This window comes from Mytilus trossulus, chromosome 14, assembly GCF_036588685.1.
Source record: "Mytilus trossulus isolate FHL-02 chromosome 14, PNRI_Mtr1.1.1.hap1, whole genome shotgun sequence".
Taxonomy (NCBI): Eukaryota; Metazoa; Mollusca; class Bivalvia; order Mytilida; family Mytilidae; genus Mytilus; species Mytilus trossulus.
This window is the reverse complement of record NC_086386.1, coordinates 62806333-62878421: the sequence shown is the minus strand read 5'-3', so window position 1 is coordinate 62878421 and position 72089 is coordinate 62806333. Positions and strand designations below refer to the sequence as shown.

At 31.4% G+C, this 72089-nt stretch overlaps 1 protein-coding gene across 1 annotated transcript; it reads left to right on the top strand.

Annotated features, from left to right (window-relative positions):
• Window positions 1–12214: 12214 nt before the first annotated feature.
• LOC134697981 (adhesion G protein-coupled receptor L3-like) lies at window positions 12215–70566 on the top strand. The gene is made up of 28 exons (XM_063560266.1): window positions 12215–12362; window positions 14365–14633; window positions 21873–22048; window positions 23417–23589; window positions 33136–33398; window positions 35130–35291; window positions 36959–36999; window positions 37916–38008; window positions 38724–38894; window positions 40450–40649; window positions 46025–46213; window positions 47645–47716; window positions 48161–48269; window positions 49829–49948; window positions 50498–50570; window positions 50838–50952; window positions 51387–51433; window positions 57389–57512; window positions 59597–59700; window positions 60169–60271; window positions 61922–62072; window positions 62831–62900; window positions 63726–63792; window positions 64204–64289; window positions 66885–67011; window positions 67494–67535; window positions 68219–68302; window positions 69061–70566. Exons 1-28 carry the CDS (start codon window positions 12255–12257, stop codon window positions 69130–69132), a joined length of 3411 nt encoding a protein of 1136 aa, XP_063416336.1. The 5' UTR covers window positions 12215–12254; the 3' UTR covers window positions 69133–70566.
• Window positions 70567–72089: the final 1523 nt, after the last annotated feature.

Here is a 72089-nt window from a genome sequence, read left to right as displayed (position 1 = left end):
ATTTCTCACATATCATCACATCTCATGTGCCTGTTTACACAATTTTATTAAATACAGACAAGCCATAGCCATTAGTATTATGCCCAGAATCATGCATGCATATATTTTGAATAGTTCTTTGTTTTACTTTTATAATATATTATAAATTGAAATAAGAAATGATTTATCATACTTGTGTTTTCAGGTCGCAGGGGCAGTTCCAGCCATTAAAAAATGTGGTCCCAACCCAGCACAAAGACAGGGGGGGTGTCCAACTAAGTTCCTCATTTAAATGAATTGATCGTCTATAAATACTATAAATAATTGACATGCATACAAGACAAATTGAGGGGGGGGGGGGAGGATTCAGGCCTAGGGGAAAGGTGGCGGGACTCATGCGGGTATGTTGGGAAATTTAAATAACTCCTTACGTTTCATGGTTGCTGACCATTAAATGTCTACAGACTGCCTACTTCATGTTGATATCGAAACGTGTTACATGTAAATATGCCAATTTTGTAGTAAACATGCAGCTTTCTCTCTAGACTACATTCATAATCGTGAATGAAATGAATAATCGACGATCCTTGACAGAAGGCTAAAATAAATTAAAACTAACGTACCTCAAAATATAAGCGACACACTTCTTTATCAACATGTTGTTGTCGAACTGGTGATAACGACTTCTATCATAACATGGTGTCAAATCAGCTGTTCGTGACAAGCTCAAAATTGTCGACGGAACGTTGTCGAATAGTGAAGAAAATGACGTCAGATTTAGATTGCGATGCAAACATCGAAAATCATTGCCGTTTTTTTTTAACAGCATTTATCTGCCTGCGAATTATTTCAACCTAATTTTCGAACATTACAATACCATGAATAATTCGATCTTTTAGTGTTTTTAAGGAAATAGATTAAATTCTTGTGATATTATGATACTACATCTCTTATGCATTACAAACATGTCATAACATATGAGGAAAAACATTTCTATTATAGTGTTTGATTAAAAATATATTGCTTTTCGGAATATATAAAGGGAGTAGGTCCGATGAGGGCCGATTTTGGCCTCAAATTTCAGGTTCATTTAACGAAGAATAGGGCACTTTTTAAACACTTAAGTGTCTATTTCAATTGATTCAATTAGTTTATGTGAAAGACTTTCATTTGAGACGGAAACCGTCTAGAATTTAACTGAAATGCTAAAATTGTGAAGATTTCAGCAATTTAGCATGACTTAATGATGCTAGTACCCGATATATGTCAATAACAGCCCATATTTATGTAGCAGAAGCATTCTACTTTCCAGTAAATAGCTAAAAGATTACATTTTCACAATTTTGTAAAACTGCTATATTTTCGGGCCAAAAAAGGGTCTTACTGAACCTACTCCTTGAAAGGAAAAAAGTTTGTTTTACAGATGATTACAGAATATGTTTTTCGCTTGATCATTATTTAAATCGTCTCCAACCTTGGATCCAATCTGCAGGTGTATTTTTGGAACAAAATCGAAGTTTACTTTTTTACAGGCATAAAGATCGTTTGTTAGATATGTACAAGTTGTAAATAAAAAGTAGTATGCAATAACTGTTCCGAATAAATGATGCATTCATGTCCATTTATGTCCTTTTGTAAACTGAAATATGATTTTTGACATAAAATATTTATTACATTATGATAATCAATATAATGATAAAGACCGATGTCTGAATGATAAATATGTTCTTTGTAATTTTTGTGTCACTTAAGACGAACATTACTGCATTTTTAAATAGCTCGTGTGAATAACAATAACAGCTCTTAAATTGTATGTGCCTGTAACTTAACACAGTTTTAATATATAAAACATGACAGTGTCGTTTTGTATTTTAAAATACAGGTTTAAATATGTTTGATGAAATGTTGTCCTTATCATAGAATAATTGAAAATTTAAACAAATAAGTATGTTAGGGGCCTCAACATAAACACGGCTTTGTATTTAGATTTATAACATTTATGGAAATGTAATAATGGTCGAAAGAGAGTACACAGTCAAAAAGGTCTAGAACCTCAATACTGCGATTAAGATGTGCAGGCTTACCACTGCTTACGTCAGGTAATAAAAACACTGCCTGTCTGGGAATTAAGAAAGTAATTAAATCATTAAGATAAAGCAAATGGACATGCGGCTAGTATGCTTTGTTTTATTTACTTAAGGAATATTCTGATATAAAATGATTGGGTTAAAAATTTTGACCTATGGAATAAATTAACTGAAAAAAATATGCGAAATAAACCAAAAATGGAGAAAAGGTTATGAATCACCTATCATAAAAATGAAACTGGTTTTGTATTTCGGTAAACAATACCAGAAACGGTATATAATTGTATAATCAGACAAATTTTACTTGTGACTTTTCGCAGCAAAAACATGACACACAAGGCAACATAAGTTTACAAATTTTAAAACTGGTAAATCCATTGAAAAGAGACAAATAAGGGATGTACATTGTAATCCAGAAAAAAACTTCCATCAGCGCAAACCTACAGGGTAGACATCTCCCTGTTGTTGGAATTTTGGAACCTCAATGCTCTTCAACTTTGTACTTATTTGACTTGAATAATATTTTGATATGAGCGTCACTGATGATTCTAATGTAGACGAAACACGCGTCTGGTGTACTAAATTATAATCCTGGTACCTTTGATAACTATTTACACCACTAAGACGATGCCACTGCTGGTGGACGTTTCGTATCCTAGGGTATCATAAACCCAGTAGTCAACACTTCGGTGTTGACATGAATATCAATAACATGAATAATGTGGTCATTTTTATAAATGTACTGTTTACAAAACTTTATTTTTTCTCATCCCAGGAATAGATTAACTTAGCCGTATTTCGCACACCTTTTTGGAATTTTGGATCCTCAATGCTCTTTAACTTTGTACTTGTTTGGCTTTATACATATGTTCATACTGATGAGTCTAATGTAGACGAACCGCGCGTCTGACGTACTAAATTATTATCCTGGTACCTAATTGATAACTAATTCCATCGCTTCTGTTTTCTATCATGATTTTCTTGACAGAGGGTGCTGCTCAAAATGACGCTTTAGAACCAAGAGTTCCAAGTTGTGAAGTTGAAATCATCCGTTCGTTAATGTTACAGACTCTATCACCAGTTGGTTAACCGTTATGGAATATCTGATGACAACTGATATTTTCCAATTGTTGTAACTACAATAACTTTACCTTTCCCTGAATGTGACCTACCGAATTATACATATCACCGGGCTAACATGAGCAACACGACGGGCGTTATTTTCGAAAAATAAATTTGGATGTACATGTACCTATGGTATGTTTCGCATCTTTATTTGCATAAAAAGTAAAAACACAGAAATACTGAACTCCGAGGAAAATTCAAAAAGAAAAGTCCCAAATCAAATGGCATGCAAAACCAGCTATGCTAATCCCCATTTAGTCAAAATGTCACAATCTGGAATAAGACAAAATCAATTATCTCGACAAAAAATACAGATCAGACGACGATACAGTTATCTCAGGAGTAAAATCTTCGAAACATTCACTTGTTATGAATTATTAATTAACAAAGGCGTGGGCTGACCATATAAAAACGTATGCACTGCCAATTTTAGCTGTATTTCCTTATAAAATAGGGACGAAAGACACCAAAGGGACAGTCAAACTATAGTTATAACTATATAGATCATTTTTTGTAAGAAAAACAAACCTGTAAAATTATCTGAGTGTGACCTTGCACGGATCTAATGTATACACTGAATAACCAAACACCGTACGACCGAGCGGAGCATGTTCGTATTTTGTGCAATTGAAAACTTTAGGACATGATTTATATTAATATAAAAAATAAGACGATACCAAGAAATAATTTGACCACTAGTGCAACAATTACAAGTCGGAAGAACAAAGACGGAACACAAACAAAGAATAAACAAATTAGACCCAAAACATTACTCAGTAACTTAAAAGTTGTCTCACTCTAACATTTATCGTAGAATAAGTAAAAATATGTCATTCAACTCCCAGGTTTCATCTTTTTCTAAATGTGCAGAAAATAAACAGGTGTCTTCTATTCCGTCCTAAATTTATGGGAAAACCAAATTGAAATTGAAAGTACACATGTAAGATAAAATATAACATGACATTCCTTCTTTATCAAATTCCAATTTCGAAGAGATATATAGCGAAATATGTTTTCTTTTATTGTGCCTCTGTGCATCATTCAAAACTAGAGAAAGTAATTTTAAAGTAACAAGTCTCAATTCAAGATTATGAATGAATAGAATATAGTTTTACGAGGGGGGGATACATTTTGTAGGACTTCTATCGGGATTCCGGGTTCGGGTTTTTTTAAGCTCGGTTTTTCGGGATTGACCCTTTCGGGATCCGGGAATTCTATTTCCGAATTCTGAAATTTAAATTAATTTAAATTCGGACCCTCGGGATTTCGGGATTTCGGGATCTGGATCCCTCCTACCCCCTCCCTCTATTACGGTTAAGGAAAATTTTGTGACACTTGTAACTACAATTTAATAATTAGTGGAATGAGAGGTGAAATGTATTTAGATTATTACATTTCGATAGCATTTAACAAATTGTTTTTTTTTTAAATTTAACCAAAGTTTATTGCAAGGGATGTATAACGACCTCAATGATTATCCATGAGGATCTCGCACTCGGTCAGCTCTATGCTTTCACCTAGTTCATGATTATACAAGAATTTAGAAGCCTGAGGTTTACTAGTCTTATAATATAAGACTTTGGAATTCATATCCTTTACATTCAACGTTTTTTTCTCGAATATTTCTTTTCAGCTATCAATGTTGAACCCGCCCCCACAAGTCTTATATTATAAGACTAGTAAACCACAGGTTTCTCAATTATTGTATGATGGATGAACTAGGTGAAAGCATAGCGCTTGTTGTAATTCACTTTGGTTTAATTCTGTGACTTCACCACATGGTATTAGTTTTCTGTAAATATTTTTATATAAGGCCGTTGATTTTGTTAGCTGAGTCTTTTGTGACCTACACATATGTTTTTCCTTCAATTGTTGAAAAAAGTATGGTTGTTTATAATGTTTACTTCAATGGACTTGATTTAACCAGTGGCGGATAGTTGTCTCATTGGAAGTCATACCACATCTCCTTATAATTTTTTTTTATAATATTAGTAGGGAAGCTATGCATTTGCATTATGCAGAGACAATATTCGTATGGTACTGCACTATAGGTAAACCCGTGTAGCAATACATTATAAATAATCGCTGTGCATTACACTGAGTAAATTCTTAAAAAAAATTATTAGGTCAATTTGTAAATCATCGCACATGATACATTCTCATAAGGTTGCCTTTGGTACTTTCTTCTATATCATTAATTTAACACCAGTTGATTTAAAGCATTACACTATATACATTGCTAAAGCTTTTCCCTTTACACACTGTTATTGTATAACAGTACTTGGTACGTATGTTCCTGCCGTAATTGCACTAGGTAATTCGATTTCAAAAGTATCATATTAGGTGTATGTTTTCATCTTGAATATGTATCTGCTACGGGAAGTTATACCAAATACTCTAATCTTTTCTATTTTGTTAAAATGTATAAGGGAGTCCTTCTTTTTAAACTCATTTCGGCCTAAAAAAGTCTGAAGATAAAGTGAAATCAACCTGTTTTGAATTACAAGCGTCCGAAGCGCTTTACTGGATTAACCTTGGTATAGAAAACTAAAGTCCGAACATTTGAAAGCTACGGATGTGTAAAAACCGTTTGGAAATAGTTGAAGTGGCATGGAATGCATTATGCTTATTATTCCGATCCGTGTATGTGGATTTTTAACAAATGATGCATGGAACAAAAACAAATATTTTCTTATGTTACTGAAACTCCATTCAGCAAACACTACATCATTCTTTAACGCTAGTTAAAGAAAAGGGAAAGTGATAGCGACGGAAAATTTTGTAAAATTAAATATTTTTTTGCAGAGTTGCGTCACGAGCATGTGTTTTAAATGACTAATGAAATAGTTTTATAATTAGAATAAATTGTGTGCAAACCTCAGAATAACACCATGCAGAAATGACTGAGATGAATATATGCAGAAAATAAGTCTACTTTTTTAAATACAAACATGCAGAAGTAAGATGGAAAACGAGATGTATAACCGATTCTAATATTAAAACCGATCAATTCATTCTGTCAATTTTGTGTTAACCAGGACAAATTCAAACTCGATATTTGCGTCGTAAAAAAATTACAATCCATGCAAGCATTAAAAAAGGTGTGAAACCCAATCTAATTTAGAAAAGAAAAAAATCTACGGTAACTTTCTTTCATTTGCGGTAAATATAATTACAAACTTGCAATTTTCTGGCGACAGAAATATTCTTTAAAATTAGTTAGTTTATTTTCTTATCAATTTTCAACGCTAGATCATTTGTAATACATAGGAAGATGAGTTATACACACGCACGACATTGCTACGACATTGTACGGTATAATAGAGTTACGACGTTACTGTAGACCATGACTGTAAAATGCATAAAAGAAACATATTTAAAAGTAGATATGAAATATCATGGTAATTCAAATAGCCTGAATGTAAAAAAAAAGGTTCTTAATTATTGATAAGGCGGTAATTCTGACCAGCTCAGATTACAATTTTTTGTTCAAACTTAGCCATAACAAAATTTTGGTCGTTTAATTTCTGCCAAAAAATGCTTAAACATTTATCGGGTATAAATCTTAATAATCACAAACTTCTATCGTTTTTTCCAGTTGAACATTTTCAAAATATTTAAACTAGGTGGGTAACATGGCACTAGAAAAAAGAAAATTTTTGGGACAAAATTCATTCCCCCCCACAATCCCCCCACAAAACCTTCTACAGACTGTCTTTGCATTCTGTTTGTTTGCAATAGTCAAAGGGGTAGTGTCCTAAAACTAATTGTTAGAAAGTTTATAAAGAAACAACAGTAATATTCAGTATGGGACTAGTACCCTTGGGGCGAATTAATATATTTTTTATCACAAATATGTATTGGTTTGTCTCTCTCTACACAACGTCCCTGTCATCAGCATGTTCAATAGCAGACGCTTTCAGAATTAACAGTCTGTCACTATCTAAGAACTATCTTTGTATAAATGTAGATTATCTGTTAGCATAAGCTTGTACTAGGATTGATGTTCAGATCATATCTTCTCTAATAGTGTCCTTTACATTTAAAAAAAATACAAACTCTGTATCAATGGCGTATCACTAAAACTATATTATTTAATCCATTTGTTCAAATCGAATTTACCAAACCTTCCAATATTTTTTTTTCTGAATGATGCCACAATACACTATAGTCGGTATAGTTGCTCCAGAACTCCCCATACTCAGTACAATCACTGTGGTGTTTTTTTCAAAGCATCTCATGTATAAATGGTAATTTTCTACCTTTTCATCTATGTAATTACAAAAAGATGTTAATGCTTGATGGTATCAAACATGTACGGTTTACTTGATCTGTTTGCATCATTCTCACAGTCAAATGTAAACAACATAAATGCTTGATCATTGGTTTATTAACTGCACACATGACTTGCAATACATCTGTAAGAGTTGTCTCCCATATACCAGGTCTATCCCTTAAATAATATGAATATTTGGACAATTTAACAATTTCAAGTTAACAGCGATATTCAAAAATAGAAGTTCAAGCTGACATGTGGATTATTGATGGAAAACGAATTAGCAATGTGATTTTAAAGAAAAACAACAGATTTTTTAAATGTGTTTAAATTTGTCTGTCAGAAGGTTTTGTTTCAAATACGATACTAATAAATACAACAATAGAAGGCAAGTAGGAAAACACTAGTTGTAACACAGCTGAATTCTACTTTGAAGGGATACTGAATGATTGAAGGATATTGCCTCTTGTCGAAATATCATCAGGAATAAAAACATAGCCGTCAGTTACTACGAGTACTCTCAGACCTATCCTTAGTGTCGTTTTTGATGTGTGGTGTACACTGCCACGTCCGCTGTGTATTTTCGTTAAATGTTTTCTGCTGTATAGAGATCTGTAAGGTTAATAGATATAGGAAAATGTGGTGTGAGTGCCAATGCGACAGCTCTCCATCCAAATAACAATTAATAAAAGTAAACCGTTATAGGTCAATTTTCGGCTTTCAACACGTAGCCTTGGCTCACATCGAACAAAAAGCTATTAAGGGCCCCAATATTACTAGTGTAAAACCATTCAAACGGAAAAACCAACGGTCTAATCTATATAAAAAAACGAGAAACGAGAAACACGTATAAATTACATAAACAAGCGACAACTACTGTACATCAGATTCCAGCCTCTTTTAACTGATTTTTATAGTTTTTCATATGTTTTATAATTACACAACTGTACCAGGTTAGGGGAGTGTTTGGGACACTCAAACTTGTTTAACCCCGCCACACTGTATATTTGCCTGTTCCAGACCAGGAGCCTGTAATTGTCGTTTTTTTCTCAGTTCTACATCTTTGTTTTTCTTTTATTATTTTTCTGTGTTGTAATCATACACCTCTGTCCTAGGTATGGAGGAGGTTTGCGGCTTCAAAAAAAATTAAAACCCGCCACATTCTACATGTTCTTTGTGTGCATGTCCTAAGAAAGGAGCCTGTAGATCAGTGGATGTCATTGGTTCATGAGTGTCATACATGAATATCAATTATGTGGTCATTTTTATAAAGTTTCTGTTTACAAAACTTTGAATTTTTCGAAAAACTAAGAATTTTCTTATCCCAGGCATAGATTAACTTAGACGTATTTGGCACAACTTTTTGGAATTTTGGATCCTCAATGCTCTTCAACTGTGTAATTATTTGGCTTTATACATATTTTGATATGAGCGTCACTGATAAGTCTTATGTAGGCGAAACGCGCGTCTAGCGTACTTTATTATAATCCTGGTACTTTTGATAAATATTTTGTCTTCGTAAATTGCTTCCTTATAAATCATGCAGTTAGTTTTCTAAGTTGAATTATTTCATAATTGTATTTCGGGGCCTTTTGTTATTTTTAAAGTCATCAATACGGTATCATTATTGAAGGCCATACGGTTGTTTATAATTGCTTACATCAATTTTATGTTTAAGTTTGATTGGTAACTGTCTCATTGGCTATCATACCAAATCACCTTATTATTATATGACATATACATTTTTTTTTAGGAATCTATACAATTACATTTGCGACTTAGAGGAAAGGACCTACCTTAATACTGTAAACCAACTTATTTTCGTGAATACTTTATGTTTCGTTTTGTACCTTCTAGTCAACTTCGCGGCGATTTAATTGCGCGATTATTTAATTTACTTGACGTAGTTAAATAAGAAAATGTTCAAGTTATACAAATTCGCGACTATTTAAAATTTGCGTTCTTTTTCTTCTCGCAAAAGTCGCGAAAAAAAATTGCTCGCAAACAGAAGTTGGTTTACAGTTATTTGAATCGACCAAAGCATAACGAGGTATCATTGCAAAGTTCTCTAAAAGAAAAGATCTTAACTGACTTCGCCTAATATCTAAAGTAGAAAAAAACAAATATACAGTTACAAGATGTGTATTCAGAATAATGCTAAAGAGAGCACGAATGAGCTATGGGTTATCGGTTTTTCTCATTGTTCATGTTTTTATAATCCGTACGGTTACCTATAATTTTAAACTTCAATGTCATTAGGTCTCTTGTGGAGAGTTCTCTAGTGGGCAATCATTCCACAGCATCGTTTTATTTCTATATATTCTCAGATACTTTCGTTTAAACATACTGCTAAACTTGATTTTAGTTGAAATTATTGTTTCAATTTAAGCTATTTGAAAAGCAGCATGTATGGCAATACATTAATTTTACTGTTTGTGTAGCGTAAAACAATCAGAATCGTTTACTTTTATATTGAATTTGCATCAATTACAGATACAAGCAGTCACCGTCTATACCATGTTTAAAAAGCGTTAGAAGCACAAGTACAAACGGTAGTAATGCCTATCAATAGTAATGATATACTGTAACTACGATTTCTGTCGTCATGACATATTTCAATGCAAATGGAAGAGATTAGGAGTTTAAAGAACTTAGTTTTCGATTCTGAATGTTAAGATTCAGGCGTTATAAGAGCTCTTAATTATTAGTTATAACAAAAAATATAAACTCAAACGTAAATTGAAAATCCTGCCAAAATCACAATTTTTACTATATCAACTAATGGACCGAATGTGTTCTTTCAATGTTATTCTTTCGGTTTAAACTTGATGTTAAATTTTAACCAACCTTATTCATTATGATAGCTCACGTGTTCTAATTACGAAATCGTCTTTTTTCTAAGTGACTTTAAAGTTTGTAAGACTTTTTGTAAATTACGTCAACGAGTATGTATTTAAAGTATGTTTACAAATGGTTGTCAAAATAACTGTGTAAATATAGCTCTATGTTTTATAAAAATTAAATTATTCGCATATATTGAATGTTTTATGCATATCTAGTGAATAATCAAGTAAATAATAACAACGCACATTATTGAGATTAAAGTCTGAATGATAAATGATTTTTAAAGCAATTGTCAAGCACAATAGAAACGTATCCGAACATAACGCCATAAATATTTACCATGCGTGCAATTCTTTTGTCCTGAAAAAAAAGAGTTATAACACCACAAAACAATTATATAGATGTTTGAATTTGTTGAAAAACATTATTAAGTTACGCTCGACATCAAATATTGTAAAAGCAAAACTAATCTATACAAAAGAGCGTCAAAATAAACATGACCAAAGGGTTACTGTCTGCAGTGTTTAAGAAATTTTGTTATATAACATATAGACGTTCTCAATTACAACTTAATGTAAGACTAGTTTTAAAAAGTCTAGAATCTATATTAGAACGTTCAGCTGACTTTGTTAAAATAGCAATAATTGATACCTAGAAAGAGATAATTAAATAGAAATGTACCGTTTTTTTCATTTTGTATGTGTTACATTTGTAATAAAATCAAATCGTTACAAAAAAGAAACTCAAGAATAATCAACATTTAATATTCTGTTTCATTTCCCCCCGTATGTAGGCGAGTCAGTCTTCTAGTATTTTAGTTATTTAGTATTTAGTTATCCAAAACATTATGTTTTAAAAAAGATTGATTATAAAAATATATTCGTCAGAATAAATTCTTCCTGCATAATATTTCATTTTAAATATCTATGCATATAAATCATTTGATTTCTGAATAGCATTGGTCAAAGTTTAATTGTGCTGTGAAATGTTCTTGCTTTCCTCTGAGTTTGTTATTTTGACGTCACGAACAAGCAAACAAGCCAGATGACGTCACCTAAATAGAAGCCATCTTTTATGGTCATTAAAATAAAAGCAAAATATGCTTACATATTGTCTAAAAATTATTAGTAATACAAATTACAAAACCGTATCTCTCTACTTTTGAGAGTTCAATATTAAATATATTGAAAGCTCAGTTAGTCTACCTTTTTAAATTTTAAACATTTACTGTCTCGAGTAGAGAAACACAGTATCAGAATATCCGTGAGTGTTTTTCATACGCATTAAAACAAAAAATTGAATCGGACAATTGTTCATGTCAAACATATACATGTAGTAATTGATATCGTACAAATGCTATAAGTTTAAAAGGATCATATTAAAATTATAAGGATGGTGTATCACAATTATTGTAATTCTGTGTAACGTAGGATCGTTCGTATTGCAAAGTTATTAATAAAAATCTTTTTTAGTACCTTAATTATAAAAATAAATTTATTTGCAATAGGCCAAATATTTAAAGGTGTGAATTTCATATTTTTATGTAATCAATACACCTCTCTGAAATTACAATCCCAACATAGATAAACTTAAGGTATTTTAGGTATTTTAATATGTTCCGACCTGAAAAGATAAAGTTACCTTTTTTAAGTTATCGTTAGTACCTTAAATTGAATCAAATTCATGTAATTATATAGTAACACATTCAATCGAATATTATAAAAACACCAAACACCAAATATTTAATGGTATATAAAAACATGTACATACATATTCAAGGGTATACAAGTGACCAAAGAAAAACAGGTAACATGATCCGCAAGGAAGTTGTTTAAGAAAAATAGAAAACAACTTTAAATTTAAAATGTATACATTATGCTTACTATCGAGATAAATTGAATAATCGGTCATAAGTGCACATTACTTTGATATTAGACAAAAATATGTATATTAACTTAATAATAACAGTGCTGATTATAGTTAACCCTTTGAGGTTTTGTTTATCTCACTTTCGTGGTGGATCGATAACATGGAGGTACAAAAACAATCGGGTAATTATTTGATTATTGACAACATGATTTGTTTGATTGTTATGAGGAATATTTGTTTAAACATAAACAGGATTACGGTTAGGTACAACATCAACAGTGACACTGGTGTTTTCATTTCCTCGTAAATGACGTTATTGAATGAGAATAATAATATGAGCGTTACTGTTTTATATTCTACCAGACGGTTTTAGTATTTGAGTTAACCAGCCAAGACCATTGTAGTTAACATAAGGCGTTGTTAAAGTTAGTGTTGCATAATCCTCAGTTGTCGTTGGTAAAATATTTTGTTTGATTGTTCGTTTTTTCATTATATTTATTTATAACCATGGAGTTGTAAGTTTTCGTTAGTATGTTTTGTTTCGCCGGTTGACACATTTTATCCTATTCAATTTTTACAAAGTGCATAACATTTTTCAATTTTCATATTAAACGGGTGATATGAAATCATAAATCGATCGAAAAAGACAACATTGATAAACGACATCACAAAAAAATGAACAGAAAAGAAGAAAATGGTTGCATTCACGTTCCTGGATGTTCAACAGTTCCTTTCAATATACATTATTGCTCAAAATATTCACAATATGATCAATTCAATTTTATATATCGATTATAACTTTCCTATTAAATTTCGTGCTTACATCGATGAATTATTTTCAGAGATAGAGTTTGCAACACCATATACGATGTAAAAAGTACAAAGAACATAGACTTTCTGAAATGTAAAATTGCATACTATAATCTTTTATTCTTTATTCAGTATACGGTCGGGTTTATTAATTTACGTGAATTACTATTTATTGCTAATGCACACACACATGTTTAATTCAGTTATGATATTCACTTAACTTAGTGAATAGAATTGAAATTTGGTGTCGCGTTTTCTTCTTTCATATTTCCTTGAATATTGTTGTTTACCCCGAGGGGTAATGATCAGCGTAGTGTATCATGTGTACAATTCACAATTTTTTAGGTGTATTTTGGGGTTAAAATAGGGGAAAAAAACAGTCCGGATCGACCGTCGTTCCCGACATTCGGCTCTAAACTTTACGTGCCGTCATCATTTCCGACAAAGTACTTCTGCCTAGCAAAATTGTATTTAATTTCGTATCAAATACAATAAATATTGACCTTACACTTACTTTGAGATACACGATCTCAGCGATTTAACAAACGATTTTTGCAAGTCAAGAGATTTTCCTTCCAGGGAACCGGATCAATTCAACATGAAAGGATTGGGAGAATTATTTCAGTTTTCGGTTAAAAATTGGGATCGAATTGCGGCTGGAATGTGACCCTACCCCCTATTCATATATGAATGCATAAAACATTCAGCCCATTCATATATGGGGGTGGTTCTAAGCACAGAAGCACCATATTCATGTATCATATGCGGATCAAGGATTCAATGTTAGAGGGGTGGGGTGCAAAAACATTGTTGTGCGGGGATTGGCAAAAAGGCTAGAAGTGCAGTTGTATATATTCTAGAAACTATTAAATAGATAAAATCGAGCGAGATTTTAGACTTTTTTTGTTCATCAAGAGCGTCTATGTTATATTTATATATAAGTTATATTATTAAATTGTATTGATATAGCACGCTTGTATAGATCGTAAAACATAATGCATATTTCTTTTTTTGTAATTCAAACAGTACGGTTTACCTTCCCAAAGCATCTGACTTGTTTGTGGTTTTTAGTATTTTAAATTTCTTCTTTTTTCAACAATTTGGTGTCAATTTATCAAGTTATATGTGCAGTGTTGAGGTATGTATTGCATAATACGGAATGCCACTAAGAAACGAAACCTTCAGTAAGTTTGCAACGGTGTCATTTAAATCTGTGCAGCAGTCACTACAAAATTGTATTATAACTTACAAATCCCTGACACCTTGCACAATGTTAACAAAAATATGTAACTCATAAAAAAAGTCACTCAAATAAGAAATTAACACAGTGTGCAGGTAGCTGTTTATTAAGATATTGGTGCATTTCTTTTTCAGCAAATATATATCAAATATAAACTATCTTTCCGTCGAGACATATATGACCATTTTTGCAACAAGCTAGACAGTAATGTTACGATCCGCGGAGAAGGCTATTTGGAAACATTTGTCTTTAATCATTTGGGGTATTCAGATTCTCGATCCCTTATTAACCAAATGTCTTACTTATGCACTGGATTCAGTGAAGATGAAAATTGGACATATGGTCAAAACACGGTACTTGTAACTATGCCTTTTGATTTAACGAGCCAGACTCACATATTGCGGTAAGTATAATGTATGTGCCTTTTTGTAGTTATTATATGCAAAAGTATCATCATTTTGCTCATACAAATAAATATTCCATTGCAAAGATGTCCTATTATGTTTTTATTGAATAAAGATGTCTGATAAGGAGAAGCAACAACACAGGCCTTCAAGCATGCGTAGGTTTAAACGATTTATATGATACAGTTCATGTCCATACTAGTCGATCTTCAAGTCCTTCACGTAAGGGCATTATAGTTGTATTATATGATAACCAATATTTCATCTCAAACTGTTATAAAGCTTTTATCGCCTATCTAGCAGTTCCTTTTCTGCAGTTCATTTAATACAACTACACAAAAATACGGTAATGAATAAAGTAGGAAGAACCATTGTTTGAACGAACATTTTAGCAAACATATTACTTGGTCTTTCGGTTGTTTTCCTTTCCCTTTAGACTACAATATGTTCAGTTGATACTAAGAGATGACTGTATTTTATATGAAACTTGGTCTGCGTAAAACGTAGAATTTACAGTCGCAAGTTAAGGTTTTTTTATCAATGCATTTCGCAGCTAGAAAAAAAGTGATAATTGCAACAGTTAACTTAAGTTTTACTTAGGCCAAGCTTTAGCTGATTGGCCATTATGACAAAAGTGTGTCAGAAATCATATCTGATATTCTTGTTCAGTCATAATAACCTTTTAGCATTACTGAACTGATCAAAGAAATAACACAACGGGTGCCGTATACGGTGCAGGAAATGCTTATCCTTCCGGAGCACCTGATTTCACTCCCGGTTTTTAGTGGAGTTCGTGTTATTTCTGATTTATTATTTCTAAATGTTGATGTAAATGTCCCTTGGTTTTGTGAGTCTTTGTTTACTCCTTGGCGTTGATTGTTATTGTCTTTACATACTGGGATATCACCTTGAACTCGTCACGCGTTACATTTTGACAGAAAACTAATTATCAGCTAATTTTATTTTATGGATATAGGTAACAAAGGATTGATTAAAAAGGGTGTTGATTGCAATGATTAATAAAGTAACGTTGTTACTTGGCGGGGGATTGTCACGCAAAGAATTATTTTTACAACTTTGATAGAAATAATTGTTTAAAAATGAATACAACAGGTTTAAGAGAAGCATGTGATTGAACCGAGACTCCTGTCATAGAGCTATCATGTTGAAAGTCAGGTTTTACGTCTTCACTTATTCTTTTTAACAATGGTCTGTAAAATCAAAAAAAAATGTAAGAAATGTGGAAAAGTAATTAAAATCTCTTAGTTTAGTATTTATCACTCAACAAGACCGGAAGTATTAGATTAACATTTTCAAGATGAATCGTGTGTTCCCAGAGATCAAATATGACTTGTTCATGATTTGTATTGCAACTTTACAGTAGATATGAAATTAAATTAGAAATGGTTGTAATATTTTAGTGTTTAAAAATAAAAATGTAGATAAAATAAATAGATATGTAAAATTAGTATAGATGAGAAAACATTTTTGAAAGTGATTTTTTTTGTAAGCAAGAAAAACAAAATCATACGAACAATCTTACAGTTATTTTGCGGAAAAATGATTGAAAGTTTTTTTTGTTGATTTGGTGAAAGAAAGCGTGAACAAGAAAATTGACCCAGGGCAGGGGAACCCTCTTTAAAATACAAAATGTACAACAAGTTTACTTTTATCAAGTGTATAAATTGGTGGTTTCTGAAAAACCTGCTATTATATCTGACTTTAATAAGTTCTTTTTTTTAATAATTTGTTTCACATTCGACCAACCCTTCGAATACTTTCAGACTAAAAGTATACGATAAGTGTTTGGTTTCTTCCCAGTACTCTTAATTATTTCTCATGATTAATTTGTCCACTTCATTCAGTTGTTTACAAACCGTTTGATATGTATAACTACATTTACACAGATTCGTCTTACTTTGATTTGTTTGTATTGTGTTTGCTGTTAAAAAATGAAACACTTTAAACGTTAAACAAACAATTAAATGTAGGACAGCTAACTTTAATTATGCAATGTTTAGTATAACTGTAACAAATTTATCTACATAGGGTCGACTGACGATATGTTTTATCAAAGACATCTGCTAAATTATTCTCTGGAAAGAAACAGGACTGTGTCCCATATTTTAAATCAGATATAGAGGTACAATGTATAAGAGCATTCAGTGCTCAAAAGTCAAAAAGGTTTTCCAAAAGCAGCAAAGGGTTACATGTACATATTCATGTGTAATAAATTAACATAATTACCGGTTGGAGGCTGGTAATTATTATTTTACAGTTTGTTTTTTTTTTTCTCAAGTTGAGAGATTTAAATTATCATATAACAATAAATTCTCTGGATAGTTTATCGTGAATCGGTTATCTTAGTAAAGATTGCATTATTCAGATTTATTTGATGAAAGAAAATGTAATTATTGAACTATAAGGATTGTGATCAAAAGATCGTATCTATAATCAGTTAAATAGTATGTTAGTGACCTTATAAGATGTATATGGGGTCAGTAAAGTTTATATTGGATAAGAACAAAGCTCGAATCCCTATATTGAATTTACTGACCCCATATATATCGAATTAGGTCACTAGCACACCGTTTAACGAATTTATCTTACTTCTGTCTTCAGATGTGTTATCTAAACTAGCGGCTTATCAAAGTGGTAAAGTCTTCGATACAGTTGGGTGCAGACCAAGCATTACATGTAGACGGGCCGAAAAAGTTAACGCGGCGTTTACTCGCGTGCACTTCATGTTAACGCCGTGTTAACTCTGCGTTAACTCCGAAATTGCAGTAGACATTAAAAGTAAACGGGCATTTACTTTTGCGTTTACCTCCGCGTTAATGCAAAAACGGCGCGTCTTCCAACTGGTCATTTCTGCTTGACATATTGACTATTACAGTTAATTAAAATGTTATCACACATCGGTATTTAATTGAAAAATAATTATAGTAAATTGCGTATTCTTCGCAAATAAAAAGTTTAAATATGTTTATTCAAATACATGTAATTTAATCCTCACCAACATCAATAAGTTTTCTCATCCTCGTTAAACAAAATAATTTGATATCATTAACAAAAACTGACCATATTTACCCTTTAACAAGTTATTTTTTTCTACATAGTAGAAATTCAGTTATATTTTTTTGCCATAACGGACCAAATAAAACATATGACAGCAATTTTTGAACCAGACTGACGGCCATGACATTTTTTATTTACAATATTGAATTGTAAACAGATTTCAGTAGTTAACATACCTCAGACTGACTTGTATTATAAAATTATTTGGCCGCAACAACCAACACTGACCATATAAACATTTTATTATGTAAATCCATATAGCTGCATATTAAATGAGTTATGTTTTCATGTAAGGATTGATTGTATAATAAAATAGGTAGCAAAATTTGAATATTATAACTGAAAAAAAAAATTTCGCATCGATTAAAATGCCGGCATGTCTTTTTTTTATTTAAAATATTGAATCGTAAACACATTTCGGTAGTTTTCATACCTCAGACTGACTGCATGATAAAATTATTAGTCCGCAACAACCAAAACTGACGATATAAACACTTTAATATGTAAATCTATTTAGCCGCTAAGTAAATGTGTTATATTTTCATGTAAGGATGGATTGTATGATAAAATAGGTAGCAATATTTGAATATTATGACTAAAAAATGTGTTCGCATCAATGAAGAGTGCCACCATGTGCTCTTTTTATTCAAAATATTGAATGTTGAAACAAATTTAAGTAGTTTTCATACCTCAGACTGACTCGTATTATAAATTATCTGCCCGCAACAACCAAAACTGACCATAAAAGCATTTAATTATGTTAATATATATAGCTGCATAGTAAATGAGTTATATTTTCATGTAAGGATTAATTGAATAATGAAAAAGGTAGCAATATTTGAATATTATGACTAAACAATTTTGTTAACATCAATTTGGAGTGCCAGCATGTCCTTTGTTTATTCAAAATATTGATCGTAAACAAAATTCAGTAGTTTTCATACCTCAGACTGACTCGTATTATACACTTATTTGTCCACAACAACCAAAACTGACCATAAAAGCATTTACTTATGTAGATCTATAAAGCTGCATAGTAAATGAGTTATATTTTCATGTCAGGATTGATTGAATAATGAAAAAGGTAGTCATATTTGAATATCATGACTAAACAATTTTGTTCGCATCAATTTGGTGTGCCAGCATGTCCTTTTTTATTCAAATTATTGATCGTAAACATAAATCAGTAGTTTTCATATCTCAGACTGACTCGTTACACATAATTCTAATGCAACAACGTTTGTAACGATCATTTTGATTGGATAACGTCACTTGTGTACATGGCATCAATTGACAATGGGATGTACGTGCAAGCGCAGACGGCATATGACACATTTTAACAACATGTTTTAACGTTGTTTTCTGTCAGTTTCATTAGAATGGAGATAACAGTATTGTATGTTAAGCTCTGACGGCATCAATTGGGGATTTGATGGTCGCAAATACCCGTTTACTGTCTCCGCTAACGCGTCACCAGTAAACTTAATTTGCGACCATCAAATCCCTTACTGATGCCGTCGGAGCCTAAAATACAATACAGTTATCTCCTAATTATTTGTCCGCAACAACCAAAAATGACCATATTAGCATTTTATTATGTTAATCTATATAGCCGCATAGTGAATGAGTTATATTTTCATGTAAGGATTGATTGTATAATAAAAAAAGGTAGCACTATTTGAATATTATGAGTAACACATTTTGTTCGCATCAATTAATGGTGCCACCATGTTCTGTTTTTATTCAAAATATTGAAAATGTGAACAAATTTTAGTAGTTTCCATACCTCAGACTGACTGCATGATAAAATTATTTGTCAGCAACAACCAAAACTGACCATATAAGCACTGTATTATGTAAATCTATTTAGCAGCTTAGTAAATGAGTTATATTTTCATGTAAGGATTGCTTGTATAATAAAATAGGTAGCAATATTTGAATATTATGACTAAAAAAATTTGTTCGCATCAATTTAGATTGCCAGCATGTCCTTTTTTTATTCAAATTATTGATCGTAAACATAAATCAGTAGTTTTCATATCTCAGACTGACTCGTTAAATAAATTTATTTGTCCGCAACAACCAAAACTAACCATAAAAGCATTTAATTATGTAAATCTATATAGCTGCATAGAAAATGAGTTATATGTTCATGTAAGGATTGATTGAATAATGAAAAAGATAGCAATATTTGAATTTCATGGGTAAAACATTTTGCTCGCATCAATTTAGCGTGCCAGCATGTCCTTTTTTATTCAGAATTTTGTATCGTAAACAAATTTCATTTTTTTCATAAATCAGACTGACTCGTTATATATAATTATTTGTCCGCAACAAACTAAACTGACCATATAAGCATTTTATTATGTAAATCTATATAGCCGCATAGTAAATGAGTTATATTTTCATGTAAGGATTGATTGTATAATGAAAAAGGTAGCAATATTTGAATATCATGACTAAAAAATTTTGTTTGCATTAATTTAGAGTGCCACCATGTGCTCTTTTTATTCAATATATTGAATATTGAAACACTATATATAGCTGCATAGTAAATTAGTTATATATTCCAGTAAGGATAGCAATATTTGAACAAGGTGAACTTCGATTAAAATAATGTATTAAATTATAGTTAGGAATTCGAAGAGCAATTAAAAATGGGGAACGAAACAACGTCAATCATGATGTTTATATCCAATCATATAAAAATATGTTTCCGATGTCTCGGATAACCTTTCTTTCCGTATCGATCGTATTTGTACATGTATCTTTTGAAAAGAAAATATAGAAATTCTGCCAATCAGTAAAGTTAATGGACTTAATGGAAGTGATTTTGTGTAATTTAATATTTCGATTTAAAAGAGTTTTTGAATTTTTCTGGTTTGGAACACATATACGTAAAATATTAAGACTAAAGGTCGTTTTTATAAAATATATGTACAAATGAACTTGAAGTTTAGTTCTAAATTTACCCAATCAGTTAACGAGAAAAGTAAATGCGCGTTTACTTTCAAGTGCACGTAAAAATACACTAAGTCTTGTAAAATCTGTAGTAAACGCCCGTTCACTTTTAAATGCACGTAAAAATAAAATTGAAGAATTCTGAAATTCACGCCCGTTTAATACTGACTAAAGGACACAGGGTAAACGCCCGTTCACTAGGGTAGACATCAGACATTTCAATTTCGACCAGGTAACGTAATTATAGTAAACGTACGTTTACTAGTAAACGGCAAATTTGAAGTTAACTAACGAAATATGTGCACGCGGCGTTAACTTGCGTTTACTTTATGTAATGCTTGGTCTGCACCCAACTGTACCTATTTTTAACAAACTGCTTCCATTTGTCTTTACAAAACAAAATGCCAACAATAACAACGTGGTAGCTTTCAATTTGTTTTATGAATCTATTTCAATCGTTCATTATCAGTTTCGTTGTCTGTTTAAAATTTCAGTTTTCTTTTTTGTTTTGTAAAGGGAAGTAACTCTTTACTAACCCAATGTGGTTGATAAACCTATATGGTAACTTACCCATTTTCAAATATATAGTCACAACGTGTAGTCCGTTAACCAATCATATCCCTATAAATTTATAGGTGATAAGACAAAATAGGAATACAGTTGCATGATAGTTAAACAAACACATGAAAGCTGGAAATATTAAAGGCGCATGTAAGGCCTAGTGCAACACTCATGATATTTGTGACATACATTTTCCATAAATGTCTGTTAAATGAGCTTAGTGTTTCCAGTAGAATTCATCTTTAATGCGAGATATTATATCTTGATCTAGAAACATATCTCAAAGCCCAAATTGGAAACAAGTAATTATTAGTTTGATCAAACAGAAAGAAAAAACAAATTCGGATTCAGAGGTTTATCTTGTTAACATATTAAGTTCTAAAAAAAAATTGATGCTTGCAAAATATATCCAAAATGTCATACTGAGAAAAAGACACACCCTTTTTCCCTCAAAATTAAATTATTGTACCTTTTTACGGGTTCTACAAAAAGAAATTGCTCTAAATCATATGTAAAACTTTTAAATATATATAGCTTTGTAGTAAGATGATTACTGCGTTTATTATGACGCTTATCATGCAATCTGTTTTTTATACTGCCGTATAATTTTACATTGATGTGTGAATAACACTTACTAGTTACAGTGGAAAATACTGGATACCGTTAGTTAGTGGATCTCCCGAATGGCTATTGCAACTAACTGTCAATTTAACCTATCGTGGGGATATAGGTAGGATCAATTCTTCACCAACAGCTTCTTTTCCACCATTTCTTCGATTAAAATATGGATGCTTGTATTCTTTGTCAATTCCAGGTATTATTATCTATATGTTCATGTAGCTATTGTTAATTTTACCTACCATACACATAGCTTATATCAATCGACAATTCACTGCACAAAAGTGAAATTAAAACGTCTTAGATTGTTTGCAAATAATGTTTGATTGGTTTATTTGAGAATACGTCTTTTTTATGATGTATTACAGTGTTGGGGTTTAGAAGCGTCTATATGCGATGATTGCATACTATCTTTTTTATTCTTACTGAAATTAGTTTGATATCTCTTTTTTTCTTAACATTATGATTTTAATGTTACCAAAAAAATGAAAGTCGATGTATACATCTTAATTCATCAGTTTCTCTGTTATGATTATAACTATCATTTAAGTATTATTTGAATCATCTGTCCACTTTCTCGGATAGCAATCATGACAACAAAAAACAATAATATTGATGAAACTTCGAAGTACAGTTAACAGGTACGTTCAGATGTGAACCTGATTGTGTATGTTCCAAAATAGCTCACTTTGCAAAGGGAACAGACTAAACACCGAAACAAAAATGCACCAAATCCTAATGAATCAAAATGAAAGACAATACATCAGAGCTATAAAAATTCAAACTCAAACTTAACTCTACGAAACCGCTATGTCTATATACGTGCGGGGGTATAACTTTCAAAAATGTGCTTGGTTTAGATTGATTATGCAATAAAGAATACCATTTTCTGTTGAACATTCAAGTTAAACCCATATTTCCAATTTATATTTCATATATATGCAGATATATTTGTGTGCTTTAGTGATACTTCCCATTTTTTTCTAAATTGATCACGTGGAGTCTTCCCTGTATACGGTAGCATATATATTTAACAAGACGTTTAATGAAGATTATATCATGTTTATCAGAAAATATATTAATTCACTTATAAGTATACATATTGCATTTTATTTTTATTCTATAAGGTTGTTATACGCGCGCATTTGATTTGAAAAAAAACACAGTGCTACGATAACACTTCTAAATAAACATTTTTTTTTGTAATCTTGCATAGCAAACCATTTCATCCATATATGGGTTTATTTTAAAGCTAACGCAGAAGATGACAAAGGAATGTTTAACTCTTAAGTATATGATAAATTGACAACGCCATGACAACAAAATTATAAAAAAGTATATGAAACACAACATAGAAAATAAATGATTAAGCAAAAATTACTCTAAAGAACGGAAAGAGTTGTATTACTCCGGAGAGGTAAACAGATCCTACTGTTTTTAGCACCATCTTGGCTTTCACACTCAAATTCATAAATATTGGTTTAAACTTATGTCATGAAATAACATGATAGAATAAAATATTACATGTAAATAAGATTCAATGATTCAAACTTTCATTTTACAGTCAAAGATGAAGATGGTGATATTATAAAATGTCGATGGGCCAATACGTACATGTATACGAGGTACAATATAACGTTTCGTTGGAACAGTTGGTCTGAATGCAGCTATTATAGTTATTATCATCATGATAATAACTTATTGTGTCAACCGCCGAGTAATTTATTTTTGAATAAGGTAATATTAAATCGTAGCACATTTATTATTGGACTTAAGATTATATTATGAATATATATATATATATTATTGTTGGATTGGTCTACAGGCTGAATGAAATGATTTTTGTTTTCTGTTTTATTATGATAAAAACGGAAAAATTACGTTGAATTACTTCAACATATAAAAGAATACTCTTTATTATATTGGCTTACATGATGCCTTCCAGCAATTTGTTATATACCAAATTTTAGGGAATAAAAATTCCATAAACACAAAAATAATCTTTTCACACTTTTTTAGACGTGAACAATACAACTTACCAAAATAACAATATTGCCCATTATTGCCGTTACAAATATGTATTATGAACAGATTTATTATGTTATGGAGGGCTTTGGCAAAAATACCAGTCAAAGGACTGTAAAATTTTCCGAGCCCCAAGGCGATCTGCACCGTTTGCAAAAATACTTTAAGAGCTGTTCTGGTCAAAACGAACTTTTCTTGTCAAAATTTGAAAACTCTTAATAATTGTTATAAACAAAGTATAAATCTTTCTTTATCTTTAGCTTTGCAACAAACCTACACTGTCAATATAACTTCCCTTCGAAATGTGTTATCCAAAGGTCCGAAATATCGTAAACCTCAATCCATCAATTGATAATAGAATTTCAAAATACTGTTGGTTTCAGTCGAGGATTATGCCAGGCTTAACTCAAGAAAGACGAATAAGGTACTCTTTCCGAATGGATCAAGGTCGTGAGGTTCAGATGACACAACAGAGAAAACTAATATACAAATTAGAATTAGGAAACAGATTGGTTTCCACATGCTACGACAATCTTTAAAGACCATATCGTTGTAAAATATTTGTTTTACATCTATGACAAATATGTTGTTGTCCCCTCAGATAAAGCCCCAGTTAACATCGTTTTTATTTGTAAATCTCATTACATAAACTGCTTGATAAATCAATAAGTTTGATAGTTCACTTGGTAACTCAACATATTGTTACAGGACGGGGGTGGCCCAAAAATAACTGGTATTTTTACAAGGTTAACACACTGGTTACTTTTTTCTTGGTAAATTATAATATAGACCTGTCAACTCTGGTGTCGAGTTACAAACTAAGTTATCCTGGTAGCGTAGCTTGCAAAATAGTTAATACTATCGTAGTAAAGCAAGCAAAACACCTAAGGCACTGGTCTAAATATGGTAGCTCAGAAACTCATGAATTAACATTGACTAACATATTCTTGACGAAACGCGCATCTGGCGTACTAAACTATAATCCTGGTACCTTTGATAACTATTTACACTACGGGGTCGATGCCACTGTTGGTGGATGTTTCGTCCCCGAGGGTATCGCCCAGTAGTCAACACTTCGGTGTTCACATGAATATCAATAATGCGGTCATTTTTATAAATTTCCTGTTTACCAAACTTATTTTCTTATCCCAGGCATATATTACCTTAGCCGTATTTGGCACAACTTTTTGGCATTTCGGATCCTCATTGCTCTTCAACTTTGTACTTGTTTTGGATTTATAAACATTTTGATATGGACGTCACTGATGAGTCTTATGTAGATGCAACGCGCGTCTGGCGTACTAAATAATTAATCCTGGTACCTTTGATAACTATTATTACATGTACAACAGACAACAAGATTGAGCTAATTTTAAATAATTTTAAATAAGCCAAGGCTCCGTATTGAAGGTCCTACACTGACCTATAATGGTTTACTTGTATAAATTGTTTGTTGGATGGCGAGTTGTCTCATTGGCACTCACACCACATCTTCCTATATCTAATTAAGCTTCACAATGTATTATATAAAAACAATCACTACTATTAGTTCTAGTATAAATCACATGAAAACCTACGACAGCACCTAACAAAATATACTGAGACCTCTCTTCGTTGTACGTTAATCGTTTCTCAACATCGTAGTAAACGTAGTAAAACATCCAGGTCAATCATGGTTTGGTCCATTTATTCAACAGGGATGCATACAATAGCAAAGGTAGATGTATTGCATTGACTGCGTAGCTTATGGTTTGCTCTGGTAATTTCCTTGGTACATTGTATCAGGAGTGATTGCCCTGATAACGGGCTTCAGTCTATCTGAAGATTGTTATGCACTCGCTTTTATACATCTGTCCCACCAACGTCTCGTGACCCTTTGGAAATGGTGGGCAAATTTACGTTATACTGATTGGATGCAGATCTCAGGTCATTAGGTAGCAATACACAGTTAGGAGTTTAGTTTCGTATTATGGCCCCTGTGGATTTTTCAAATAGGAAAGTTATTGTGTAATAAAATTCCTTTTTAGACAGCTGAGTACTAATTTAGCCTTCAAAGATGGTTTATAAGGGCATCAAGATTGTTTTTAACATGTTTTATGGGCTATTTTCTGTTTGACAATCCGTATTTTCATAGCTTGACCGGCCATTGGTCCAGAAATTAATGTAATGTTTACAAACAGTTTTTTTCTACACGAAGTTTTTGACGCAATTTTACAAAAAAATGAGATGAAAGACATATGATTTTCATTGGATCTACTGAATGATATATGTACACAGTTTCAGAAAAGGTATTACTTCAAGCGATTGAAATTCTACTTTTAGTCATATTTTGGGGAAATATGTGACATCTTTTCCCCCGGCTTTTGCAATATTTTATAGCAAATAAGTGCAGATTGTTGCCATGGATACACCTAAAAGAAATTATATTTTACCATTTTATATACTGGATATAAAATCTATGAAAGATTCTGATTACATACATATGCACATATATGACACAAACAGTAAGATTAGTATTGCAAGAAAGCAATGAAAAGGGGATGGTAAAATTTATGAGAGCAAATTTTAATATTTTTTCCTAACTGTTTATTGCTACCTTAGGTTACTGACGTTAGTCAAAACACATAGTGATGGAAATGGCGGCGATCGGAATGTTGACATTATATCGAGTCGGGAAATTGACAAACGGCACTTATCTAAGCTTGCACTTATGGACTTTCCAAAATGATTTTCCTCTGAGTTCAGTATTTTTGTGATTTTACTTTTTAGCATATATGGGCTCCGATACAATATTGATGCCCTACGCTAATAAAATAACAAGGGAATTAAGCGGGAACGTGTGAAATAAGGGTAAACAGAAGGTGGGAATAGTCGTTCAGTCAGGGACCCCCCCTGGTCGAACAGTGAAAACTAACTCTATATTATTATTGACAGGTACTGAGATTACTAACAATATTTACATACAATAACAATACAAGTATATACAATGTTCATCAAATGTCTGTAAACGACGAACGCGAAAATAGAAGAGAGTGTTAACTGAGTAGCCCGAAAGAGTTATTGCTCAAACCTAAAGCTTAATCCTTAAACTGTTACTATATATACCCTTACGACACTTACCAAAGAGAAAATTCTGGATAATGCTAAGTATGTTCAATATTTCTTTATAATTTCAACCAATGATGAAGAACTTGATCTTCCATCACTGTATTGGGTACCTAAACTGCATACGTGTCCTTACAAGCAATGGTATATAGCTTGTTCTTCCATGAAACCTCTTTCTGAATTATAAACATATATTTTATCAGCAATCAAAGCCGGGTTTTAAAGTTATTGTGAAATGGCTTATTCTAGAGGTGGCGTGAGTCAGATGTGGAGTACATTGAATCTAAGACTTTCACCTTGCAATAGTATTAAAACATTTATCTTTTCTACACTTTGCACAACATGCACAAGTAATCCTCATCCAAACTAAAAGACAATTTGTAAGACTTGTTTTTGCTTTGTTTCATTAAAAAAAAGCCAACGTAGATATAAGTATCTTGTCTTTGGGAGGGATTCAAATGGGAACCAATTGTACTCCTGTTCTTGCCAACCTGTTCATTCATTATTATGAGGCTGACTTCGTACAGAAGAAAGAACGATAAGTTAGCAATATCCTTTACGTTTACTTTCCGCTATGTAGACGATGTTCTCTCAAAAAATAAATCCAAATTTGGTGACAATGTTGAACACAGCTATCCCATCGAACTTGAGACAAATGATCAACAGATACAGTGAAGTCTGTTTTATATCTTGAAAGATATCTAGTATTGATATTAAGAGTCAGTTGGAAACAAAACTGCACGACAAAAGAGATGATTACATCTTCCCAAATGTGAACTTTCCATTTCTATGTAGGAACATAAAGCTAGTGAATACGGAGTATAGATTTCCAAATTAATACGATATTCCCGGGCTTATATTTTCTATCATGATTGCCTTGATAGAAAGTTGCTGCTCACATGCAAGCTATCAAACAAAAAATTCAATATGGTGAAGTTGAAATCATCCTTTGATAAGATTTACGGACGCCATCACCAGTTGGTTTACAGATATGGATATCGGATATGTCGTAGCTACAATCTCCCTTTCCTTTTATGTTTAACGAATGTGACCTACCGAATTAGACTTTCAAACGAGGTTTGTAATAACATGAACAACACGACTAGTGAAGCAGGATCTGCTTACCCTTCTGGAGCACATATGAATCCCCTTAATTAGTTTTTGATGAGGTTCATGTTGCTTTGTCTTAGTTTTGTTATGTTGTGTCTTGTGTACTATTATCTGTCTGTTTGTCTTTTGGCGTTGTCAGTATATTTTTGATCTATGAGTTTGACTGTACCTCTGGTAACTTGCGCCCTTCTTTAACTGTACATGTATTTTATTAGTACACACTATATTTAATTTGAACAGTAAGTATTTGTTCATAGTTGTTCAGGTTTTTTTCATAATAATATTTATATTACATATTGAAAATGTGTTTTTCATCTGTGCCTGTTCTAGAGTTGTTTTTTTTTTGCATTTTTTATATGTTATTTGAAGTCAATGCCAGTTAAATGGTAGAATACTTCTTGCATTCACTGATAAAATTTTAAGTAAATATGGGAATCTTAGTTTTACATCAGTTTAACAGTGACGTTGTATGCTTCCAATGCTATTTTAAAAGATGAACATTGGTTTGAACTTTCAAAGGTGAACTTGAATTACATGAATATAAATTAATCTACAGTATTGTTTCAACTATATCTTTTGCTTCAGTGAGATATTATTTAAAGCCCTGACCATACATATATGTTTGGGGTATTGTAAAAATATATATATCAGAAAAGACAGCTTTGTCTTAAATGTTAAAAAAATAGAGTAATACGATTTCGTCGACTAGTATCAAACGCTGATAAATGTAAGACAATGCATTCAGTACTTTTTAATTCCTAGGCTGTGCACAAAACTAACTTGGTCTAAGTAGTTGTTCAGGACAAATTATAAGTCAGGAAGATTTTTTTATAGATGTTTTATCTTTTGCACATTTCATATGATGAATACTATTTCAGCATTTATCAAAACTTTCTACTCATGTGTATAGGTAAATGTAGTATATATGTTACAATTTATACATGACTGACTAATAGATTAAATTTATCATTAATTTTGTTTATATAACAACTGTTAATTATTTTAGCTTTATGTATTACTTATATAGGGAACGAATGCATATAAATATTAATCAAATGCATTTTTAACAACATTTATTCACAAAGAGAGACAGACTGAGTGTACTTTTGAAATAATTAATTTTGTAAATTATTTAATGTCATTGATTTATATAATCATGACGATGTATTTAATTGTACTGAGTCATCTTGTTCATATATTATACATTACCATAAAAAAGTTATCAAATGTACCAGGAGCATAATTTAATATGTCAGACGCGCGTTTCGTCTACAAAAGACTCATCAGTGACGCTCACAATAAAATAGTTATAAAGCCAAACAAGTACAAAGTTGAAGAGCATTGCAGACCCAAAATTTAAAAATGTTGTGCCAAATAAGGCTAAGGTGATATATTCTAGTAAGATCAAGTAAGTGAAAAACTCCCTCCTAAATTATGAAAATCGATCATTTTCATTAGACATCATATGCTTGAGAAAATTTGATATGTTTTATCATTTGATTTTTCATTTTGAATAGGGACTTTCTGTTTTGAAATTTCCTCGGATTTTGTGTGATTTTACTTTTTAGAAGCATAATATGTTTTAGATTAAAACAGGGTTGATTCTTTAAACATCTCCATTATTAGCAACTGAAAGGTGAAAAAGGTACAGTATTAATAACAGTCATCTTAAAAAGTTGTTCACGATAAAATTGTATGATTTGACATGGCTAAGGTTTTAAATGACTTAAATTGTATGACCTATATGTTTTATATGGATTTTAAGTGACTACTACATATTTGTTTGTTTTTATTCTTCCCGAAAATCTCTTCTAATCGGTTACAAAATCTTGTTGATAAACCCTTGCATTAATATGTTAAGCTTACAGTTACAATTTATAGCTAGAATGAGCAAATATAAAGCGTTATTTTGTCATTTCCCAAGTCATCAGTACATATACTTGTCCAAGAGAGAAAAATCGTTGATAGATGAGCAGGGAGCTCGCAGATGGCCAGACTATGAATCGATGCCCTTAATTTGAAAATATGTTAGCTGTATATTTTCGTCAATGAATTCATAAAAAAACCAAACATAGGAATGTGTACATCAATCGAACGTTTAATAGTCAAGCCATTTTGTTGGGTCAGCTAAAACAGCAAATTAAAGTCACATTGTTTTTTTGATAATTTTGTGTCGATGGCATATTTTTGTTTTATTTATTTCTGTTTAAATAGCATGCATATTTGTATTCAGTCATATGCTTACACCGTACAGAGTGTCCCATTGGGAAAAAAGTTACGGAAATGTTTTATTTTTTTAATTTGCTTTTTCAACAACGTTATCGATACAATTTATTCGAGTCTTAACTTCTTGCTTGTACCAAAGTAAGTTCTAAATTTAAGTATAATTAGGCGTGTTGCATAAAAAAAAGAGGGACGAAAGATAACAGAGGGACAGTCAAACTGAAACAGCGACAACGCCTGGATAAAAATGAAAGAAGACAAACAGACAAACAATAGAACACATGACACAACATAGAAAACTAAAGAATAAGCAACACAAACCCCACCAAAAACTAAGGGTTATCGCAGGTGCTCTGGAAGGGTAAGCAAATCCTATTCCACATATGGCATCCGTCGTGTTGCTTATGTTATAAAAAATCCGCTAAAAAGTCTAATTCGGTAGGTTACATTCATGTAAGTCAAGCGGATTGTAGTTACGACGTAGAAACATATCCGATATCATTTGTAAAACGGTTTTTCCATAACGGTCAACTAACTCGTGATGACTTCCGTAACCTCTATTAAATGCTGCATAATTTGTAACCGGAACTATGCCCTCAGCATTTGTTGGTAAAATGTGTTACCAATTTGATTGTTCTCACATTGAAACTAAAATTGTAAAACTGTAATTTGAAAATATTCTTCTAATTTGTTTCATTTGAAATATTCGCAATTGTTACTTTTTAATGACGTCTTTTACAACAAACAATCAGCATACATATGAGAAAGCTGTTCCTCTTCATAGCGATTAAATTCTTTCTTTAAATTAGACAGAAATCAAACAATATATCCGCTGATGAAGAATGAAATGACCCAACCATTATCATCTATGACATTTTAGCCTTTGTTTTTATTTGAGGAACATCCGTTTTATGTGACGAAAGTCGCGTCAGCTGTACAAAATTATACGCCTGGTATTTTAATAAGGTTTTTTTTATGGAACATGAAAACCACAGTTTAATCGTTTCTTGACTTTCACCTAGTTCTTAGAATAATAGTTGGTTGGGAACACTTCTTTTCATAATGTTTTTTCAGCTGCTCGATTTGTCATTTTTTATTTTTATATATCAACAAGAAAGCGCCTGAATGTAACGTATATTCGCCAAACTGAAACAATAAAATTAAAGATTGCATATTTTGGCGTTAATATTGATTCATTTATAGGGTCTTTGCATCGGAACTAAACACATTTATTTAAAAACCAGATGTTGGCATGACACGGGTTATGTTATTCTCATATACATTATGAAGGTATGATTATAGTTATCAAAGGTACATGTACCAGGATTATAATTTAGTACGCCAGACGCGCGTTTCTTTTACATATGACTCATCAGTGACGCTCATATAAAAATAATTATAAACCAAACAAATGCAAAGTTGAAGAGCATTGAGGATCCAAAATTTCAAAAAGTTGTACCAAATACGGCTCAGGTAATATATGCCTGGAATTATACTAAACCCTCACGGGGAGGATTGTGCCTGATATTCATATGATGAGGACATATTTTTTCAATCAGTTTAATTGCAGTCTGAAGCTGGCATTTCATTTAACTGCTAGTAGTCTGATGTTATTTATGTATTATGGTCATTTTGTTTATTTTCTTTGGTTACATCTTTTGACATCATACTCGGACTTCTCTTGAACTGAATTTTAATGGGCGTATTGTTATGCGTTTACTTTTCTGTATTGGCTAGAGGTATAGAGGGAGGGTTGAGAACTCACAAACATGTTTAACCCCGCCGCATTTTTGCGCCTGTCCCAAGTCAGGAGCCTCTGGCCTTTCTTAACCCTGTATTATTTTAACTTTTAGTTTCTTGTGTACAATTTTGAGTTTAGTATGGCGTTCATTATCACTGAAGTAGTATATATATTTGTTTAGGGGCCAGCCAAAGGACGCCTCCGGATGCGGGAATTTCTCGCTGCATTGAAGACCTGTTGATGACCTTCTGCTGTTGTTTGCTTTATGGTCGGGTTGTTGTCTCCTTTGCACAATCCTAATTTCCAATCTCAATTTGAATAGTTCAAAGCTTATGTTTCTGATTTGAATTCCTTGATAAAGGGTTGCATGGAAGCTTTAATACTATGTTTTTAACGTTTTCTTTGATTTCATTCATGTATTTAAATCTCGTTGTGTTTATATGGATTAGACCGTTGGTTTTCCCGTTGAATGGTTTTACACTAGTAATTGTTGGGCCCTTTATAGCTTGTTGTTCGGTGTGAGCCAAGGCTCCGTGTTGAAGGCCGTACTTAAACCTATAATGGTTTACTTTTAAAATTGTTATTTGGATGGAGAGTTGTCTCATTGGCACTCACACCACATCTTCCTATATCTATTTATCATAGTCAACAGTCAAAATATAGACAATACAGCTGACTTCTTGACAAGTTAACAAATGTCCGCCATTGACCTTTGATCTTAGTTTGATAAACATTACATTATACAAATATCTAACTACCTGACAAACAAATATACAGATAATATATTTTCGAATTGTATATATTTTACCGGTGTGCTACATTTAAGGTGGATGCAATAACAATGACTTTTCTGATGGATATTAATAAACATACGAACCTAATAAGCGTATTTAAAAAAATATCAGGCATTTCTTTATTTCCACGTTTCATTTTACACAGTCAGTTCATAATCATATCTACAGTATAAGACTTCTGTGAGTGTAGACTCGCATTATGCAATTGCAATTAATAAAACATTTCTCCACATTTATTTCTCAGCGTCAAAATACAATGTAGCATATATTCTTGTTTTATTTTAGGACATGTGTGTTATCACATATAACTCAACAGTAAGTACTGGATTTTACGTCGTTGCACTACAAATTGAAGATTTTGCCATAGGCGAAGCAGTTAATGCATTAAGCAGTATTCCACTTCAGTTTCTAATCGAGGTTACATTTCAGAATTCATCTGATTCATGTGAAATAAAACCAGTATTTGAAACTTTGCATGATACGAATTCTATCATCGAAATTCCTGTATACACTAAATACCATCAGAATATCATAGCGAGAGGCTTTACGTGAGTAATATTTCTGTATATAAATGTTAATGATTTCACATTTATCGTCATTGTATGGTATACGAGGCCTGTATATTTGATTCTATTTTTTATGCACGCATACTAGTAGCCGTTTTTGAACATCAAAACTATATGTGCACTTGATTTACATTATTTGCAATTAGGTATGATTGAGCTATCATAACTGTATGTTTAATATTCATGTTTCATAAACATAATTAAGTAAATGTGACAATAGTTTTTTTTAACATTAAAAACTGTGATAAGATGTTGGTTGTTAGATAAGAAACAGACAAAGCGTATCTGTCAACCAATTTATTAAGGTGACAGTACAAATTGTTTTGCATGGATTTTCAGAATGTCCAGTCTTCCATCCTTATAATCATACTTGAGTAATTTATTTTCATAGGAGCGTACTGCTGTAGATGAAGTCCCTATAAAGTTAACAAGCATATCGTCGCTGGGCTTCCACTATGCCGTATACGACTTTTTGGCTTTAACCACTTTTTGACACAAATCGTCTTGGCAGGAGGAAATCTTTGATGTTCCAAAATATCATATATTTCGACTAATCAAAACGGATGAAATAAGACATGTTACAAAATTGCCAATCTCATCTGTTTGTAAAGTGTGCTTCCAAAATGTTGTTTGTGAACTTGAAAATTGTTGTATAATATCTTTTAGGAGCAAAGACTTGTTCATTTCTTTAATTCCATCAACATAGATAAAGTTTTTTGGCAATCAAGGGATGTCCAAGATTGAATGTCACTGCCATTTTCAAAAATGTTCAAGTTCACATACGACATATTGGAAACATGCACACCAAATCGACCAAATTTGCAAAGCCTGTTTGTGAGATTTATTTTTATATATATATGTGCATCGTACCAGTGAAGAAAGGTTCACAATTGGACAAGAGTATGTTACTGTTTAAATATGGAAAATTGAAAAATCGAAAGATCATATCTTCATACTTGTCAAAGGCCCAAGTTTGAAGCTGTCCAACTCTGTCAACATCGAGGAAAGGATAAATATTATAACACCAACTAAGAAGAATCCTAATTCCACTTTGCCTAGGACATACGACAGGATAAGACTTTCTGACATATTCGTTATTGGGCAAGAGGGCTGAAAATTAAATATGTAAATCAAAACGGCTTGACTCCCCACGCCACATATCCATTCTCTTATCCTAAGTCAGAATCATCCACTGCAAAACATAAATGTTTTGACTTATATTGTCTGATGTTTAGATTTTTTTTTTATTATTCTTGTCAGGATTATAATAGGAAGTATATTTAGAATAGAATTTTTATTATACTAAATAATCTCATCTTAGTTGAGATATAGAAAATTAGATAGGTTTTAGATATGTTGAAAAACTTGAAAATATTGTAAATTTAATTTACAAAGAATGATGAGATTATTCATCTAAAATAAAGTGTTTGTCTATGTCTTGTTTGAGTAGTATTGATTATAAATTTCATCCTTTACTTTTTGATTAGATGTTGAATTATATTTTGCTGATCATGTATGAATTTCTTATTCAGTTAATTATAGCCTCGGTAATATTGACAAATAAGTCATTTATCAATTTGTAGAATATGTGCATGTATGTTGAAACACTTTGTTAAACGTTTCAGGTGAAAGTGCAAGTGTATCATTTAATAGAGTAATTGATTTTAACTAGCCGATGTGAGTTTTAAAATACTATACCTTAATTTGTTTTAGAATTTCAAAAATACAAGTTATTTCTCAAATTCAACTAACCATATCGGAGTTGCTTATGTTTGGGACATCGTACGAACGGTGGTATATAAATGTGACATGGATACCTTCGCCGATTTATATTGGGAATCATTCAATCTGTTATACAGCTTTTGATATAATCAGGTAAACACATCATGTCTGCAATATTCTTCAGTCTCCAATTCACTTAATAAATACAGTTACTTCGTTGCCTTTATTGTATTAAAGTCGTTTTAATTTACCAAAAAGCGGAAACTGTCCTATCACTCTTGGTTCGTAAATATATAAATAATTATCTCTCTGACTAAAATAGTTTGCATGACGTAATAAATTCGAAGCACAAAACAAGATTATTGATATATGTGAAGTTGGCGGCGGGATCGTTATTCGTTATTCGATTATCCATACAACCAGCTGATATCAGTCGGTTCGATTGTTCTTATGTAAAATACTTCAGGGTTGAATCGTACAGTCACAGTACATAAAAGATATAGTGTTTTGTCCAAATCTGCAAATTTGGTAACATATTTACAATTTATTGGTTACACTGTTTATTTATATAGTGACTGATTGCATTATCGAAAATGTTTGATCAAATACTATATATTTGTGTTTTTAGAATCAAAGTTTCAAATAAATCATTTAAGGGGAGAAATCTCTAAATTATAGCACAACATGTATACTGGACATACAGGGACATTTTCATTTTTTTACTAGTAGCAAGAATACAAGTTTGTTGACACCATTTTATTTTATTTTTATTTTCTTAAGATATATTATAAAACCTATCTTCCCATATTTTATTTGAAAACTCTGTCTTATAGATTTCGTTTTATGCACAAAAATTTGTTTTCATCGAAATTGTTGTTCATTGTATAGAAGGACAAACCACTATTGGTTTTTTACTATGCATTGTATTAAACTGATATTGGTATGAAGCAGCAGAAGTTTAATGGTTATTAAGTTTCTACAACTAAGCATGATTTTGTTAACTTTTATGTCCTGTCTTGTCTCAGAAATACACTATTTATGAGACATCATAAAATTTGGAGTAAGCTGTTTTTTGTATGTTATAGGTTTCATCATGACCGTGCATTAAATGTATAAATCTTTAATCTAGTATCAATGTGTTTCTAGACACATTGAAAATATTTTGAAAGTGCACACAATTTGAGTTTATAGGATGTACGTGTTCTACTTTTTTCAAGGAATGAATTTGTATATGTTAATTTAAGAATAATAAAAAGATTATCAATAAAACATGCCGAGGTTATAAAACACAAATAAAGTACATAACTCTGCTTCGTATCTGGAATACACAATAAACTGTGTAGTTTCCTCAAAACTGGTTTTCATTTCGAAACAAAATATAGTTATTCTATAAGTATTGTTATTTTCCCAAATGTTCCAAATGAAATATTTTGGATAACCCATCATTGTTTTTAATTTGAATCACACTACGTAAACAATTTCGAGAAATTATATATTGTATTGAATTAATACAAATTTGTTTGCGCAAATAGCCTAGTTGCAGTATAAACAATTACTACTAACCGGTAAATATTCTTTTTTAAGACAATATCGTAAAAATAGTGAATGTGTTCGTCTATAATTTTATTAAGTAATACATACTGAGGTACATTTATAAAAATATATATATAATGTATAAAATTGTTTACCATTCATTTGAATAATAATAAATCATAACTTCATCAATAAAAGATTTCAAAAAAATATCTCTAGAATTATAACGCTCCTTAGCTATGTTATATACCTCTATATTTAGTTTTAAATGTACCTACATATTTCAGTCAAAGTTCCGAAAAAATCTGCACAGCTGTAAACGTGACAAGTGAGTACATAAACACGTATCTATACTACTAAAGGACTCAACCGATTTCATTGAGCAGCAAGTCCTTTGAAACCATACAAAGTCCGAAATATTTGTGATACGACGTACACATGTAATGCTTTGTACTTCCTAAATTAGTCTTTAAAACAATCTTTTTTCCACAGACAACGCAAATGTTTGAGAAAATTTCCAAATTTGGAGACCGTTAACGATCCATTTATTATACTCTTTTGCGCATGCTAAGTCGACGTACTGTCTGACAACTCGGCCAACAGCTAGGTGGGTTCCCTTCGTAAAAGATTCAGTAGGCCTTTTTAGAATATACACTTATGATATCAAGATTGTCAATAACGGTCGGATACCATTCTATCCCACGGCCAATTCACACCACTCAAACACTTTCACTAATAATGACAACATGCATCAGTTTATCAACACTGCAAAAACTAGAAAAAAATGATATAACAAACTCGAAGAAATGTGTTTGATAATTAGATTGTTTTCTTCGTCTCTCAGAAAATTCCTTATCAACCTACATATTATGAAAATTGTATATTATGTCCTAACCATGATAATGAACTGTATAATAATAATTTTAACGAGACCGGGTTAAGGTACTGCTATTTTATACATCTAAAACACTGTAAAAGACATGTACAATCTGAATTAAACAAAATAACAAAAAAAAGCCAAAACCATAACACGGTCGATAATGATAGAACAGTACAATTTGAAATTATTTTGCAGCATTGCATTATAATATTTGTGGATACATGTACAAAATGTACATTTGTGCGATTAATAAAATCCATTAATATGGTCATAAAGATGCATATACAATAATGTTTTCTATCAATATTGCCTTCATAACTTTTACAAATGTATAAATTGAATGACCTTTATCTAATTATTAAAGGTTCCATAAACTATTGTATGGAAAACGTTGACAGCTTTCATACTAAATGGAATATAACAGCAGCTAACACACAGGTTAATCTATCTTGTACACGTGAATACATGGATATTGTTTGAAGAAACTGCAAAGGTGATGGAATTTGGGAAGAACCCAACTACATCCAATGTATGTACCTACATGTTGATAAAAAACAGTTGATGTTTTTAGTTTTTGTGATGAGAAACAAGAATTGACACATTCTCAAAAACTAGCTTTATTTACCTTAATTCACAAGAAAAATGACCCGTCTAACTTAAAAAATTACAGACCAATTACTCTTTAAAATATAGATACCAGCATCATTGCATATTCACTAACACAGGAGTTTGAACTAGTATTGGAAAAAAGTCACAGTGATCAAAATAGGTTCGTTAATAGCAGATTGTGTTGTTCTTTAAGGCATTTTGGCTCTCAAGAGTCTTTATACAGATATACAGGAATGTTTATTGAATATTATTTGGATTAAAGTGCATTGGGCATTCAGCGGGGGATTCGTCAAGTATGCCCATTTAGTACTATACTTTTTGTCATTACTGTAAATATTGAAGCTTGAGATTGAGACAAGATAATAAATGATTGGAATAAAAGAAACTTAACAATGATAGAAAAGCCAACTCTTGTCAAATCAATCATCCTACCAACTGTCAATTGTGTTTTTTATCAGTTACAAAATTCTTCTTTGATAAGTGTGGACAAGACTTTTTTAATATTCAACGAGTTTCAATCGATAAAATGTACAATGCTAATGAAAGTTATTTAATAATTGTAGGTTCCACTCATTTTTGTGTAGAACATGTAGATAGATTTAATAATAAATGGAATACAACAGTTATAAACACAAATGTTAACGTATCCTGTACTGGTGAATACCTTGGTTATGCTTCAAGAAACTGCACCGGTGAAGGAATATGGGGAGAACCTAACTACAGCCAGTGCATTAGTAAATTAATACAATTTGTGTTATATTGACGTTTATCTTAAAAAATATAATAGGGTATTTAATCAACAATATTCATGAAACCTAGGGTTTAGATGCAAAGATATTTTCACTAAAACTAAGTAAATATGCTATTTAAAGTCGTTCAATCCATTTCAGTTATGTTTGTATTTTTGTACATGTTGGTACCTCAATTTTATTTTATTGTGTTGTCTTTTCATATTTCTATAACATTTCAATCCTATAATTATTCTTTCTTTTCATATTTGCCAATGAAAAACGGACATTCTAGGGTTAACTCGATGGGATTAAAAACCAAATAAGGTTTAACAACTAAAATATTTAAAAAACAAAATGCGTCCGAAGGATTATTAACTATAATGTATCATATGTAAAACTTGCAAAATCTTTTTTGAGAAATCAGATAATTGAAACCAACGTTATTTATATATTTCGGACTTAAGTGTGGCTTCCTTTTTGCTGAACATTTTTGTTAAAGGGCCAACTGAAGCAAGCGGCCGGGTACGGAAATTTCTAGTCTTTGGTCGCATTGAGATCTCTCTGAAATATTCCCCATCCTAAATTATATTAGTATACTATGAATACATTCATCAGATATTGTTAGATATCAGTCGCCGTTTTTAGAAAAGTATAGCGTTTTAAAGGTTTGAACAGTTCTTACCTAGAATCGTTGACAAATTTAAACTAGAATTATTTATTAAAGCGGTTATTCTTTCATACGTTTTAATTTATAAGTGAAAGGAATTGTAGTTGTGACAATACAAATATATTTGTGATCATATCTAACACAGATAGTCAGTAGCGGTTAACCAGCTCATTGCAGCGTACATAAACGATTTGATGGAATGGCGTATCTTTAGGACTTCGAACCCATGGTTAAAAACGTACTTATATATGTAAGCGGCAACACTTTTTGTTTACGAAATCATGACAGAAAACACAATATCCAAAATATCGCGTCATCGAGGGCATACCCACACCATATACAGACGCTGCTGGAATCCCGCTATAAGTAAATGGCAATTTTATAATTGGAAGATGAAAACTGACCCATATTGTGACTGTTGACCTATTTGTATCTAACTCAAGAAAAACCTGTTAAATATTATCAAATGAACGCTGCTCGTAAACAATTCCAAAACTATGTTGAATAAGCATTAACATATTGAATAATACTAGTTAGCTTTTGATATCGTTAACAAAGGTATACATTTTTTTTGCTTCTAATACAAAGAACCTCACTCATTATTAGTTTTATATTTTATAATTGTTTGACAACAATGTATCTAAATCAAGATAAGTTTTATCCACAGAAATAAGTTTGAGTGTGAAAATGCTCTTAAATTAAATATGTGTTTCAAAAATAATTACCTTATTTTCCATTAACATTAAAGAACAACTTGCTTTTTTTAAATCCATTTCATATATTCAATATAAATTAAACAATATGTACAAATGGCAATGCAATAAATTGTTGCTCCAACATATGCTATATTCACCATCGCGTATTTGGCCAGTATAACTTTTTATATTATAGGTACAAAACATTATTGTGGAGAAAATGTGGATCGATTTAATATTAAATGGAGTTTAACCAAACCAAAATCACAGGTTAACTTATTCTGCACCGGGGATTACGTGGGAAATGTTTCAAGAAACTGCAACGGTGTTGGAATTTGGGATGAACCTAACTACAGCCAGTGCATAAGTAAATCATTGCAATATCTCGTTGAACAGGTAAACAAAATTACAGTGATGACTACCATTTTGTTTTACTTGCATGTAACATTTATGATAGTGTCTTTTGTATGAATATCTTTAAAATCACATAAGTAGGTCAATATAACATTTTCAATAATGTTCAAGAGTCTATTATTTCATCCTTGTTTATGCCTTTTATCTTTCTTGATCCGAGCGTCACTAATGAGTCTTTTGTAGACGAAACACGCGTCTGAGGTAGAAAACCATTAGTGCGGTATTACAATTGTGGGGTCGTTGAAACTGCTAATGGAGGTTTCCTCACCGGAGTATCATCATCCTATTAGTCACCACTTCTGTGTTGGTAAAAAGTATCATTGATATGATCAAAAATAATTTGATTATTAAAAAAAAAAAGATTGTCTACTCCAAGGAATAGATAACCTTGGTTAATTAGATTTGGCAAAACCTTCCGACATTGTTGGTCCTTAATGCTCTTCAACTTTATAGATATAGGAAGATGTGGTGTGAGCGCCAATGAGACAACTCTCCATCCAAATAACAATTTATAAAAGTAAACCATTATAAGTTAATGTACGGCCTTCAACACGGAGCCTTTTTATGATGAGTATTTCGCAGACAAACGTGTGTCAGGCTGACATACGCCTGGTATCTATGAACAGTTTGTTTTTATTATACATGTACAAAAATTATTGCTGGAGATAACACAAAGGTTTAACGATTTCTTTTATAATTGACAGTGAAAACAAAATATCTGATATTAAAATCAAATATATTTTGAGAGAATAAATATTATGTAATAGTAAAAGTTCAATGATAAGTTAATATTGATATTAAAAGATCTCCGAACAAAAAGGAGTGTTCAGATCCCCGAGCCCGAAGGGCCCGAAGGGCGAGGGGATTTAAACAGCCCTTTTTGTGAGGAGATCTTTTAATGTCAATATTAACTTAATCATTGAACTTTTACTGACTTACAAACCGTCAAAAATATAAGGAAAGGACATAAAAAGCACTCGTAGAAACCTTATTCCCCTGCAATGGACGAGTTTAAATATGTTCAACTTAAATTATAGTTGAACAGTACTCAGACTGATATATAAAATTAACAGTTTCCAAATAGAAATGAAAACGGACCGATTTAATGGCATTACATCATATAATTATTTATTTATGATAAGAAAAAAATAGCATCTAAATAACACCAAATGATAGTTTTACAAAATTCGGGGGTAAATTTATATTTTTTAGCCAACTTTTCAAAATAACGATTTCTTATTTAATAAATCAGGCAATCAGAACCCCATACAGACCTCATTTATAACTGACCAATGAATATTATGCCCAACAATCTCTTGCTTTATATACAATGTACTTGATGTTTTTGATCTGTCAGTAATCATGAAATAGATTCGTAAAGATCAGACCTCAGAAAACAGTAAGTAAACTCTCCCAACAATTAGCTTTTTAAACAGATATAGGAAGATGTGGTGTGAGTGCCAATGAGACAAATCTCCATCCAAATAACAATTTAAAAATTAAGCCAGTATAGGTTAAAGTACGGCCTTCAACACGGAGCCTTGGCTCACACCGAACAACAAGCTATAAAGGGCCCCAAAATTACTAGTGTAAAACCATTCAAACGGGAAAACCAACGGTCTAATCTATATAAACAAAACGAGAAACGAGAAACACGAATATATTACATAAACAAACGACAACTACTGTACATCAGATTCCTGACTTAGGACAGGTGCAAACATTTGCAGCGGGATTAAACGTTTTAATGGGCCCAAACCTTCTCCCTTTTTCTGAAACAATAGCATAACATCACAACATATAAAAACATACGATAAAATATCAATTGGCAGACTTAACTCAATCAAAAAACGTATGATTACACAATGAACGAATAAATTTGATCTGCGATATCTGAATACAAATGCACAGTTAATTAAATATTAGAGACAAACATTCATGACCAAAAGGCTAACAAAAAAATTCAAGCACACTGAGAAATATTTAACCAATCAATGTTCACTTTAGAAAAAAACCGGTTTTTTATAATCTTGAAGTTTATACAAATGTTGTAAGAATAAGTGAAAAATTGAAGATATTACAAATAATCAAAGCTGGTATACAGCCAAGATCCATATAAATAAAAAATGACAAAAAAGCATTATAAACAGTATCAACAGGTCGAATTAACAAGAAAATACGATTTGAGAGTACTCGCAGTTACTGACAGCTAGTTAAAAGCCAAAACCAATTAATAGTAAAAAATCATGCATCAGATTGTTTCAGAACTTCTAAGCGGACAGACCTAGATGCATAAGGTCCTTCACAATATTCATGCGGTACATTTTCCTTTTGTATCTGATTTGGTAATTTTCCTATATTACGTTACATGCGAATGCAAAATAATTAGTTTTGTCTATTCAGTCCAATGAATCAATAGATCAAGCTTTATTTGTGTTCTTTTTTTTAAAATAAAAACTACGCATGCACACTTCAATGAGTAAACCCTTATTGAGAATGTACTTGGGCGATCTAAGGTAAAATTAAATAAATCAAGAAATCAAAATTGATGCTATAAGCTGGAAGAGCATTAGTTAAGAATCAAAATAAGCTAAAATATTGATAGGTCATGGAGCTCCTTTTCCATGATATTTGATTTATAAAATATGGCGGGAAAATACTGACTCGGACCTTTACCTTATATTTGCATTGGTATTATTTGGGTCTCAAACCAAAAGAAAGAAAATCAAGAATCTGCTTAAATTTTGTCAAATGACCTTTGATGACTGAGCTATTAAGTATTATGTTAAAAAATGAATAAGTATTGTGGGGTAAAATATTTTACCTTATATCGTATGGAAAAACACCACTTGAGGAGTCCTAACATTTGACACTAATTCCAAACCCTCACCTAAGTACATCCTTAAACTATAGGTTTAACTGGCCCGATCAAAACGTGTGAGGTGAGATATATTCGCAAGTTCAATGCATTATATGAAAACAATCTCTTTAATTTAGACGTCCGTTATTCCCTTTTCGTGTCTAAATGAAGCAAAAACACATGAACAAACTTTTATCTTTCCTAGTTTTATCCTTGCCTGACAAAAAAAAATCAAATGTTATAAATCGTATTAAAACAGTAGATAAAAACCATAGTAAAAAAATATTTAAAACTTTTTTAATAAGCAGTCAGTTATGTGACAAGCTGGTTGTCATCCATTATCATTATTTATTTTACCGTCATATTATACAGTGAAGTGTTTTTCTTTTACTGGTTTATATTACAACTTAAACTTTCACCGATCAAAATTAAAATAGAGCAAGAGAATTTTTTCAGCCAAACACTTGAGATTGTTGGGATATCTTTGACGATGAATAATATTAAATCAAATGTGCCTTTTCGGATATATAATATTACTGAATTAACTCCGTTTAACTATGATTTTTCATGGGTCGGTTTTGAGCTTATTATTCTGTTTACGCATCTTTCTATAAAAAAAAAGACCGAGTGTTGACTCTAAATACTTTTATTTATCTGTGTCTTTGGGTTGCTGTCGCAATAATGTAAACATTTATCTCCTTTAATTCAAAACCAAATGATTCGCTTGGGTATAGAAATATTGACATCTCTGGACCTCTCCCGTCCCACAGTATACCCTTGCTAAATGGGTGCGTTCGTTTGGCTTATTGGATATATACGCAGCTTTGTCCGATCAAACTATAATAGGAATGTTTATTCAATGCCTGGTGCAGTGAGAATTTCATGCTATCTCTATCTTAAAAAACATTAGAGGGAAAGACGATCTACGCACGAATTGAATGATTAAAATGTGTAAACAACAAGAAAGATCAGCTTAATCTCTTCAAATAAGTCGCATGGCTGATTTTAACAACATTTTTTGTGACTTTTGCTAGAACAATAGTAGATGAAAAAAACCATAATAATACAGCTCGCAAGACAATATAAAAAAATGAAACGCCCAAAATAAGTTGAATCTTTTTATAAAATGTTGTCAACCTTTTTTTTATATCATTTTGTTTGCTTTTATGACAACTATTATACCAGTCTGAGATATAAATAAACTTGAAAAAGCAAAATGTTGTCACCTAGACGAGACAGCCGTCATTGTTCGCTTCAATATATGAGTTATTGCCACTCAATAAATATTGTTTTTTTTCTGTTCTAGTCCCCTCCCCTATTAGTTTTGCTGGAAATCATACAATGTAGCCCCTGATGTGAACTACGACAACGGTTTCTTAATGTTAACAAAAAAAGATTAAATGCAAAGAGAAAATGATGGAAGAAATGCTAGGATTTTCATATAAAAATTCAAATGTAAATAATAATGAAATATATAAAAATTGGAAAACTGTTTGAGACTATAATCAACTGAGGACAATGATTATTATATTGCTCCTTTGTGTCCAGTGGCAAATATGTCATGCATATTCACGACTAGATGCAAAGTGGACCAATCTGAAGCAAATGCTTACAAATTAAGAATGCACTTTTTTCAATAAGGCAGAGCGTTCGCTAGAGGTAAAACGTATGCCGTAATAGAATATATTTGAACTATTATAATGATCGAAATCGTAAGTTAAGCTATTAGCCCTTCTTCCCTCTTTTGTCTCCACGATAGACGAATGCCATTAACAAAACGTCATGAATTTACAATCAATAACGGCCACTATAAGTAAATGAGATATGGACTTTTTTATAAATAAGTTCCTGTTGCAGCTAACATCTCCCGGTTCGGTACAGGTTATTATATTCACAAAATACCGCCTGATTATTGATCGGAGATATTTAAGCAACCAAAAGCACTTTGAATCAAACAAATTCTTAATTGTAAATTAAGGTATTTTGCTGGGTGTTTTTTCCCGATCCTATGTCGGACCCCCTGATTTTAAGAGGGCGTATCTAATTAGTCATGCCCGATTAACTTTAAGTATATTGAACCTCAACTTAAAGACCTACATCGGGTAAATAAGTTCGAGGTACAATAAGTAGACAATAGAAATCCTTTGTGAAATGATATCGTCCCAGGTATCTTAGATAATTATTTTGCGTTGAATAACAATGAAAAATGCACGAGCAGGTTGGTAAGATAATATTAATTGATATTAGAATTTGTAACACATATCATCTGCATTTTTTTTTTTTTGTTCTTTATAGTTTTTATTACTGGCTTCTGGTTTAATCATGATGTAAATGTTATACGAATTTGTTTGGATGTATTCTTTTTTTGTATTATTAGCACTTTGAGTACATATAATTTTCACAATATTATGAAAAACATCTAAATTTGAAAAATTTACTGAAGACAAAATACACACAATGAAGTTAATAATATGACTAATACTTTGTTTACTTTTAGACAGCTAGACTTTTATCTGGCGGCAGTGAATATAATATTGTGACCATAATTCTAGAAGATCTAGAAAATATAACTAGGGTCCAAACCGGATTAAGATCTGGTGATCTGCTGGCATCATCAGCTATACTGAATGCTATTGCTAAATATGTAACAGATCACAAAGAAAAACTTGCAGTTAATCAACTAGAGGTGATTTATTTTATACAATATTCATACAATTTTTTGGGATGATAATGTTGAGATCTGTAAATTTAATGTAAAAAATACGTGTGTCCCCTTTTTTGGATCTATACTACGAAAAGTTTCAAATTGCAACTATAACAGCAAAAATACTATATAAAATAGGAGTGATACCTGGTTCATATACACCAAAGGTTAAATACCTTTATTGGATTTATTCTCTTTTAGAACGATTGATCTTTCTATTGAAGAATAAACCCGGACGATTCCAAGTTTCAATGCAATTTGCTTAAAGGCATACACTAATTACCCCTGGAAAGTTAAGATTTCCCCCTGATTAAATTGATTGAACGGGTATTTGCGACAGTTAAATACCGATAAACGTCTGCAATATTCAAATACAAGACAGTGATCACATTCTAATGCAAAATAAATACATAATTCAATTTTAATCATTATTTTAGTGTAAAATTTTCACTAAACAATATTCCGCGATATGACGTTATCTTCTTTGACCACTAAACAAGGTGATATCATGTGTATGCTTCCGGCGTAAAACGTTACCAAAAAGTAAAATCACAAAAATACTGAACTCCGAGGAAAATCCAAAACGGAAAGTCCCTAATCAAATGGCAAAATCAAAGCATAAACACATCAAACGAATGGACAACAACTGTTATATTCCTGACTTGGTACGGGTATTTTCAAATGTAGAAAATATTGGATTAAACCTGGTTCTATAGCGCTAAACCTCTCACTTTTATGACAGTCGCATGAAATTCCGTTATTTTTACAACGATGCGTGAACAAAACAGATATAATAGGTAAAATAGTCAAAATATTATCATAGCAGTCATCACTTTGTAATAATCTTAAGACTAACAAACATATACAACAAACACAAAACGCATCTATCAAATTAAAAAAACAAAGCATGCGTTGTCTGGCTTCTCGACCGCTTAATAAAATTTGTTGAAAAGAATATTTCTAGGTACAAAATGTTAATGTTTTGAGCTCGTTATTGTAGAAATTACATCTTAAGGGGTGTGTACTATGTTGTTTCTCTTTTTTCTAAGACATGTTTATCACGGATTGCCAGATTTTATATTTTTTAACAATTTTTCAAATGGTTGCGTTCTCTCTTTTGTCTAGCAGTATTATGTTTTAAATAGATTCATTATTAAAACCATAACCCTCCCATCTTTCTAAAATACGTATCTGTCATTCTATTTACAATGAGGTTAACTCAAGTTGCGACAGTAAATCTACCGCAAAACTTCAACAACAATACAGTTATCTTGGTCAAACACATTGTCAATATTGCTTATTTGAAAAGGAAATTTAATTTGAACACAAATTTTGAATATCTGTGTAATGTTTGCTTTTGCCTGCAAGTATAAACACATTTCAATAATCTGCAAAATGGTGTATGCCTTTCAGATTTTTGGTTCTTTATGCGACAATTTGCTACAGGAAAAAAATCATCAGACATGGGACGAACTAACGGATGAGGTAACCATTTCGAATAATATAATATATATTTTGATTTAAGGAATACATCAACACTTTGTTTTTGAAGTTATAATTTACTATTGCACCTTTTATTTACTATAATTTTTAATGCGTTAGCTGCATACTTCAAAAGTATTATATTATCCCGCAATAATAGAGATTTTTGCATTTTCGATCGAGTCTTGGGGAAAAGGAATCATTCAAAATTTTACCTTTTTCTTATTGCCATAATTTGCGATCGTATTTGAGTTCGGGAAAACAGAATAAATTCAAAACTAAGCTTGTTCTTGTTGCTATCTTTTAATGCAAACAAATTTATTTAATCCAAAGTGTCCGGTTAACCTTTGCCTGTTCCAAGAGCGGCATCGATCATAAAGAATGCAAAAATATATATCAGACATCTATCATATATTCTATGTATACTTGATTTTATTTTTTCACTAGGGTTTAACTGGTGTTACTTCACTTGTAAACGCAGTAACGGATTACAATAATGCATTCAATCAGGTCATAGACGGTGAATATTCCGTTGTTGTTGTAAAAGATAATATTGGTACGTTGATTAATCAGTTTGCTTTATGTGCAAACGTATTGATTCAAACTGTAAGCTTGTTAAAGGTGAAACAAATAGGATGGTCATATCCACTTGAACATAAAAGTTATTTCATATCCAAATACCAAATATCGTTCATATTGAAAATCTTTTTCTTTAAAAAGTCTTTTGTGTCTTGCTATCTTTAAAATCACCATCCAATATTATAATATCTTAAAAATCTAACATTGCAGTATTTAGATAATGTAAAATACCTGTAAATAAAACAGTAGCACAGTTTTGCCAACAAAAGAATACTTGTGTCAACAATGATCTGCCGAAACAGTACGGAACAAAGTTGTAACGATCTCTCGAGGTCCACACAGCGTTTCTAAATTCATGGCGACAGGCAACATTAAGCACGACAGAAATTGACGAAGTTATCATGTTCATTTGTATACATTTCTGAAAACGAAAAAAATATTATTCATCCTGATTTACTATAAAACTACTTTTATTCGTGGGGTACCAATTTTCGTGGTTTTCGTGGATGACTTTATCCACGAATTTAAGTGTCCAACGAAATGAAACAACATTTGTCCCAATCAAGACATGGAAAGATCCCCATCGTTAGGTTTGACTACTGATATGATCTAGAGAATATATTGAATAACGCCAAATCTGAGAATACTTTAATAGCAGTCACAGAACTACAATCGCATGCAGAATTATACCCATTTAATCTTTAACAACCTAAACTGTACAGCTTTTGATCTTTTAATTATCATAACAAATATTTTTGATCGATTACAGTCAGATTTCCGGTATTGATATGCTAGTATGTTAAAGTGTTCAGTTTATATCCTCATAGTTCTCGTACATATATATGGGAAATAATCATTTCATGCTGGGCTTGATTTTAATCAAAATTACTTGACAATTCAAGATACGTTTATAGCATTTGTTTATATGTTACTGTTTTCTTTAGATGACCTGTTTATGACCTAATTAACACCTTTGATGGTCTTTAATCTGTTGATCACTTTAGCAGGGGTTAATTAGTATTATCACTACGATTGACAGGGGTCAATGTTTACTTTGCAATTTCCTTCAATCCAGAATATTTGTAACCTTAGTTTCTAAAGGCTTTAATTTTTAAATTATTTATTTTAGAAAACTAATATCCACGAATTTAAAAACCCACGAACATGTAAATATTGCTCAAACCTCGAAAATTGATACCCACTTAAAGTACTTTCACAGTATTTAGAAAAATGTTAACCCTTTAAATCAAAGCATATGTATTAGTTAAATTTATTAAACATTATACATACATATTTAACAAGCAGTCTAAGTCAGATAAACTCATTACAGACCTCCAGCTTTCCTCCTTGGTGTTAGAATTAATCTAAAATTAAAATTAACGTCAGATTGAACATTTTGATATAAATAAAAAGAATATGACAAAACAAATCAAATAACGAATAATTTCATTTATGTTAACAAATGTCAGATTTTGCATGTGTCTTTTTTAGATCAATAAAGTAGTTTATTGTTTCAAGTTATATCAATTATTTCAGTAATGGAAGTAGGGCGAAATAGTTCTGACGATATAACTGTTCCCGATCGTTTGAAAACGTCAGAATCATGGATAGCAGATTCTGCGACTGAGATAAAGCTGAAAAAGAACATATGCAGCGGTAAAACATAAATGAATTATTTACTGTAAAAATGCAAATATCTGTGATAATTCAAAACCAAACCTTTTTGAAACCAAATTACATAAAGGTTCTCGTGTTGAAGACCAGTAGGTCTGAAACAGAACAGCGGCAACTGTTTACCACGGCCATACATTTTTCAAACTTTATACATGTAATGACGTCCAATTCGATGCCTTGTTTCGAGAGATTGCCATGCTCTTTGAGGGATCCTTAGGTGACCTGTTTCAAGGCACAAATGCAGTCCCAATTCAATATAACCTCTTTTTCAAGTGGCAGTCTAAATTCCCCGCCCCCTTTATATTCTAAAGAATATCCATACCATGAACTACCTTTTATATTTAATGTTAATGTGTTTTCGTCCTGAACATGCATGAAATATAAGCCACTAGAATTAAGCAACCAAAATCATTCAATATATGTGCGTACTGAGGAGTTGGTGATGAAAAACAAAAGTATCAATATCATAACATTCATATGTCTTTGTAAATATTGTTACGAACATTTAAAACATGCAGTCCTTCTTTACAGGTTTAACAGGATATAGTAGCACTTTCTATCGAAATATTTCAAGGTTCTTCCCGAAATTCTTCATAGATAATGGGTACGTATGTAATTGCAGATCGTTTGCTCAAAGACAATTTCACTAACTACATTAAAACTGTCATTTCAAAAAATATGAAAAAGTAAAACTGTTCCCGCATTCAAGTCATTGTGATATACTGTTTTATAATAGTGACGTGTTGAAGACTGTATGATGGCCTTTATATGCATAGTTTGTTTGTGCGCAGCATTCTTTCATATTCGCTGTACAAAAATATCTAGATAAATTTGCAATTAAAAAATGACAACTGTATTCTTCAATTTACAGGGAAGTACGGGCATTTGACGGATGGTACGATGTTAATTCTATTATAGCTGATTTTACAGTTACAGGAAAATCTTGTTCGGATTTTTCCTTAGTTGTAACATTCGGACACCTTTTAGTAAGTAACACTGTGTTATTTCAATTATTGCTAACACTCACAAGTCTAAATTCGTGTACCTTCGACAAGACTGTTTAAACATGAACAATAATTGCCAGGAAAATGCATTATGTAGTTCATGTTTTTATAAGCAATAAAATAAGAAAAAACGAATAATTGGAATAAATCAATGTTTATTTTTAGTAAAAATATCAAACCTTTTCCTTATGTCCATTTGACTACTGTTCCGTTTGCAATTATATCATAATGACGAACAAACCATCTCTAACACATATCACATTTAACCTAATTTTGTTATTGAAATTAAGATTTGTGATCAGATGTGAAAACTAGCATAAGGTAAACACTTGACAATATATACAATGACAAAAAGCTAGCATTGCATAAATTTTGATAATGCCACTTGTTTATCCTGAAAATTTCATTATTGAAAGGGAAACTTCTCAAGACCGTATTGTGGATTCTGGAATTTTACTGCTTTGTAAGTATAAACGTTTATATATCTTTATCTAAATATGTTCAAAATGTGTTTTGTGTTATTCTTTTTATACGCATTACTGAACATTAAAGAAAGTAGTTACGCATTATGGCTGGCGAAGAAAAAAAAATTACGACTGAAAGCTTAATATCAGGTATTCATCTACTCTTGGAGACCCTGCATTGACCTTACGAAGGATTTAATTATGATTTCCTTTTATTTTAGGTTGTCATTTTATTCATCTTTATGCCAAACACCTTTAAATTAAGGCAACAGTAGCATATCGCTGTGCGAAAGTCATGAATCGATCGAGAGAAAACAAACCCGGGTTTCAAACTTAAACTGAGGTGAACACATCAACTATATTTGGAAAACAACGAAACAAAAGAAACCCTGGAGTGCAACAAAAAACCGAAACGACAATGCAATACACCCCGAAACGAACTAAAAGATAACAACTGCCATTTTCCTGACTTAGTACAGGACATTATAATAAAAAAAAATTGGTGGGTTGAGCCTGGTTTGCGGCTAGCCAAACATCCTGCTTTTAAAGCATTGTTAAATATAACACTAAAATGATAACAGGACTACAGATCAAATAAGTACAAGAACATTACGGTCAAATAAATACACAATTAAACATTAAAAGCATGTATAATATGAGGAAGGCGCTACCTTAAATGCCAGCTTTATAATGTCCTAGATAATGATTCAGGGTTGTTGGTTGTTTAACGTTCAGTGGTAAATATTTCATGCATGTTCAGAATGAATGTCCAAGGCACTTATAACAAATAACATTTTGTTTATGTCTAAAATAAAATTATAAGTTTAGATGGAAAATGCTATTTTTCTTGAAAAAAATATTCTGATTCCCAAATTGATGAATAAAAAAGCATAGGACAAAAAAAAATTTGAATCCAGATCTTTGCCAAAAATGATTTTATCTTTCAGATATGCTAAATAAATTTAACTTTTATATATCTAAAAACATAAAAACTTCCCAAACCGCACATGTCAGTCTGTACACAGTATTTTTTAGGTGAAAATAAGACTGTATTTGCCAATTTGTTATGGTAAACCTTAATACTGGTGTTGAATTTTGACTAAATATTTTTAAATGATAGCGCTGAAGGGCTTCGGTAAAAAAAAATCTGACTCGAATAAAAAAAACATTTGTATTTCTGATCATTTTCAGTTTGTGAGTTCTACATCGATATTATGTACTATTAAATTCAGAGTCGGTTTTATGTCATTTCTTGAATATATTTTTTTGTTACATGTACATAATGTAGCTTACTTTTCAAGTTCTTATATGACAGCAAAAAAAAATTGAGAATGGAAATGGGAAATACAAGCATGTTAAAAAAAACACCATTTGGTTTCAGACAATAACTTGAGTTAGGTAAATGGATTTCCATGAAATTTTACCAGGAGGTTCATACACAAAACTCAAAAGGAAGATAATAATTGATTTTGGGGTTATAGTACATTATTGGGGGTATTTTTATTTTTTTATTTTGGGTTTTTCTTCCAAAAATTACCTTATTTACATCAATTATACTCATCTAGTACAGATTTGGCAGGAGATGCACTCAAAATAGGGTGTTTTAAACATTTTAACTGTAGTCTGTGCATTTTTCCTATGATGTACATGTACTTCTTGATAATGTTGATGCGAGTATCATGATAAAGAAAATATATTTGGTAACCGTAAGTATATATTCACAATTGACATGCACCGGAGCGAGAAAAAGGATCTTCTTTCCCTTTAATTCCAAAAATTGCACATGATTTTTTTTCTCTCACAGAAACACATGAGTTATTTGGTAAATAAAACATTTGTCAATGTTTGAAACTTTCAGTAATAAAAATTCAGTTTAGCTTGTTTGAATGTTTCACTGATTGTGTGAAAATTTTAACAGCAATGTACAAAACACTTGAATGAATTGCATTATCTGCAGAATTATTGATAACTTTCCTCACAATAAATTCACAAGGACATAAAACTAACATATTGTCTATGCTATAATGATCTAAGTTTTATACATACATATACTGGCATGGCTGTGCTGTTTCAAGTTGTCTTTTTTTTTTGATTTCTTGAGAAGTATTTGTTTATTTAACCTGTTCAGTCACTATAAAGTGCTACAATTCTTATTTAGACGCAACACATTAATAGTGACCAAAAAGGTACTGCTTTCACACGAGAAAAGCTAGAAAAAAATTAAATGAACACATTTTCAATATTTTTGTAGGACTTACTATCATATGAAATTAAGGAGATATGTAGTTAGAGACTTCTGCTGAATAGAAATATGTGGGTCTACCTGCTACCTGTTTTCAAATTAGTCCATATTGAAGTTTAAAGGATCCAAAATTAAAATATGTTTGATTTCAACTGACAAAAAAAATTGTGTTATTTATATGCTCAATATACATCTGCAGTTGTATCAGGCTGTGCATGGCAAAGCATTTTATTGACTTTAGGTTTGTACTTTTTTGTTTGTTTTGGTCATGAAAATAAATTTGTAGTTCTGTTGTGAAGTTGCTAACATGAGAGTACACAAATTGCACCTATATTGTGAGTTTTTTTCACCAACTTTTTCTATGAACCAGACAAAAGTTTATTCTGTGCTTATTTTTTAGACTATCCTTGTTTACAATATAGTTACACGGTCACCAATTTAATTTTGAGTTCATCCAGAGTCATAGAAAAATGGGTTTCAACTGACCTCCAAACAATCCATGATTCTGTAATGAGGTCAGTACCCAAATTTCATACATCATTACATTTTATTTCAAATCCTTAAAACTGGAATTAAACAAATGTTTTGTTTTATTTCTTCAAATATTTCAATAAATTTGACATTATACCATGCTTAAACTTTATGTTTTGAAGAAAAGGATGCTGGTAACAAATTTAATTTACTCATTTTAAAAAGATGATAATTAGATAACTTCACATGGTGAAAGAAAACTTGTAAGATTTCCAGGTTTTTTTGTTGAATAGGTGCAATTTTAGTTACTGCGACAGAGTACAGTTTTGGTACTGTAATGTTATATAACCATAAGTGTGTATTGCTAAATAGGTTCAAAAGTGAACCTGATAGTGATATAGTGATAAAGTACAAAAAAAATGTTCTTGGTAGAGTGAAAAAATTTTGATCAGGTTTAAACTGATGCATAAAATATACAGGTGACTGTTGCAGCTTGAATGTTTAAGGATGTAGCCCACAAATATGATAATCTCCCAAGTAATGTATGCCCAGTACATGTATATACCTATCAAAGTCATGGTATTTTCATTGGTTATATTATGAAATTAACTCCCATCTTCCCATAAATCCAATTTTGGACAATATGAGAGCATACAATATATAGTTTGTACTTAAATGTAAAGACTAATCAGTGAAAATATTTGTTGAGAGTTTGCCAAAGGAAGTCATGAAAATAAATTTGTAGCTGTGAAGTTGCTAACATGAGAGTACCCAATTGCACATTTATTGTCAGTTTTTTAACCAACTTTAAAAAAAAAAAACCAGACAGATTGGGAATTATGGGGGGGGGGGGGGGGGGGGGTAATCATAAGTTTTGAATTAGTCTGTGGGTTTCATGACTTACCGTGATCACATTCAACAGTATAACCAACGTCATTATCACTGTTCGTTGGTATGGGGAATTATGTGGCAGGTGAACATAAGTAGCCATGGTCAACCACAACCGGTGCACCGAGTTTACCCCGCATGCCGCATGGCCATTATAAAAAAAAAATCCGAAATGTATTACTTGCAGAGTTTTTTGCTGTGTTCCCATGACTGGACGGAACTTTTACACTAAATATGTTATCGTTTACTATGAGTTTGTGACTTTTAAATGCAGTACCTGTGATTATTTAGGTGATTTGTTTTGACCTCACTGATAAGAGAATGTTGTAGCAGACGAAACATGGCGTCAGATGTTGTTGTCCTAACTTCGGTAATTTCCGTGGTACGATAAAATTTAAATAAACAACACAAGTTACCAAAATTTCTGAATTCTTGTTTTTGCAAACAAATAAAAATTCATGACGTATTTAACATCGAAATTATTCCGATCTGTCCCGTTTTTTCAGGATCGCGTTGAAACGAGAATTTTGGCAGCCATTAAAAAAGAATAACCGTACGAGATTTAACGAGAGTGACGAAACTTTTCAGATGGGTCGTCTAGCAAGAGTTATCGTTCTTTGTCCCAAAACGATGCTTCTACCATAAGTGCCAGCATAGCTGGCATATTAAATAACATGAGCATTTTCTCGATTAGTTCCCTCAAATTGACAAACCTGAGGATCATGCAATGTATTTTTTGATAATAAAATGCATCAATAGATGTATTGAATGTATTATTTGTCAGTTTTTAAATGACTACCATTCAAAACTTTAAAACCATTATATGATAACGAAGAGCCACCTATAATTTCGTATTCCTATAGAAAAAAACTCGGTTGAAGTTAAGCTATTATTATAAACTCACGTACATCAGACGTCAGTATAATACAAATGCTTCTTTAACACGAGACTGTGGAATTCGAACATCTTAGTTTAGATTTGATTCCTATGAACATGGAACGACATGGGACCTCTACATTGTTCAAGAGCTATAAGCTATACAATCTCTGAAAAAGGATCGTCCACTGTCAAAAACGTTGTCATGAAGTCGTTACAGAAATGTTTTGGGCCTGTTGTAAAAATTGGTTGTAAACGTATCGGCAATAACATTTATTGACATGTTGTATGTAATCGTTTGGGCATCATTTGTGCCCATTGAAAACAATCATTTGTTCCTGTACTGTTATCATGGTTATGAAACACAACATTGGCCAAATTCAGTAAAGACCCGTCTATATTCCATTTACTTGATATACTTTAACAACATTTACCATTATATTGATGATCTTTTCGTTTAATAATCAACAGTTCTTTTAATGTACTGCCGAAGTTTAAATTAAGAGTTTACTTTAAATACATCAAATATTAACATCAATAACTTTTCTTTCCTAGCTATTTATTTGGTTTGTAAGTTTGGCTATAAATGTGTTCCAAATCTTTAACGGTGATGTTTTCTTTTTACCGATTCCGAAAATGTGGGTACTATCCAGATGAACTTATCAATCCATAAAAAAAGACTTGTTCTAAAACAAGTTATCGATTCCACACTGTAATTAGATCTTTAAATATTGTTTTTTTAGGTAAAAGTGTTGATTTTGTTGTCCATTCTTTTAAACTATTTTAATATTATTGTTTTACATACATGAATATTCACGACACTATAATCTGTCGATAAATAATGTTTTGGCATTGCACAAGGTTATGTATTTTACTGACTATGAATAAATACATTCCCACATCGGATTTGTGGTTTTGAAATATGTTTTTTGATCTGATAAGTAAAATCCTTTTTTTAACTGAATAATACTCTTTGTGCGTATGTTGAACTGTTACACTACTGTCCCAGGTTCCAAATGGTTGACCCAGCAACATTATATATGGTCATGTCCCAGGTTAAGAGCCTGTAAAAGAGAGACGAAAGATACCAGAAGGAAAGCCAAACTCATAGATGGAGAATAAACTGCCAATGCCATGGCTAAAAACAAAAACACAAACAGACAAATAATAGTACAGACGAACACAACATAGAAAACTAAAGACTAAGCAACACGAACCCCACCAAAACTTAGGGTGATCTCAGGTGATCCGAAATGTATTGCTTATCGTTTATTACTGATTATCATATTTGTATTTCTTTGATTATTTTGTATGGTTTGTTTTTATGTTGTATTGTTACACCACTAACTTTTTTTTTTTTGGTAAATTATAAAACTATTGATAGCTATCGAAAACGATGAATTTGCTCATATCTATTGCAAACAAAATAGTATGTACGTAATACAATTATTTCAAATTGATATAATTTATATTATAGCAATACTGTGAATGGAGCGTGGTCGTCTTTTGGGTCACAAGTTATGAATTCAACAGATTCTTATACCATCTGTGAATATAATCACACAACGAATTTTGCTGTGCTTATGAGCCCAGGATTGACAGTATGTTCATTTTTTGATATATGCAATCTAGCACATTTAAGTTTCAAAATATTTCCCCTTTTTATTTACAAATCTTTTAAAATTTTATGCTTATAGAATATATACATACTTATCATTCTTATTCCTATGCAGACTATGTGACTAAGGGTTGCTTTTATAAAGGAGTAGGTTCAGTAAGACCCCTTTTTGGCCCCAAAATATAGCAGTTTTAAAAAGTTGTTAAAATGTAAACTTTTAGTTATTAATTGTACAGTAGAATGCTTCTGCTACATAAAAATGGGCTGTTTTTGACAATACAATGCACATATATCAGGTACTAGCACCATTAAGTCATGCTAAATTACTGAAATCTTCACAATTCTAGCATTTCAGTTAAATTTTAGACGGTTTTCGTGTGAAACGAAAGTTGCCGCATTCATGTTCATCCTTAATATTAAAATGTAAGTTTTATTTTATAATAATACATAACATATATAAAGATTGAGGATGAACACGGATGCGGCCACTTTCATTTTTGACGAAAACCATCTGAAAAGTGACATTTAACGGCATACTTGGTAGATTTTTCAGTTTTGAGCCTGAATCGGGTCGTTTTTAATGACAGAATCGGTTAAAATCTTTCACAAAAACTAATCGATTCAAATGAAATAGACACTTAAATGTTTAAAAAGTGGTCAAAATCTTTCGTCATATGAACCTGAAATTTGAGGCCAAAATCGTTCCTTTCCGGACCTACTCCTTTCTGTTGTAACTATTATATGAGATATTTACATTTCAACTATAAAACTGTGAATCATATAAACAAAACAAGAGGACTTCTAAATGTTTGTATGAGAGAAACAGTCAGATCAGTTTTAAGTGTATCTCTAAGAAAGTGTACAATGAAAACTAGATATCAAGAACCGTTGTATCTATTATTACCGAATACGTTCCCACTTTTGGGAAGAATATAATCTACTTTAGGGCTAAATTAACAACGTTGATGTGTGTTGTATATTTCAGAATTATAAAATAATCAAAACATGAAATCGAACCATACTTATTATTTAAAAAGACGTCAATGTTTTTTTTTTGTAAACTCAATTGAATACATCTAGTCATGCCATGGATAGTTAGCGTCATATTTACAAAAAAAAACAATTCAATGTCTGATACATGTAGTAAGCATTAGCAGCTCTCTCATATATTTATTCTTGTATGCATGATATGAAAAAGAAAATATAAATTGAAAATATTTGCCTCCTCAACTATATTTTCAATCACGTTCAAAAAGCGCATAAATGTAACCATTGGAAAGGTCACTAAATATATGTCCACATGTATAATCACTGTGTAGATGACATGCATTAAGAGTAACTAAACTACCTTTTTTATAATTAGGTTCTACTTTATTCCTGACTGCATTTTCATCGACATTTCCCAGCAACTGGCACATAACTTTTCTTTAAGTCTTCTATCATTCATTTATATATATTTATTTGCTGTTTTACTAAAAAGACCAACATGTGTTCGAATACATATTGTGTCAACCGGTCGTCTTTGTTGATCATTCCTTCCGTTCTCTATCAATATTATCTTGACTGGAACCCAAAAAAACTAGGTTAATAATAATTCCATCAATATATATCTTTTATAGAAAATATAATTATCATTTATAATTATGTACGTTTTCGAACATGCCTGTTATGACTATTTGTGAATGCTTTGAATGACAGTTTTGAGACGTGAGATATATGATATTTTCTTTTTGGAAAGACACTCAAAAGAAAAAGCATTAGTTTGACCAATTTCATACTGTTTTACATTAATATGCGAAATGTCGTTAACCATCATAAACTTGGCGGAATACTCAATCTGGCTGGTCTCTACACCTCTTACTTAAATAAACATTTTGTAAACAAATATTGTAACCATCCAACATTAGTTACAAAGGTAATGAATAGATCGCTAGCACATTGGATTTGTACTCTAAATTGATGATTGACATTGAAACATCGGCAAACAAGTAGCTAGTTTCAATGATGATTTATGAATATTTAAAGATGAAAAAAAAAATAACATTTATATAAATACTTGTTTTTAAGCCAATGTCTCATCACCTACCACTTAGCATGATTTCAGCCATAGGATGTGGAATATCAATTGTGTTTCTCGTCATTACACTTATCGTGCATTGTGTACTGTGGAAGTAAGTTAACAATATTCTTATTAAAGTGTGCACATTATTATTATCAAAATTATAACGTTTAAGATATAAATACTTTGACAAAGGTTTGAGTTCATTCAAATGCCTAAGTATTTGTGTGCTTTCTTAACTGATCTCTTTCAAACCGATTCACGAAATTTCAAGTTCTTTACACTTTCTAATCTTACTGTGAAGAGTTGATGAAAAATCATTTCATTATATAGATATATAATGCATGCACATACAATCATACCTTATTAACGGAACTAAACTAAATGAACACAAACATAAGAATATGAAAGCATTAATACACGTCTACATTAACAACGTACCCTTGGCATTGTCTTTCTAATCTTGAAACGAGGATTCAAATGAAGAGTTTTTGTTTAAACGGTGAAACACTTTAAATCAATTAACAGACACGCAACAGTTTGATTGTGGAATTCTTTTTGCTATTTTGTTTTTTTGTAGGTATGTCAAAAATGATAGAACAAAAATATTGATGAATCTATGCGTGGTTTTGATTCTGTCGTATATCATATTCCTAGCTGGTATCACACGAACAGATAATAAGGTTAGATATATACAAATAAAAAGAAAAGCAAGAAATGCTTGTTATATCGTCGCTGGGGTTCCAAAATGTCGTATATGACTTTTTTGGCTAAAAATACTTTTTGACACCAACGGTCTGGGCGGAAGGAAATCTTTGGTATTACAAAATAGCATACAGTTAGACAAATCAAAACGTTTGAAATAAGACATATTACAAAATTGCCAATGCCAGTTGTTTGTAAAGTTTGCTTCCAAAAGGTTGTATGAAAACTTGAAAATCGGTGTATAATGGCTTTGGGAATAAATTAATTGCACATTTCTTTCTTTCTGGGAAAATAATATAAGTTCTCTAATAATCCAGAAATGTCAAAGTTTTTATTTCACTGCTCTTCACACAAATGTTCAAGTTCACATACGACATTTTTGAAGCATGCATTTTGTAAAATTTTTTTTTTAGAGTCAATGCTTCTCGTTTTTATTTAGATTATACCGTTGGTTTTCCTGTTTGAATGGTTTGACATTACTAAATGTTGGGGACCCTTATAGCTTGCTATTTGCAATGAGCCAAGGCTCCGTGTTGAAGGCCGTACCTTGACCTATAATGGTTTACTTTTATGATTTGTTATTTGGATGGAGAAGTGTCTCATTGGCACTCATACCACATCTTACTACTATATATCTATGAATTACAAATATTGAACATATGTATACCAAACGATGAAGCACAATAACTGTGTACCAATAAGCAGGAACGCTTGATAATATACAGTTCTTGATGTTTAGAATAAATATCTGCGCATTAACTTCAGACATGAATGTTAAGGTAACGAATATCTCAATGAGTTAGTATATCTATGAATTACAAATATTGAACATATGTATACCAAACGATGAAGCACAATAACTGTGTACCAATAAGCAGGAACGCTTGATAATATACAGTTCTTGATGTTTAGAATAAATATCTGCGCATTAACTTCAGACATGAATGTTAAGGTAACGAATATCTCAATGAGTTAGTGCCTTTTAATCAAAACATAAAAAATGAACATAAAACGATTATTTGACGTATCTCCTCAATTTATTAAAGTAAATGCGAAAGAAACTAAAGAGACATTTAATCACATACGTCGAAAATAAATTGACAAAGCCATGGCTAAAAAAGAAAAGACCAACAGGCACACAATGGTACACATACCACAACATAAAAAACTAAATACTGACCAATACAAACCCTATCAAAACTGGAGTTGATCGCAGGTGCTCCAGAATCGTAAGCAGATCCTGCTCGACAAATAGCAACCGTCGTGTTTCTCATGTTAGTACGAACCCGGGAATAAGTGTAATTCGGTAGGTCATATTCGGAAAAAGGAGACGGGATTGTAATTACGACATTAAAAACATGATATAAAATAGATGCCCTGGAATATCATATCAACTGGGAGATATCTACTCCGTATGTTGTCGCTGCTGGAATGTTGTTCATAGAAATGGGGAGTTGAAATTATCTCTTTTAAAAACATATCGAAATTACAGCATATTATATTTGACTATACAAATCCTCGAGGAGAGAATAGTGATGTATGTACAGTTTTGATAGCAAATGTCAATATATTTATAGTAATGTTAAATTTTTTGCCAAATAATCATCTATTGTGATGCTTTTTAAAAGGAAGTCTGTACGGCAATCGCAGTTGCTTTACACTACATATTCCTAACAGACTTTGCTCTGATGCTAGCTGAAGGAATTCATTTAGTGAGGATGGTTGTTATTATTTTCCCGTCAAAATCTATAATTCAGTGGCTATTACCTGCATGTTGGGGTAAGTATATTACCACTTGTACAACAATCAATTTCAGATATAAAAAAATAATTGTAATTCTTAATCGGAGAAACATATTAGTCAACGAAGATATTAATTGTTTAAATGATAGTTTCTGATAGTTATAACGTTATGAAGACATTTTCTTATTAAAGTATTTTACAGTAGGTACATTTTTTTTCATCAGATCAGAATAACGGACTTTCAATATAATAAAACTTGTTTATGGACAAATTTCTTATTTTCAGATAACATAAGACTACGTACACATTAAGTAATAAAAAAAATGTTTTGAATAAAAGAGAAAGTAGTGTCTACTTTAACTTTTTACTTTTTTTCGTGTTTAAATAGTTTTGAAAACGCTTGGTACGTAATAAATGGTGGTTGAACTCCGTTTTTAGAAGATACTTGTGGGCAATTCCAGTATGACAGATCAGTCATCTTAAAAAACGCATCGATTTACCTGCATTCTGACATCATTGAAAATACTCAAATTCCTCATCATGCATAAGATGTGTTTTTTTTTTTTAGTTTTGTATTGCTTGAATACATGAACTTGAGTCAGACTATTACATTTGTTGTAAGAAACAATACTCTGCAAAGCCCAGAATTATTAACATAGCTTCTGCATGTTTATTTCAAATTATTTAGAAATATTTGGAGATTTCAATCACCTGCAGGGTAAGGTGGCTCAATGGAAATATTATCAATATAATATATCGATTTTGTTTTTAAATTTCTTCTTTATTAATTTCTAGTTCTTCCTGGTGGTATTGTTGGAATTGCAGCCAGTGTGACCAAACTGAAAGGCTATGGTAACCAAAAGATGTATGTGTTAACCATGTTATACCTTAGCTGTGTTTGGCAACACTTTTGGGAATTATGGTCTTCAATACTCTTCAAATCTTTAAATTGAGGGTCACTGATCAATCTTTTATAGACTAAACACGTCACGCATCTGGTGAACAAATGATAAAGCTTTGTATTTATAACGAGTTATTAACATAAGACACAGAACTAAAGTTAGATAGTAGAAAATTGTTATTGTTCCGAAAACTAGTACTAAAGATATAACTTAAACGAAATGTGGGGTAAACTTATAAAAGAAAAAAACTAAAATAGACGAACACGCTCGATTTTCAACAATATTATATGTGATAATGCAACATGTTCAACCCAAAATATAAACCTTTTTTATAAAATTTAACCGAAATCAAATAATTTAATTTTAATGGTTTTGTTTCACCGACCGGATTATAAAAGTAGGGGGCTGTTAGATGCAAGTTTATTAATGCCCGGTTTATATATATGACTATATTCAATATAGAAAGCCAAATAAATATGCTGCCGTATACTTTTTAAAATATTATCAACATATGAGAACAGTCAGTATGATTACCAATGATACGAATTTCCCCGATGGAATATAATGTAGAAGTAATAAACTATGGATCACCGTAACGCCTTCAAAAAGGGGCAAAACTTATGTCAAATAGTAAATAGAAAAGGCTCAAAACAGATGGAGCATGACAAAATTTAAAACAATTCAACTGAGAAAACCAAATGTAAGATTTACATACAAATGAAAATATATAACAACAAACGACAGGCACTTAAGAACACTAAAGAAAGGGAGGCTTTGTTCATTTTCAGTTGTTGGTTGACTCTGGAATCAAACCTCATCTGGGCCTTCATAGGGCCAGCATTACTTGTCATTTTGGTAAGTATTGATATCAGAGAAAAGTCAATATTATTTCCAACTGAAGAATATAATGAAATACTTATTTGTAAATGTTAATTCGAATCTACGAATAGACACGTAATATATTATACTTGACAAGTGCCATTTGAATGTCTTTATTAGTTACTTCTTTGACAAAAAAATTAGAGATCAATATTTTTCTGGAATTACTAATTGTATAGTATCGTGAAAAATGTATGAATTTCTATGAAATATAGATAAAGTGAGGAACAATATCTGGTAGTTCTACCTTATATTTTGCATAAGGACGATAGATTGTATATGTAATCATTAGGAACACCTAAGACCGTTATTGATTTGTTCGTTATTAAAACGGGAATAATATCATTTTATAAATTTGTGAATTATTTTTCGAACTTTTTATTTCAGATTAATTTTGTAATAATAATTATAACGGTATCTAAAATTATGACCAGTAAAGGGTTAGCAAAGAAAACTATACAAGAGAAATCAAAGTAAGTTCGTTATTAAGGTTATTTAGTTCTATCCGTTATGAATACAAAATTGAAAATAGTTTAGTTCATTAAACATTAATGAAAAGAAACGTGCACAGAAACTAACATAACCATTAAACAGACTTATTAAAAAGGGATATAGTTACGGTACTGTTGTCAGGTCATTAAAGATTGCTTATTTTGGCTTTAATATTGATTCACTTTTATTATGTATATGGTCTTTGCATCGTAATTAAACACATTTATTTTAAAATCAGTTGTTGGCATGACACGGGTTATGTTCTTCTCATATTTTGTATGAAGGAATAATACTAAACCCCTAACGGGAGGGACTGTGCCTGATTTTCATATGATGAAGACATAATCTTTTAATCAGTTTTTTTCTACATTGGCTAGAGGTCTAGGGGGAGGGTTGAGATCTCAAAAACATGTTTGACCCCGCCGCATTTTTTGCGCCTGTCCAAAGTCAGGAGACTCTTGCCTTTGTTAGTCTTGTATGATTTTTAATTTTAGTTTCTTGTGTATAATTCGGAGTTTAGTATGACGTCCATTATCACTGAGCTGGTGTCGATATTTGTTTAGGGGCCAGCTGAAGGACGCCTCCGGGTGCGGGAGTTTCTCGCTACATTGAAGACCCATTGGAAACCTTCTGCTGTTGTCTGTTCTATTGTCGGGTTGTTGTCTCTTTGACACATTCCCCATTTCCATTCCCAATAATACAACTATCAGAAAGTATGATGATGCATATAGTTTCTTTACTCACAGAAAACATATGTAATATCGAAATATTTTTAAAAAAAGAAAGAAAAAAAAAGACAATGTTATCATTTACGTGTCAACACACAGTACGAGTCTCTTGGAAAAGTATATGTATTTCGGCAATTTGACAACTTTACTTGACTAAAATACATTAAAACAGACAGGTTGTAATAACTTATACGTCGATTGACTTTTTCATTATTCACAATATAAAGTAAAGAAATTTTGGTAATTAAGGGTTAATATCTCTCTGTGTGTGCAGTTACCACTCAAACTTTGTAAAACGTCACCAGTTTCTGAGCAGAAAATTGATGATAGCAGGTTTATGTCAAAGAAAGTCTCGTCCTTTTTCTAAAAAAAATCATCGGGAGATACTAAGACCATGTTGATAAATATTCCATAACAACTTCACAAATAATACACGATGGTCTTAAAGTAAAGATTCTGTGTACCAACGTTGTTTATCATCTTAATAACGTGTTATACTAGTCTTTTATTTGCCTTTTTGAATATTTCTTTTACTGTTTAATCTATTTTATTCTATCAAAAAGTAATGTCACAAAAATACTGAACTCCGAGGTAAATTCAATCTTAAAGTTCCTAATCAAATGGCAAAATAAAATGACAAAACACATCAATCGAATTGACAACAACTGTCATATTCCTGACTTGGGACTGGCCTTTTCAAATGTAGAAAGTTGTTGATTGAACCTGGTTAAATAGCGTTAAACCTCTCACGTATATGACAATCGCATCAAATTCCGTTATATTTACAACGAAGCATGAACAAAAGACATAATAAATAAAAGTCAAAATATGGGTACAAAAGTCATCACTGTGTTACAATCTCAAAACAAAAATTTAATTTGCCAAAAAACACAAAAGCATCTATAAAAAAAAACATATTCATTGCTTCGCGTGTCTGACGTCAGATAATGTAAACGTCATAATGAAAGACATTTTGTCGTTCAGTGTTTATTCAAAACAATTAAAATTTCACATTTTGAATGGTGGTATACAGGTTTTAAAAATTTTAAATGGTGGTATACAGGTTTTAAAAAAAGGTTATGGCAAAATTGATTTCCGATAAAGACAGATATTTCAAATTGTTTAGAAGTTCTTTAGAATCTTTAAGAATCCAGATATGGTCAATATCGTTTGACGTGGCTCTGTACTGATACACCCAGTCGTTGTTTTAATGTGCTTTGGTAAATTTTTGTATTCTTGTCTTTCAGGTTTGCTAATGTGCTTTGTCTATATGCATTTTTGTGTTTCTTTGTTACATATGAAAATGCCTATACCAAGTCAGTATAATCACAAAAAAAACAAACTCTAAGGAAATCTCATAACAGAATATTCCGAATCAAATGGCAAAATCAAAAGCTCAAACACATCAAACGAATGGATACCAACTGTCACACTCTGATTTGGTACAGACATTTTCCTATTTTGAAAATGGTGGATTGAAGCTTGTTTCGTCGATAGCTCAACCTAGAAATCTTGATTGAACTAACAAATGTCGAGTAGATAATGCTACGGCACTTGTATGAACTGTTTGTTTTTGCTTAGGACAAAAGTCGCGATACGGTTTGCGTTAGAATGTACATTCAATTGGACATCTCCACTTAGTGTTTTCTTTGTCACATCTTTACGCTGTTTTAATTTAGTGGTTTGTCGTATTACATTTCTGAGTGATTAGTTAAAAATGCAGGTGCAATTTACGTGTTACTGAAACATACATGAAGTAACATACATGCCTGTTAAAATCAAACACATTAACTCGTTTGCAATTTTCTTATATTAAAAAAACTTTATTAACAATTATACTATCCATAGGATTGGTTCAACAAGTATATGTGTCATGTTACCGCTGTTTGGAGTAACATGGGTACTAGGAGCATTTTCTTTGAACGAGGATCTGGTCATGTTCCAATACCTATTTTCAACATTCAACTCTCTACAGGTATTGCAATATTTCTACCTGTACTATGTAGTCAAGTGCAGTTTCAACAATGATGAGAACGTAAATGTGTAATTATTTGAAAAGAATTTTATTTGGCTGTTTTTGCAGTTCATATTCATGTATAAAATGGAAACATCTCAATGTAACATCAATATCATTTGAATAATGCAGTACTTAATTGTTTAAGCAAAACGTTCAATGAATCAATGAATAAACATAAATTGCACGTAGCACTCTGCTGTATGAGGTAAACACGACTTGTTCTTTCTAAATCAAAATCTAAATTTTAAATTATATGTTTTATTCTACTTTGTTCAAAACTGTTCCTTCAATTGCAAACATTGCATTTTCAACAAACTGAAAATTTATTGTTCGAAGTAAATATTTTCGGCAGTGATTAAATAGTTGATTTTTAGAATAAGATGTCGCATATGTAATGTTACAGTACGATTAATTTACTTAATTTATTATGCTCAAAACAGGGTCTTTTTATCTGTTTGTTTCACTGTTTCTTGAATAAGAAGGTGAGTTATATCTTAACAATTAAAATCAATTATACGATGGAAGAAAAAAATCATTGACTATATTTAACATTTTATGGTACTCTCTCTTCATGTTCTTTAATATTACAAAAATACACAAAACATGAGTGTCACATCAGCAAAAAAAGAACATGTTAATTTACTAGCATTACAATTGTATCCTGTTCTTAGTTTATCGTATGTCGTTGTTGAAGTGTCATTGACCATGTTGACGCAACCGTTTATGAAAACAGTCTTATTCCTGGCAATGTTTAGTGTTGGATTTGTTTTGTAATTGCATATCCTTTTTATTCTAACACTATTTGATTATTACTTCAGAGCATGTTCAAGGAACTATTATCTACATAGCTAATGCTGAAAATTGCAAAAACAACATTTTATATTTGATATAATAGTGCTTTATGGTTAATGTAGTAGTTTAGTCATGATAGACATATGTCCTTGCCTTTTGACATTGAAAACCACCTCTGCATAAAAAAAAATTCACGAAACTTGTATTTAGAATGTGACAATTATGCCAGAGATGTCTTTTGTTAATTAAGGTCAATTGTCTGTATTTAATATTTTATTTTTCACATTTGGACATTTTAAAATTGATTCATTGTAATTTTTTGTACATTGTATTCATATTTAATATGTAATATTATATGTCACATTGAGTATAGGTCAGGGAAGGCTACCATCATTTTCAGAGACGTCGGAAAGCCAATCGCATGGATACAAAACTATCCTCCGATTTAACCAATTATGTGAGTTCATATACATATGTATCATAGTTGCCAAAAATAAAGGTTAAACGAGTTATGTCATACCACAAGGCAACAAATTTCAAATATATCGTGTTGAATTATACATTAATGACACAACAGCTTGATATCTACATAATGTCATTGAAGTGTCAGTTATATATGCAGTAAAATTTTTAACATTAGTACATTAAGAAAATTCAATTTTCTTCCATCTTCGTTTAACAGATATGATAAAGTATTTTGAATGTGTGTTTTAATGCATGACGTTGCGATGTAACGAATTGGACTCGTCATGGCTAGGGGGAAATTGAAAGTTTGATATAATAATGTGCATGTATACATGCAGTTACCAATGGAATGGCGACCTTTTGTTGAGTTCAAATTGGTTTTATATGGTGATGGTAAGCTACCAAATCCAGTGTAATCCAGCCTTACCATTTGTTTGTAGAAATATGTTATTTACAAAATAATATAAGAGATAGAAAGAAAAAAACAAAGACACTTTACAAAAAACAGTATAACAGTTTGAATCAAATTGCATTGCTAGAATATTTGCTGCAGTTCACAATTAGATACAGAGGGAATTTAATATGAAATAGTTGTCCGACATTTTTTATATGCAAAACTACGTGTATGTTTTCTTTAGTATTTTAGTTACATGTATTGAACTGTCTTTTTATAATCAATAGCTATGTATTTGTCTCATCATCAGATGATAAGTTGATTATTCTTCTACTACTTCTATTTATGTTATATAGGACAATAATAAAAAGATCACAGCGCACCAAAGAAAATACCTCGACACAGAGGAAAGAAACAAAGGAATTTAACAATACATCCAAAAAGCTTAAATGTACAATCAAATATTCTGATTCGTGGTACACAAATTCAGGTGATCCGTGTGTTGATAATCAGAAAGTCTTCGAAAATAACGGATCGAATGCATAACACATAGTTGTCATAATTAGCATGATTAGTTGTTTGTTTTATATTTTTTAAATTTTAATTTGTTGTTATTTAGCATAGTTGTAATCCATCTATACCGTTATATAAATATAGAGAGATATATAGACTAGTAACAGAGATCATATGTTTGTATTAATTAACTTTACATACACAAAGAGGTCAGGGTTATAAAAAAAATGTTTACCACATATTAGTATAGTTTTACTTGTAGTTATTCTTTAAATCTTTATTGCTTTTTTTTCTTATTTAAATACGAATTTTGTAAAATATAATGCAATGCATGAAATACATGCGTCTACCATTGAAGGAGCTGACTGACTTCCATACATCTGGTTTGTATTAGATTATTTAATGTTTGTTGTGCTAAATACTATGCATGTAAACGTTCGAGAGAATTCAGTTTGGCTGCTACCTGAATTAAATAATTTAGAGTAATGTAATAAGCCGTGACATGGACAATGTATCGCCTAAGACTAGCAAACATTATTCCTATACCATTACGAGTCAGCACTAAACGTGTAGCACTCAGTCATTAGTTCAAAAAATTCTAAATGTTTATCAAATATTCGTTTACATGGGACAGACCTTGTTTTGGTTTGCTTTTTCCGCTTTGAATATCGTTACTGGGACAGCATAAAAAAAAATGCTATCGGTTCTGAGACAAAATAATATATATTTACTATTTTTAGCAGAATTTGTTTAATAAACTAGATACCTCCTTCAATTTTCAAATTTTGATTGCAGAATAATTTACTTATCTAGTAGCGTCCTTTAGACAATGTTTGAGTATTTGAAATCAAAGTGCATCAAGTTTTACAAAGTTTACATTGATATTTGTTTTTCCCTGTATAAAGGTAACATATCAAGGATAAAAAGATGAAAACAGTTGGGAAGTCATGACAATGGTTCCATGGGTCATACATTTTCCGTGAACATTTCCACATTTACTTTCGATGTTGCAAATGAAATGTCAATGTGATATAAAACAGTTTTTAGTTTGCAAGTAAGGGTATCCAATCGTTAAGACTTTGGGTTCTTGAGACAAAGAATTTCTATATTTACACAACTTGCCTTGGAACTTTTATTGTCCCTTAACATTTAAACGGAGGGATCGATCAAAATGTAACGAGGCATGATGTTTCAAACTAGACTGAGTTACATGCAATTTCTTTTCACATAGTTTGGAATGAATACTTAGATATTTTACCTAGAACTGAATGATAGAAATAATGACGTTTTAATAATTTGGAGGTTAAAATACGACAGACAAACACCCCATAAAACACAAAACAAGAGAAAGCAGCAATTGTGTCATGTACTTGTTTGAATCAAGAAACATTCACACTTCCAGAACATAATAATTCAAATAAATTGTTTGGTTGATATGTTTTGCCTTATATCTATTTATTTCTCCCTCCTTTAACTCCTCCGAAAATAAAGTTTTTCTTAACTAGATATCCCAGTATAGGGTTGTGCTATAAGATTGCCTTTATTAAAACTTGTTGAACATACATATGTACAATTAGCCATACATACATGCATCAAAAGTTTCCATTCACAAAAAAGTAACATACACGATGGTTATATGTGGTGGGTGGGTGTCCAAAAGTGTACCAGACTAACTACTTTGTCCTTACTATCTTGTTACAAACGTCACATTGGTCAAGCACGCCTTGCATTTTCTTTGTTACTCTATCTTAATATATAACGCATCACCAAATGTATTTTTTTCGAAGTAGTTGGCTGTATCTTACGCCGGTAGCGGGTATCATTCGAAGTGGTTCAATTGACAAAAATCCATTTATACCATGCAGTTGTGACAAATTGCACAAAAGTCATGTAAATGTCTTTCTAAAAATATCCCCATACATACATATTATCGGAAGTAGTATAGTACTTGAACGACTCCAGCGCACCCCCTCCAAAAAAAAAAAAAAATTTGACCCCCAAAAAATTACCCTCATTTCAAGTAAAAGAGCCCTAAATTTTCATAAAAAAGCAAAAAAACACCCCAAAAAACACCAAATTTTCTTACTCCCAAAAAAATTTTTTTTTTACTTTGGGAAAAAAACGTTATTAAAAACACCCAAAAAACAACAAAAAAATTCCAAAAAAAAATAAATAAAAAAACCCGGGAGAACTGACAGAGAAAGAATTCTGTGGGATTTAAGAGAAAAAAAAAAAAATCAATTTTTACTTTTAAAAATGAAACAACCTACAGCTCCTAATTTATATCCAGAACTACCTATAGAAGATGGACAAAATTATAGACTACAAAAAATAACAGAAATAGAAAAAACATTAATAAATGAGAGAGATAAACGAAAATCACTATACAAAAAATATAAACGCGGAGTTAATGTTACTGATGGTGTTGATACAAGTTTAATTTCGACATCTGTTGTTTTAGCTGGTATAGGAATTGCTTTTCCTATCTTTCTTCCCATACAAATTGCAGCTGTTGTATGTGGAAGTTTAGGAGGTCTAGTTAAATTAATTAGAAGAAAGTTGACAACAAAATCAAAAAAACATTATGAAATTAAAACAATGGCAGAATGCAAGTTAAACAGCATAAACGATTTAATATCAAAATCTTTAACTGACGGACAGATAAGTGCAGATGAATTTAAACTTATTTTAGATGAATTAGAAAAATTTAATGAGATGAAAAAAAATAAAAAAAAAGTAATTTTAAAAAGTTTACCAGATGATGAAAGAAAAAAACTAATTGAGGAAACAGAAAATAGAGTAAAAAACGAATTAAAAAAAAAAATGGAAAATCTTTGATTTTCTTTAATAAAATCGTTATACGAATTTTAGT

Coding starts and splice junctions, on each gene's coding strand:
- LOC134697981 (XM_063560266.1), top strand. CDS start 12,255: ATGTATATTAACTTAATAATAACAGTGCTGATTATAGTTAACCCTTTG. Junction 38,895..40,449: donor TAACTACAGCCAGTGCATTA/GTAAATTAATAC, acceptor TTTATATTATAG/GTACAAAACATTATTGTGGA. Junction 63,793..64,203: donor CAGCATTACTTGTCATTTTG/GTAAGTATTGAT, acceptor TTTTTATTTCAG/ATTAATTTTGTAATAATAAT.